Source organism: Aegilops tauschii, chromosome 3 (assembly GCF_002575655.3).
Source record: "Aegilops tauschii subsp. strangulata cultivar AL8/78 chromosome 3, Aet v6.0, whole genome shotgun sequence".
NCBI lineage: Eukaryota > Viridiplantae > Streptophyta > Magnoliopsida > Poales > Poaceae > Aegilops > Aegilops tauschii.
In genome coordinates, this window is record NC_053037.3 from 391,708,599 (window position 1) to 391,780,687 (window position 72,089).

General features: G+C 44.1%; 3 protein-coding genes and 1 non-coding gene across 4 annotated transcripts; 2 read left to right on the forward strand and 2 right to left on the reverse strand.

Moving 5' to 3' along the window:
* The first annotated feature begins 31,244 nt into the window (after positions 1-31,244).
* LOC109784401 (casein kinase 1-like protein HD16) lies at positions 31,245-36,543 on the forward strand. The gene is made up of 16 exons (XM_020342993.4): positions 31,245-31,873; positions 32,197-32,310; positions 32,429-32,502; positions 32,618-32,687; positions 32,778-32,833; positions 32,914-32,985; positions 33,057-33,151; positions 33,276-33,342; positions 34,474-34,603; positions 34,685-34,903; positions 34,979-35,121; positions 35,218-35,392; positions 35,517-35,607; positions 35,684-35,841; positions 35,948-36,136; positions 36,221-36,543. Exons 1-16 carry the CDS (start codon positions 31,589-31,591, stop codon positions 36,278-36,280), a joined length of 1,998 nt encoding a protein of 665 aa, XP_020198582.1. The 5' UTR covers positions 31,245-31,588; the 3' UTR covers positions 36,281-36,543.
* Positions 36,544-36,606: 63 nt separating this feature from the next.
* LOC109784402 (uncharacterized) lies at positions 36,607-38,188 on the reverse strand. The gene is made up of 3 exons (XM_020342994.4): positions 37,567-38,188; positions 37,122-37,485; positions 36,607-36,993 (listed from the first exon to the last, which is right to left on the reverse strand). Exons 1-3 carry the CDS (start codon positions 38,067-38,069, stop codon positions 36,736-36,738), a joined length of 1,125 nt encoding a protein of 374 aa, XP_020198583.1. The 5' UTR covers positions 38,070-38,188; the 3' UTR covers positions 36,607-36,735.
* Positions 38,189-39,453: 1,265 nt separating this feature from the next.
* On the forward strand, positions 39,454-39,526 carry TRNAF-GAA (transfer RNA phenylalanine (anticodon GAA)). The gene has a single exon. It is a non-coding gene; the product is annotated as a tRNA-Phe (tRNA).
* A 338-nt stretch (positions 39,527-39,864) lies between these two features.
* LOC109784400 (kinesin-like protein KIN-14C) lies at positions 39,865-47,369 on the reverse strand. Its single transcript, XM_020342992.4, has 22 exons — positions 47,063-47,369; positions 46,513-46,667; positions 46,329-46,436; positions 45,423-45,630; positions 44,963-45,060; positions 44,796-44,879; positions 44,604-44,681; positions 44,432-44,524; positions 44,325-44,354; positions 43,620-43,961; positions 43,460-43,541; positions 43,252-43,347; positions 42,996-43,175; positions 42,795-42,901; positions 42,239-42,414; positions 41,982-42,146; positions 41,633-41,886; positions 41,394-41,557; positions 40,874-41,030; positions 40,669-40,783; positions 40,351-40,457; positions 39,865-40,195 (listed from the first exon to the last, which is right to left on the reverse strand). Exons 1-22 carry the CDS (start codon positions 47,100-47,102, stop codon positions 40,116-40,118), a joined length of 2,919 nt encoding a protein of 972 aa, XP_020198581.1. The 5' UTR covers positions 47,103-47,369; the 3' UTR covers positions 39,865-40,115.
* Positions 47,370-72,089: the final 24,720 nt, after the last annotated feature.

The following is a 72,089-nucleotide window of genomic DNA, read 5'->3' on the forward strand; positions in this document are numbered from 1 at the left end:
GCCTTGGTGAGATGCCCCCTCCCACCGACTCAAAGTGTGTGGGGGGGGCATGCTACTTCTTGAGCTTGCGTTGGTTTTTCCCTTGAAGAGGAAAGGGTGATGCAGCAATGTAGAGATAAGTATTTCCCTCAGTTTGAGAACCAGGGTATCAATCCAGTACGAGACAACGCACAAATCACCGAATACCTACACAAACAATCAAACAAACTTGCACCCAACGCGATAAAGGGGTTGTTAATCCCTTCACGGTTACTTGCAAAAGTGAGATCTGATAGAGATAGATAAACTATAAAGTAAATATTTTTGGTAATTTTGGTTTATAGATTGGAAAGTAAAAGATTGCAAAAAGAGTAGATCGGAAACTAATATTGTAGATCGGGAACTTATATGATGGAAAATAGACCCGGGGGGCATAGGTTTCACTTGAGGCTTCTCTCAAGAAAGGAAATAATATGGTGGGTGAACAAATTACTGCCGAGCAATTGATAGAAAAGCGCAAAGTTATGACGATATCTAAGGCAATGATCATGAATATAGGCATCACGTATGTGTCAAGTAGACCGAAACGATTCTGCACCTATGATGTCTACTACGCAACCTTCTTCTTGTAGACTCGTGTTGGGCCTCCAAGCGCAGAGTTTTGTAGGGCAGTAGCAAATTTCCCACAAGTGGATGACCTAAGGTTTATCAATCCGTGGGAGGCGTAGGATGAAGATGGTCTCTCTCAAACAACCCTGCAACCAAATAACAAAGAGTCTCTTGTGTCCCCAACACACCCAATACAATGGTAAATTGTATAGGTGCACTAGTTCGGCGAAGAGATGGTGATACAAACGTAATATGGATGGTAGATATAGGTTTTTGTAGTCTGAAAATATAAAACAGCAAGGTAACTAGTAACAAAAGTGAGCGAAAACGGTATTGCAATGCTTTGAAACAAGGCCTAGGGTTCATACTTTCGCTAGTGCAAGTTCTCTCAACAATGATAACATAATTGGATAATATAACAATCCCTCAACGTGCAACAAAGAGTCACTCCAAAGTCACTAATAGCGGAGAACAAACGAAGAGATTATTATAGGGTACGAAACCACCTAAAAGTTATTCTTTCTGACCGATCTATTGGGCTATTCCTATAAGTGCCACAAACAGCCCTAGAGTTCGTACTAAAATAACACCTTAAGATACACATCAACCAAAACCCTAATGTCACCTAGGCACTCCGTTGTCACCATGAGTACCCGCGAGTTTGATTATAATATATGCATCACACAATCTCAAAGTCATCTATTCAAACCAACACAAAGAACTTCAAAGAGTGCCCCAAAGTTTCCACCGGAGAGACAAGGACGAAAACGTGCATCAACCCCTATGCATAGATTACCCCAATGTCACCTCGGGAATCCGCGAGTTGAGTGCCAAAACATACATCAAGTGAATCAATAGAATACCCCATTGTCACCACGGGTATCCCACGCAAGACATACATCAAGTGTTCCCAAATCCATAATAGTATTCAATCCGATAATAATGAAACCTCGAAGGTAAAACTCAATTCATCACAAGAAGGTAGAGGGGGAGAAACACCATATGATTCAACTATAGTAGCAAAGCTCGCGGTACATCAAGATTGTGCCAAATCAAGAACACGAGAGAGAGAGAGAGAGAGAGAGATCAAACACATAGCTACTGGTACATACCCTCAACCCCGAGGGTGAACTACTCCCTCCTCCTCATGGAGAGCGCCAGGATGATGAAGATGGACACCGGTGATGATTCCCCCCTCCGGCAGGGTGCCAGAACGGGCTCCCGATTGGTTTTTCGTGGCTACAGAGGCTTGCGGCGGCGGAACTCCCAATCTAGGTTCTGTTCTGGAGGTTTTGGGATTTATAGGAAGTGTTGGCGTCGGGGACAAGTCAAGGGGGCCCACGAGGCGACGACAAGGACGGGGGGCGCACCCTAGGGGGGCGCCCTCCACCCTTGTGGTGGCCTCGGGACTCTTCTTTGATATCTTTTAGTTCCAGTATTTTATATATTTTCCAAAAATATTCTCCGTAAATTTCCAGGTCAATTGGACTCCATTTGATATTCCTTTTCTGCGGAACTCAAAAACAAGGAAAAAAACAGGAACTGGCACTGGGCTCTAGGTTAATAGGTTAGTCCCAAATATAATATAAAATAGCATATAAGTGCATATAAAACAACCAAGATGGATAATATAATAGCATGAATCAATAAAAAATTATAGATACGTTGGAGACGTATCAAGCATCCCCAAGCTTAATTCCTGCTCGTCCTCGAGTAGGTAAATGATAAAAACAGAATTTTTGATGTGGAATGCTAGCGAGTGCACAAGTTTGATCAATGATAATTTCAATCACTTTTTGTAGCATCATTATATATCATAACAGTAGCTCATCTCATAAAACTTCTCATGATCAAGTAACAAGCTATTCACATGTTAAAGAATAGATCATAAACTTTCTTGAAAACTAACAAACTAGGTTCTCAGTCATCAAACAGTTGCAATTCATCTATTTTCAGGAAGGGTCTATGTAGGAGCTTTGATTTAGCAAATCCCACATACTCAACTATCATATAGTTTTCCATGATTTCTTCCACTCAAAGCATATTTTAGAACAAATAGCATCCATTGAACACAGAGAAAGATAGGGGCTTAATGTTTCCCCTCCCAACTTATTTATCATATAGATAATTGTCAACAATAATAATTCATGATCAAGTATATTTGAATGGCCATATATGCTTAGATCTTTCCCCATCACATGATGCTTGCCAACTAAAGAGTAGGTTGGAATGAGAAGAAATACTACTGACTCTTGCATAAAAGTAAAAGATAGGCCAGAGCTCGAAGCTTTTAAAACAGAGATGAAATAATTTTGAGAGGTATGCTTTCATTGTCAACATAACAACCAAGAGTTCCCAATATGTTCCATACTAGATACATTATAGGCGATTCCCAAATAGAATGGTAAAGTTTTTACTCCCCCACCACCAACAACCACATTTCACGGCTGGTCCGAAACAACGGGTACCATCCAACTATCAACAATCCTAGGGGAGTTTTGTTTAATTATTTGTGATTTCGTTTTTGATCTTTTGATCATAGGACTGGGCATCCCAATTACCAGCCACTCTCTCGTGAATGATAAGTGAATAAACACTCATCGTGAGAATAACCCACCTAGCATGGAAGATACTGACTGCCCCTAGTCGCTACATGAGCGATTCGGGCATACAAAACAGATTATTATTTGAAGGTTTAGAGTTTGGCACATGCAAATTTACTTGGAACGACACATAAATACCGCATATAGGTAGATATGGTGAACACTCATGGAAGAAACTTGGTTCAAGGATTTTGGATGTACAAGCAGTATTCCCGCTTAGTACAGAAATTTTGGCTAGCAAAAGATTCTAAATAGCAAGCACCACATGTTGGAGGATCCATAATAATATAACTTCTATACAAATATACCCAAGCATAACTCATTATGTTGTCTTCCTTGTTCAACTTCAACTAATTTTCTCAAGTTTGAAAATATTTAATGGGGCTCACAATCATAGAAGATGACCAAGATAGTATATTTATATGAGAAATCTCTCTTCCTTCAATATTCTTTCATGAATTGTTCAAGTGACCAATACTATGTTTGCTACTTTTCAATAATTTTACCACCCATACTTCTTATATGTGAAGTCATTATCCCCATGGGATAAGCATATGAAACATATATAAATTCATATTTATGTTATTCAATTCATTCAACCATTTACTCATAGGATATAAGTGAAGCACACGAGTAAATGACAAACTACTCCAAAAAGATATAAGTGAAGATCAATGAGTAGTCAAATAATTATTTAGCTATGTGAAGACTCTCTCTGATTTAAAAATTTCAGATCTAATGTATTTTATTCAAACAGCAAGCAAAACAAAATAAAATGGCATTGCAACGATTGCACATATCATGTGAAGAAGCAAAAACGTAGGCTCAACCAAAACTGGCCGATAGTTGTTGAAGAAGAAAGGTGGGATGCCAACCGAGGCATCCCCAAGCTTAGATGCTTGAGACTTCTTGAAATATTAATTTGGGATGCCTTGGGCATCCCCAAGCTTGAGCTTTTGTGTCTCCTTAATTCCTCTCATATCACAGTTTCCCTAAATCTTAAAAACTTCATCCACACAAAACTCAACAAGAACTCATGAGATAAGTTAGTATAAATCAATGCAAAACCTTGTCATTCTCTACTGTAGCAAATCACTAAAATTATTATTTGATATTTCCTACTAAATGCCTCTGCATATTTAATACTCCTAACCTTAAATATAATCATTAAACATGCAAACATATGCAAACAATGCAAACATAACAACAATCTGTCTAAACAGAACAGTCTGTAAAGAATGCAAGAGGAATCATACTTCCCTAAATCCAAAAATTCTGAAAAATTACCACACTATAGAAAATTTGTTGTACCTTACTGTGTAAAAATTTCAAGATTTATCATGTTCTGACTATTCACCAATATTCAAAACATAACAACAAATTTTCTGTTTTCAAACAGCAACATAAAGACTTCTAAAATAAGCATGGTAAAGGCTATACTTGACCTTTTTATTGAACTAAAAGATATAAAACATGTCTATGAATAACACCAAGAAAATATAAATAAAAGGAAATGACGCTCCAAGCAAAACACATATCATGTGGTGAATAAAAATATAGCCTCAAGTAAATTTACCGATAGACGAAGACGAAAGAGGGGATGCCATCCGGGGCATCCCCAAGCTTAGTTGCTTGGGTATTCCTTGAATATTACCTTGGGGTGCCTTGGGAATCCCCAAGCTTAGGCTCTTGCCACTCCTTATTCAGTAGTCCATTGAAACTTCACCAAAACTTGAAAACTTCACAACACAAAACTCAACAGAAAATCTTCTGAGATCCGTTAGTATAAGAAAATAAATCACCACTTAGGTACTGTTGTGAACTCATTCTAAATTCATATTGGTGTTATTTATACTGTATTCCAACTTCTCCATGGTTCATACCCTCTGATACTACTGATAGATTTATCAAAATAAGCAAACAACACATAGAAAACAGAATTTGTTTAAAAACAGAACAGTCTGTAGCAATCAGGAAACTTCGTATACTTCTGTACCTCAAAAAATTCTAAAAAATTAGGACAATCTAGAGAATTTGTATATCAATAATGGGTCAAAAATTAAGATCAAAAGCACGTTCTAGTGAATTTTCAAAATTCCTGGGCTGAGAGCAAAAGTTTCTGTTTTTTCACAGAATCAAGTTAACTATCACCATAGACCATCCCAAAGGTCTTACTTGGCACTTTATTGAAACAAAAGCTATAAAACATGATTACTACAGTAGCTTAATAATGTGAACACACAAAAATAGTAGGTAATAGTGTTGGGTTGTCTCCCAACAAGCGCTTTTCTTTAATGCCTTTCTAGCTAGGCATGATGATTTCAATGATGCTCACATGAAAGATAAGAATTGAAACATAACGGGAGCATCATGAAGCATATGACTAGCACATTTAAGTCTAACCCACTTCCTATGCATAGGGATTTTGTGAGCAAACAATTTATGGGAGCAAGAATCAACTAGCATAGGAAGGCAAAACAAGCATGACTTCAAAACTTCCAACACATAGAGAGGAAACTTGATATTATTGAGATATGTAAGAGCATATGTTCCTCTCTCATAGTAATTTTCAGTGGCATCATGAATGAACTCAACAATATAACCATCACATAAAGCATTACTTTCATGATCCACAAGCATAGAATTTTTATTACTCTCCTCATAAGCAAATTTCTTCTCATGAATAGTAGTGGGAGCAAACTCAACAAAATAACTATCATGTGAGGCATAATCCAATTGAAAATTAAAATCATGATGACAAGTTTCATGGTTATCATTATTCTTTATAGCATACATGTCATCACAATAATCATCATAGATAGCAACTTTGTTCTCATAATCAATTGGAACCTCTTCCGAAATAGTGGATTCATCACTAAATAAAGTCATGACCTCTCCAAATCCACTTTCATAATTATCACAATAAGATTCAACACCCTCCAACATAGTGGGATCATTACTTCCTAAAGTTGACACTCTTCCAAACCCACTTTCAGCAATATAATCATCATAATAGGAGGCATGCTTTCATCATAATAAATTTTCTCATCAAAACTTGGGGGACTAAAAATATCATCTTCATCAAACATAGCATCCCCAAGCTTGTAGCTTTGCATATCATTAGCATCATGGATATTCAAAGAATTCAAACTAACAACATTGCAATCATGCTCATCATTCAAAAATTTAGTGCCAAACATTTTATAGACTTCTTCTTCTAACGCTTGAGCACAATTTTCCTTTCCATCATTCTCACGAAAGACATTAAAAAGATGAAGCATATGAGGCAACCTTAATTATATATTTTTTGTAGTTTTCTTTTATAGACTAAACTAGTGATAAAACAAGAAACTAAAAGATTCAATTGCAAGATCTAAAGATATACCTTCAAGCACTCACCTCCCCGGAAACGGCGCCAGAAAAGAGCTTTGTTGACAGGATGTGAGTGTCGCTTACCTAGCCTCCCCGGCAACGGCATCAGAAAAGAGCTTGATGTCTACTACGCAACCTTCTTCTTGTAGACTCGTGTTGGGCCTCCAAGCGCAGAGTTTTGTAGGACAGTAGCAAATTTCCCTCAAGTGGATGACCTAAGGTTTATAAATCCGTGGGAGGCGTAGGATGAAGATGGTCTCTCCCAAACAACCCTGCAACCAAATAACAAAGAGTCTCTTGTGTCCCCAACACACCCAATACAATGGTAAATTGTATAGGTGCACTAGTTCGACGAAGAGATGGTGATACAAGCGTAATATGGATGGTAGATATAGGTTTTTGTAATCTGAAAATATAAAACAGCAAGGTAACTAGTAACAAAAGTGAGCTAAAACGGTATTGCAATGCTTCGAAACAAGGCCTCGAGTTCATACTTTCACTAGTGCAAGTTCTCTCAACAATGATACATAATTGGATCATATAACAATCCCTCAACATGCAACAAAGAGCCACTCCAAAATCACTAATAGCGGAGAACAAACGAAGAGATTATTGTAGGGTACGAAACCACCTCAAAGTTATTCTTTCTAATCGATCTATTGGGCTATTCCTATAAGTGCCACAAACAACCCTAGAGTTCGTACTAAAATAACACCTTAAGATACACATCAACCAAAACCCTAATGTCACCTAGGCACTCCGTTGTCACCACGAGTACCCGCGAGTTTGATTATAAGATATGCATCACACAATCTCAGATTCATCTATTCAAACCAACACAAAGAACTTCAAAGAATGCCCCAAAGTTTCCACTGGAGAGACAAGGACTAAAACGTGCATCAACCCCTATGCATAGATTGTCACCTCGGGAATCCGCGAGTTGAGTGACAAAACATACATCAAGTGAATCAATAGAATACCCCATTGTCACCACGGGTATCCCACACAAGACATACATCAAGTGTTCCCAAATCCATAATAGTGTTCAATCCGATAATAATGAAACCTCAAAGGTAAAACTCAATTCATCACAAGAAGGTAGAGGGGGAGAAACACCATATGATTCAACTATAGTAGCAAAGCTCGTGGTACATCAAGATCGTGCCAAATCAAGAGCACAAGAGAGAGAGAGAGAGAGAGAGATCAAACACATAGCTACTGGTACATACCCTCAGCCCCGAGGGTGAACTACTCCCTCCTCCTCATGGAGAGCGCCGGGATGATGAAGATGGCCACCGGTGACGATTCCCCCCTCCGGCAGGGTGCCAAAACAGGCTCCCGATTGGTTTTTCGTGGCTATAGAGGCTTGCGGCGGCAGAACTCCCGATCTAGGTTCTATTCTGGAGGTTTTGGGATTTATAGGAAGTGTTGGCGTCGGGGACAAGTCAAGGGGGCCCATGAGGGGACGACAAGGACGGGGGGCGCGCCCTCCACCCTTCTGGTGGCCTCAGGACTCTTCTATGATATCTTTGAGTTCCAGTATTGTTTATATTTTCCAAAAATATTCTCCGTAAATTTTCATGTCAAATGGACTCCGTTTGATATTCCTTTTCTGCGAAACTCAAAAACAAGGAAAAAATAGAAACTGGCACTATGCTCTAGGTTAATAGGTTAGTCCCAAAAATAATATAAAATAGCATATAAATGCATATAAAACATCCAAGATGGATAATATAATAGCATGGAACAATCAAAAAATATAGATATGTTGGAGACGTATCAATCTACTACTATTACTCCACACATCGACCGCTATCCAGCATGCATCTAGAGTATTAAGTTCATAAAGAACGGAGTAACGCATTAAGCAAGATGGCATGATGTAGAGGAATTAACTCAAGCAATATGATGAAAACCCCATCTTTTTATCCTCGATGGCAACAATACAATACGTACCTTGCTGCCCCTACTGTCACTGGGAAAGGACACCGCAAGATTGAACCCAAAGCTAAGCACTTCTCCCATTGCAAGAAAAACCAATATAGTTGGCCAAACCAAACCAATAGTTCAAAGAGAATTACAAAGATATCAAATCATGCATAAAAGAATTCAGAGAAGATTCAAATAATATTCATAGATAAACTGATCATAAATCCACAATTCATTGGATCTCAGCAAACACACCGCTAAAAAGTATTACATCGAATAGAACCCAAGAACATCGAGAAGAACATGGTATTGAGAATCAAAGAGAGAGAAGAAGCCATCTAGCTACTAGCTATGGACCCGTAGGTCTGTGGTAAACTACTCATGCTTCATCGGAAGAGCAATAGAATTGATGTAGAAGCCCTCCGTGATCGAATCCCCCTCCGGCAGGGTGCCGAAAAAGGTCCCTAGATGGGATCTCACGTGTACAGAAGGTTGCGGCGGTGGAGAAGTGTTTTCGTGGATGCCTCTGGTGGTTTGGGGATATATGGGAATATATAGGCGAAAGAATTGGGCTAGGAGGTGCATGAGGGGCCCACAAGGGTGGGGGCGCGCCCTTCGTCCTTGTGGCCGCCTTGTGGCTCCTCCGACTTCATCTCCAAGTCTCCTGGTTGTCTTCTGGTCCAAGAAAAATCATCGCGAAGGTTTTATTCTGTTTGGACTCCGTTTGAAATTCCTTTTCTACGAAACTCAAAAACAGGAAAAAAAACAGGAACTGGCACTGGGCTTTAGGTTAATAGGTTAGTCCCAAAAATAATATAAAATAGCATATTAATGCATATAAAACATCCAAAACAGATAATATAATAGCATGGAACAATCAAAATTGTAGATACGTTGGAGACGTATCAAGCATCCCCAAGCTTAATTCCCGCTCGTCCTCGAGTAGGTAAATGATAAAAATAGAATTTTTGATGTGGAATGCTACCTAACATATTTATCCATGTAATTTTCTTTATTGTGGCATGAATGTTCAGATCCGTAAGATTCAAACATAAAAACAATAATATTTCAAGCATACTAACAAGGGAATTATGTCTTCTCAAAATAACATGGCCAAAGAAAGCATATCCCTACAAAATCATATAGTCTGGCTATACTCCATCTTCATCACACAAAATATTCAAATCATGCACAATCCCGATGACAAGCCAAGCAATTGTTTCATATTTTTGATGTTCTCAAACTTTTTCAACTTTCACGCAATACATGAGCGTGAGCCATGGACATAGCACTATAGGTGGAACAGAAGGTGGTTGTGGAGAAGACAAAACGAGGGAGATAGTCTCACATCAACTAGGCATATCAACGGGCTATGGAGATGCCCATCAATAGACATCAATGTGAGTGAGTAGGGATTTCCATGCAACAGATGCACTAGAGCTATAAGTGTATGAAAGCTCAAATAGAAACTAAGTGGGTGTGCATCCAACTTGCTTGCTCACGAAGACCTAGGGCAATTTGAGGAAGCCCATCATTGGAATATACAAGCCAAGTTCTATAATGAAAAATTCCCACTAGTATATGAAAGTGATAACATATAGGAGACTCTCTATCATGAAGATCATGGTGCTACTTTGAAGCACAAGTGTGGTAAAAGGATAGTAACATTTCCCCTTCTCTCTTTTCTCTCATTTTTTTATTTGGGCCTTCTCTCATTTTTTTGGCCTCTTTTTTTTTAATTTTTCATCCGAATTCTCATCCCGACTTGTGGGGGAATCATAATCTCCATCATCCTTTCCTCACATGGGACAATGCTCTAATAATGAAGATCATCACACTTTTATTTACTTACAACTCGATACTTAGAACAAAATATGACTCTATGTGAATGCCTCCGGCGGTGTATTGGGATGTGCAATGAATCAAGAGTGACATGTGTGAAAGAATTATGAACGGTGGCTTTGCCACAAATACGATGTCAACTACATGATCAGGCAAAGCAATATGACAATGATGAAGCGTGTCATAATAAAGGGAATGGTGGAGAGTTGCATGGCAATATATCTCGGAATGGCTATGGAAATGCCATAATAGGTAGGTATGGTGGCTGTTTTGAGGAAGGTACATGGTGGGTGTATGGTACCGGCGAAAGTTGCGCGGCACTAGAGAGGCTAGCAATGGTGGAAGGGTGAGAGTGCGTATAATCCATGGACTCAACATTAGACATAAAGAACTCACATACTTATTGCAAAAATCTATTAGTTATCGAAACGAAGTACTACACGCATGATCCTAGGGGGATAGATTGGTAGGAAAAGACCATCGCTCTCGTCCCTGACCGCCACTCATAAGGAAGATAATCAATAAATAAATCATGCTCTGACTTCATCACATAACGGTTCACCATACGTGCATGTTACGAGACTCACAAACCTTAACACAAGTATTTCTCAAATTCACAACTACTAACTAGCATGACTCTAATATCACCATCTTCATATCTCAAAACAATCATCAGGAATCAAACTTCTCATAGTATTCAATGCACTTTATATGAAAGTTTTTATTATATCCCTCTTGGATGCCTATCATATTAGGACTAAATTTATAACCAAAGCAAATTACCATGCTGTTTAAAGACTCTCAAAATAATATAAGTGAAGCATGAGAGTTCATCAATTTCTATAAAATAAAACCACCGCCGTGCTCTAAAAAGATATAAGTGAAGCACTAGAGCAATATTTGTTGGGTAACGTAGTAATTTCAAAAAAAAACTCCCTACACACACGCAAGATCATGGTGATGCATAGCAACAAGAGGGGAGAGTGTCGTCTACATACCCTCCTAGACCGTAAGCGGAAGCGTTATGGCAACGCGGTTGATGTAGTCGTACGTCTTCACGATCGACCGATCTTTAGTACCGAACGTACGGCACCTTCGCGTTCAGCACACGTTCAGCTCGGTGACGTCCTGCGAACTCACGATCCAGTAGAGCTTCGGGGAAGAGCTTCGCCAGCATGACGGCATGGTGACGGTGTTGATGAAGCTACCGACGCAGGGCTTCGCCTAAGCACCGCTACGATATGACCGAGATGGATTATGGTGGAGGGGGGCACCGCACACGGCTAAGAGAGATCAATGATCAACTTGTGTGTCTCTGGGGTGCCCCCCTCCCCACGTATATAAAGGAGGGAGGGGAGGCAGACCGACCTCTCTAGGCGCTCCAAAGGGGGGAGGAATCCTCCTCCTAGTAGGAGTAGGATTCCTCCTTTCCTAGTCCTACTAGGAGGGGAAAGGAAGGAGAGAGGAAGGAGAAGGAAAGAGGGGGCGCAGCCCCTCCCCTAGTCCAATTCGGACTAGGCCCATGGGGGGTGCGCGGCCAGACCTCGTGGCTTCTCCTCCTTTTCCCCTAAAGCCAACTAAGGCCCATATGTACTCCCGTATTCCCGTAACTCCCCCGGTACTCCAAAAAAATACCCGGATCACTCGGAACCTTTCCGATGTCCGAATATAGCCTTCCAATATATCGATCTTTACGGCTCGATCATTTCGAGACTCCTCGTCGTGTCCCTGATCTCATCTGGGACTCCGAACAACCTTCGGTACATCAAAACACATAAACTCATAATACCGATCGTCACCGAACGTTAAGCATGCGGACCCTACGGGTTCGAGAACTATGTAGACATGACCGAGACTCGTTTCCGGTCAATAACCAATAGCGGAACCTGGATGCTCATATTGGCTCCTACATATTCTACGAAGATCTTTATCGGTCAAACCGCATAACAACATACGTTGTTCCCTTTGTCTTCGGTATGTTACTTGCCCGAGATTCGATCGTCGGTATCTCAATACCTAGTTCAATCTCGTTACCAGCAAGTCTCTTTACTCGTTCCGTAATGCATCATCCCGCAACTAACTCATTAGTCACATTGCTTGCAAGGCTTATAGTGATGTGGATTACCGAGAGGGCCCAGAGATACCTCTCCGACAATCGGAGTGACAAATCCTATTCTCGATCTATGCCAACTCAATGAACACCATCGGAGACACTTGTAGAGCACCTTTGTAATCACCCAGTTATGTTGTGTCGTTTGGTAGCACACAAAGTGTTCCTCCAGTATTCGGGAGTTGCACAATCTCATAGTCATAGGAACATGTATAAGTCATGGAGAAAGCAATAGCAGTAAACTAAACGATCAAGTGCTAAGCTAACAAAATGGGTCAAGTCAATCACATCATTCTCCTAATGATGTGATCCCGTTAATCAAATGACAACTCATGTCTATGGCTAGGAAACTCAACCATCTTTGATCAACGAGCTAGTCAAGTAGAGGCATACTAGTGACAATATGTTTGTCTATGTATTCACACATGTATTATGTTTCCGGTTAATACAATTCTAGCATGAATAATAAACATTTATCATGAAATAAGGAAATAAATAATAACTTTATTATTGCCTCTAGGGCATATTTCCTTTAGTCTCCCACTTGCACTAGAGTCAATAATATAGTTCACATCGCCATGTGATTTAACACCAATAGTTCACATCACCATGTGATTAATAACCATAGTTCACATCGTCATGTGGCCAACACTCAAAGGGTCTACTAGAGTCGTAATCTAGTTCACATCGCCATGTGATTAACACCCAAAGAGTACTAAGGTGTGATCATGTTTTGCTTGTGAGAGAAGTTTAGTCAACGGGTCTGCCATATTCAGATCCGTATGTATTTTGCAAATTTCTATGTCAATAATGCTCTGCACGGAGCTACTCTAGCTAATTGCTCCCACTTTAATAGGTATCCAGATTGAGACTTAGAGTCATCTGGATCAGTGTCAAAACTTGCATCAACGTAACCCTTTACGACGAACCTTTTGTCACCTCCATAATCGAGAAACATATCCTTATTCCACTAAGGATAATTTTGACCGCTGTTCAGTGATCTACTCCTAGATCACTATTGTACTCCCTTGCCGAACTCAGTGTAGGGTATACAATATATCTGGTACACAGCATGGCATACTTTATAGAACCTATGGCTGAGGCATAGGGAATGACTTTCATTCTCTTTCTATCTTCTGCCGTGGTCGGGCTTTGAGTCTTACTCAATTTCACACCTTGTAACACAGGCAAGAACTCTTTCTTTGACTGTTCCATTTTGAACTACTTCAAAATCTTGTCAAGGTATGTACTCATTGAAAAAACTTATCAAGCGTCTTGATCTATCTCTATAGATCTTGATGCTCAATAAGTAAGCAGCTTCACCGTGGTCTTTCTTTGAAAAACTCCTTTCAAATACTCATTTATGCTTTTTAGAAAATTCTACATTATTTCCGATCAACAATATGTCATTCACATATACTTATCAAAAATGTTGTAGTGCTCCCACTCACTTTCTTGTAAATACAGGCTTCACCACAAGTCTGTATAAAATTATATGCTTTGATCAACTCATCAAAGCGTATATTCCAACTCCGAGATGCTTGCACCAGTCCATAGATGGATCGCTGGAGCTTGCACATTTTGTTAGCACCTTTAGGATCGACAAAACATTCTGGTTGCATCATATACAACTCTTCTTTAAGAAATCCATTAAGGAATGTAGTTTTGACATCCATTTGCCAGATTTCATAAAATGTGGCAATTTGCTAACATGATTCGGACAGACTTAAGCATCGCTACGAGTGAGAAAATCTCATCGTAGTCAACACCTTGAACTTTGTCAAAAACCTTTTTCAACAAGTCTAGCTTTGTAGATAGTAACACTACTATCAGCGTCCGTCTTCCTCTTGAAGATCCATTTATTTTCTATGGCTTGCCGATCATCGGGCAAGTCAACCAAAGTCCACACTTTGTTCTCATACATGGATCCCATCTCAGATTTCATGGCCTCAAGCCATTTCGCGGAATCTGGGCTCATCATCGCTTCCTCATAGTTCGTAGGTTCGTCATGGTCAAGTAACATGACCTCCAGAACAGGACTACCGTACCACTCTGGTGCGGATCTCACTCTGGTTGACCTATGAGGTTCGGTAGTAACTTGATCTGAAGTTACATGATCATCATCATTAGCTTCCTCACTAATTGGTGTAGGAGTCACAGGAACAGATTTCTGTGATGAACTACTTTCCAATAAGGGAGCAGGTACAGTTACCTCATCAAGTCCTACTTTCCTCCCACTCACTTCTTTCGAGACAAACTCCTTCTCTAGAAAGGATCCATTCTTAGCAACGAATGTCTTGCCTTCGGATCTGTGATAGAAGGTGTACCCAACTGTCTCCTTTGGGTATCCTATGAAGACACATTTCTCCGATTTGGGTTTGAGCTTTATCAGGATGAAACTTTTTCACATAAGCATCGCAACCCCAAACTTTAAGAAACGACAGCTTAGGTTTCTTGCCAAACCATAGTTCATACGGTGTCGTCTCAACGGATTTAGATGGTGCCCTATTTAACGTGAATGTAGCTGTCTCTAATGCATAACCCCAAAAACGATAGTGGTAAATTGATAAGAGACATCATAGATTGCACTATATCCAATAAAGTACGGTTATGACGTTCGGACACACCATTACACTGTGGTGTTCCGGGTGGCGTGAGTTGTGAAACTATTCCGCATTGTTTCAAATGAAGACCAAACTCGTAACTCAAATATTCTCTTCCACGATCAGATCGTCGAAACTTTATTTTCTTGTTACGATGATTTTCCACTTCACTCTGAAACTATATGAACTTTTCAAAAGTTTCAGACTTATGTTTCATCAAGTAGATATACCTATATCTGCTTAAATCATCTGTGAAGGTCAGAAAATAATGATACCCACCGCGAGCCTCAACACTCATCGGATCGCATACATCAGTATGTATTATTTCCAATAAGAAAGTTGCTCGCTCCATTGTTCCAGAGAACGGAGTCTTAGTCATCTTGCCCATAAGGCATGGTTCGCAAGCATCAACTGATTCATAATCAAGTGATTCCAATGTCCCATCAGCATGGAGTTTCTTCATGCGCTTTACACCAATATGACCTAAATGGCAGTGCCACAAATAAGTTGCACTATCATTATTAACTTTGCATCTTTTGGCTTCAATATTATGAATATGTGTATCACTACGATCGAGATTCAATAAACCATTCACCTTGGGTGTATGACCATTGAAGGTTTTATTCATGTAAACAGAACAACAATTATTCTCTAACTTTAAATGAATAACCGTATTGCAATAAACATGATCAAATCATATTCATGCTCAACGCAAACACCAAATAACACTTATTTAGGTTCAACACTAATCCCGAAAGTATAGGGAGTGTGCGATGATGATCACATCAATCTTGGAACTACTTCCAACACACATCGTCACCTCGCCCTTAACTAGTTTCTGTTCATTCTGCAACTCCCGTTTCGAGTTACTACTCTTAGCAACTGAACCCGTATCAAATGCCGAGGGGTTGCTATAAACACTAGTAAAGTACACATCAATAACATGTATATCCAATATACCTTTGTTCACTTTGCCATCCTTCTTATCCGCCAAGTATCTAGGGCAGTTCCACTTCCAGTGACCATTTCCTTTGCAGTAGAAGCACTCAGTTTCAGGCTTGGGTCTAGCTTTGGGTTTCTTCACGGGAGCAGCAACTTGCTTGTCGTTCTTTTTGAAGTTCCCCTTCTTCCCTTTGCCCTTTTCTTGAAACTAGTGGTCTTGTCAACCATCAACACTTGATGCTTTTCTTGATTTCTACCTTCATCGATTTCAGCATCACGAAGAGCTTGGGAATCGTTTGCGCTATCCCTTGCATATTATAGTTCATCACGAAGTTCTAGTAACTTGGTGATAGTGACTAGAGAACTCTGTCAATCACTATCTTATCTGGAAGATTAACTCCCACTTGATTCAAGTTATTGTAGTACTCAGACATTCTGAGCACATGCTCACTAGCTGAGCTATTCTCCTCCATCTTGTAGGTAAAGTACTTGTCAAAGGTCTCATACCTTTCGACATGGGCATGAGTCTGAAATACTAATTTCAATTCTTGGAACATCTCATAGGCTCCGTGGCGTTTCAAAAAACGTCTTTGAAGCCCCGATTCTAAGCCGTAAAGCATGGTGCACTGAACTATCAAGTAGTCATCATATCGAGCTTGCCAAACATTCATAACGTGTGCATTTGCTCCTGCAATCGGTCTGTCACCTAGCAGTGCATCAAGGACATAATTCTTCTGTGCAGCAATGAGGATAATCCTCAGATCACGGATCCAATCCGCATCATTGCTACTAACATCTTTCAACTTAGTTTTCTCTAGGAACATATCAAAACTAAATCAGGGGAGTTAAACGCGGGCTATTGATCTACAACATAGATATGCTAATACTACCAGGACTAAGTTCATGATAAATTAAAGTTCAATTAATCATATTAATTAAGAACTCCCACTTAGACAGACATCCCTCTAATCATCTAAGTGATCACGTGATCCATATCAACTAAACCATAACCGATCATCACATGAAATGGAGTAGTTTTTCAATGGTGAACATCACTATGTTGATCATATCTACTATATGATTCATGTTCGACCTTTCGGTCTTAGTGTTCCGAGGCCATATCTGCATATGTTAGGCTTGTCAAGTTTAACCCGAGTATTCTGCATGTGCAAAACTGGCTTGCACCCGTTGTATAAGAACGTTGAGCTTATCACACCCGATCATCACGTGGTGTCTCGGCACGACAAACTTTGGCAATGGTGCACTCAGGGAGAACACTTGTACCTTGAAATTTTTGTGAGAGATCATCTTATAATGCTATCGTCAATCAAAGCAGAATAAGATGCATAAAGGATAAACATCACATGCAATCAATATAAGTGATATGATATGGCCATCATCATCTTGTGCCTTTGATCTCCATCTCCAAAGCACCGTCATGATCACCATCGTCACCGGCGCGACACCTTGATCCCCATCGTAGTATCGTTGTCGTCTCGCCAACTATTGCTTCTACGACTATCGCTACCGTATAGTGATAAAGTAAAGCAATTACATGGCGATTGCATTTCATACAATAAAGCGACAACCATATGGCTCCTGCCAGTTGTCGATAACTCGGTTACAAAACATGATCATCTCATACAATAAAATATAGCATCATGCCTTGACCGTATCACATCACAACATGCCCTGCAAAAACAAGTTAGACGTCCTCTACTTTGTTGTTGCAAGTTTTACGTGGCTACTACGGGCTGAGCAAGAACCGTTCTTACCTACGCATCAAAACCACAACGATAGTTCGTAAAGTTAGTGCTGTTTTAACCTTCAACAAGGACCGGGCGTAATCACACTCGGTTCAACTAAAGTTGGAGAAACTGACACCCACCAGCCACTTGTGTGCTAAGCACGTCGGTAGAACCAGTCTCGCGTAAGCGTACGCGTAATGTCGGTCCGGGCCCCTTCATCCAACAATACCGCTGAACCAAAGTATGACATGCTGGTAAGCAGTATGACTTGTATCGCGCACAACTCACTTGTGTTCTACTCGTGCATATAACATCTACCCATAAACCTGGCTCGGATGCCACTGTTGGGTAACGTAGTAATTTCAAAAAAAAATCCCTACGCACACGCAAGATCATGGTGATGCATAGAAACAAGAGGGGAGAGTGTCATCTACATACCCTTGTAGACCGTAAGTGGAAGCGTTATGACAACGCGGTTGATGTAGTCGTACGTCTTCACGATCGACCAATCTTCAGTACCGAACGTATGGCACCTCCGCGTTCAGCACACGTTCAGCTCAGTGACGTCCTGCGAACTCACGATCCAGTAGAGCTTCGGGAAAAAGCATCGTCAGCACGACGGCGTGGTGACGGTGTTGATGAAGCTACCGACGCAGGGCTTCGCCTAAGCACCGCTACGATATGACCGAGATGGATTATGGTGGAGGGGGGCACCGCACACGGCTACGAGAGATCAATGATCAACTTGTGTGTCTCTGGGGTGCCCCTCTCCCCACGTATATAAAGGAGGGAGGGAAGGCCGGCCGACCTCTCTAGGCGCGCCAAAGGAGGGAGGAATCCTCCTCCTAGTAGGAGTAGGATTCCTCCTTTCCTAGTCCTACTAGGAGGGGAAAGGAAGGAGAGGGGGAGGAGAAGGAAAGAGGGGGCGCAGCCCCTCCCCTAGTCCAATTCGGACTAGGCCCATGGGGGGTGCGCGGCCAGCCCTCGTGGCTTCTCCTCCTTTTCCCCTAAAGCCCACTAAGGCTCATATGTACTCCCGTATTCCCCTAACTCCCCGGTACTCCAAAAAATACCCGGATCACTCGGAACCTTTCCGATGTCCGAATATAGCCTTCCAATATATCGATCTTTACGGCTCGATCATTTCGAGACTCCTCGTCATGTCCGTGATCTCATCTGGGACTCCGAACAACCTTCGGTACATCAAAACACATAAACTCATAATACCGATCGTCACCGAACGTTAAGCGTGCGGACCCTACGGGTTCGAGAACTATGTAGACATGACCGAGACTCGTTTCTGGTCAATAACCAATAGCGGAACCTGGATGCTCATATTGGCTCCTACATATTCACGAAGATCTTTATCGGTCAAACCGCATAACAACATACGTTGTTCCCTTTGTCATCGGTATGTTACTTGCCCGAGATTTGATCGTCGGTATCTCAATACCTAGTTCAATCTCGTTACCGGCAAATCTCTTTACTTGTTTCATAATGCATCATCCCGCAACTAACTCATTAGTCACATTGCTTGCAAGTCTTATAGAGATGTGCATTACCGAGAGGGCCCAGAGATACCTCTCTGACAATCGGAGTGACAAATCCTATTCTCGATCTATGCCAACTCAACGAACACCATCAGAGACACTTGTAGAGCACCTTTATAATCACCCAGTTACGTTGTGACGTTTGGTAGCACATAAAGTGTTCCTCCGGTATTCGGGAGTTGCACAATCTCATAGTCACAGGAACATGTATAAGTCATGGAGAAAGCAATAGCAGTAAGCTAAACGATCAAGTGCTAAGCTAACAAAATGGGTCAAGTCAATCACATCATTCTCCTAATGATGTGATCCCGTTAATCAAATGACAACTCATGTCTATGACTAGGAAACTCAACCATCTTTGATCAACGAGCTAGTCAAGTAGAGGCATACTAGTGACAATATGTTTGTCTATGTATTCACACATGTATTATGTTTCCGGTTAATACAATTCTAGCATGAATAATAAACATTTATCATGAAATAAGGAAATAAATAATAAATTTATTATTGCCTCTAGGGCATATTTCCTTCAATATTTCCTAGCTCAAAAGATATAAGTGAAGCACATAGAGTATTCTAATAAATCACGATTCATGTGTGTCTCTCTCAAAAAGGTGTGTACAGCAAGTATGATTGTGGGAAACTAAGAAGCCAAGACTCAAATCATACAAGACGCTCCAAGCAAAACACATATCATGTGCTGAATAAAAATATAGCCTCAAGTAAAGTTACCGATAGACGAAGATGAAAGAGGGGATGCCTTCCGGGGCATCCCTAAGCTTAGGCTCTTGGTTGTCCTTGAATATTACCTTGGGGTGCCTTGGGCATCCCCAAGCTTAGGCTCTTGCCACTCCTTATTCCATAGTCCATCAAATCCTTACCCAAAACTTGAAAACTTCACAACACAAAACTCAACAGAAAATCTCATAAGCTCCGTTAGTATAAGAAAATAAATCACCACTTTTGGTACTATTCTAAACTCATTCTTTATTTATATTGGTGTAATATCTACTGTATTCCAACTTTCCATGGTTCATACCCCCCGATACTACCCATAGATTCATCAAATAAGCAAACAACACAAAGAAAACAGAATCTGTCAAAAACAGAACAATCTGTAGCAATCTGTAACTCTCGAACACTTATGTAACTCCAAAAATTCTGAAAAATTAGGACAACCTGGAAAATTTGTGTACCAATCCAGTGCAAAAATAATTAGATCAAAATCATGCTTCTGTGAATTATGAAAATTATTGTCCTGGGCGCAAAAGTTTTTGTTTCTCAGCAAGATCAAAACAACCATCACCGTAAGCTATCCCAAAGGTCTTACTTGGCACAAACACTAATTAAAACACAAAACCACATCTAACCAAAGGCTAGATGAATTATTCAAAGAAAAATAGGAACAAAAAGCAAAGAACTAAAATAAAATTGGGTTGCCTCCCAACAAGCGCTATTGTTTAACGCCCTTAGCTAGCTAGGCATAAAAACAAGAATAGATCTAGGTATTGTCATCTTTGGTATGCAATCCGTAAGTAGCTCTCATAATAGATTCATAGGGCAATTTAATTTTCTTTCTTGGAAAGTGTTGCATGCCCTTCCTTAATGGAACTGAAATCTAATGTTTCCTCCTTTCATATCAATAATTACACCAATCGTTCTAAGGAAAGGTCTACCAAGAATAATAGGACATGTAGGATTGCAATCTATATCAAGAACAATGAAATCTACGGGCATATAATTCCTATTTGCAACAATAAGAACATCATTAATCCTTACCATAGGTTTCTTAATAGTGGAATCCGCAAAATGCAAATTTAAAGAACAATCATCAAATTCACGGAAACCTAACACATCACATAAAGTTTTGGGAATCGTGGAAACGCTAGCACCCAAATCACACAAAGCATGGCACTCATGATCTTTAATCTTAATCTTAATAGTAGGTTCCCACTCATCATAAAGTTTTCTAGGGATAGAAACTTCTAATTCAAGCTTTTCTTCAAAAGATTGCATCATAGCATCAACAGTATGTTTAGTAAAAGCTTTGTTTTGATTATAAGCATGAGGAGAATTCAACATGGATTGCAACAAGGAAATACAATCTATCAAAGAACAATTATCATAATTAAAATCCTTGAAATCCAAAAGAGTGGGTTCATTGCTACTTAATGTCTTGACCTCTCCAATCCCACTTTTATCAATTTTTGCATCAAGATCTAAAAACTCTGAATCACTGGGACACCTTTTAACTAAAGTTGACTCATCTCCAGTCCCATCTTTATCAAGATTTATATTGGAAAACAAAGATTCAATAGGAGTCACATCAATCACTTTAAGATCTACATCATTATTTTCACGGAAACTAGAAGAACATGATTTTACAAACCAATCTCGTTTAGCACGCATCTTAGCGGTTCTTTCTTTGCACTCATCAATGGGAATTCTCATGGCTTTGAGAGACTCATTAATATCATGCTTGGGTGGAATAGATCTAAGTTTCAATGAATCAACATCAAGAGAAATTCTATCCACGTTCCTAGCCAAATCATCAATCTTGGGAAAAATTTCTTCAATCAAAGCATTGAAATTCTTTTGCGAACTCATAAATTCTTTAACACTAATCTCAAAATCAGAGGGCATCTTATTAAAATTTCCATAAGAATTGTTGTTGGAATTACCATAATTATTAGAGGAATCACTAGGAAACTGCCTAGGATTAAAATTACCTCTATACTGGTTATTACCAAAATTGTTCCTACCAACAAAATTCACATCCATAGATTCACTATTATTCTCAATCAAAGTAGAAAAAGGCATATCATTAGGATCAATAGAAGCACCCTTGCTAGCAAATAATTTCATAAGTTCATCCATCTTTCAACTCAAAACATTAATCTCTTCAATTGCATGCACTTTTTTATTAGTGGAAGATCTTTCGGTATGCCATTGAGAATAATTAACCATGATATTATCTAGGAGTTTAGTAGCTTCTCCTAAAGTAATTTCCATGAAAGTACCTCCCACGGTCGAATATAAAAGATTCCTAGAATCAAAATTCAATCCGGCATAATTTTTTTGTATAATCATCCACAAATTCAAACCATGTGTAGGGCAATTTCGTATCATCAATTTCATCCTCTCCCAAGATTGTGCAAAATGCTCATGATCAAGTTGCTTAAAATTCATTATATCGTTCCTAAGGGAGATGATCTTAGCGGGAGGAAAATACTTAGAAATAAAAGCATCTTTACACTTATTCCATGAATCAATACTATTTTTAGGCAAAGATGAAAACCAAGTTTTAGCACGATCTCAAAGTAAGAACGGAAATAGCTTTAATTTAACAATATTGTTATCCACATCTTTTTTCTTTTGCATATCACACAAATCAACGAAGTTGTTTAGATGGGATGCGGCATCTTCACTAGGAAGGCCAGAAAATTGATCTTTCATAACAAGATTAAGCAAAGCGGCATTAATTTCACACGATTCTGCATTAGTAGCGGGAGCAATCGGAGTACTAATAAAATCATTATTATTGGTGGTGCAAAAGTCACACAATTTAGTATTCACTTGAGCCATCGTGACAAAGTAAGCAATCCAACACACGAGCACACAAAAAGCAAATGAAGAAGACCAACGGAAGAGAGGTGAAGAAAAGGCAAATCTTTTCGAAAATCGTTTTAGAAGTGGGGGAGGGGAAAGCGAGAGGCGAATGGCGAATAATGTATGCAAGAGATGAGAGTTTATGATGGGTCCTTGGTATGTCTTGACTTGGCGTAGATCTCCCTGGCAACAGCGCCAGAAATTCTTCCTGCTACTTCTTGAGCTTGCGTTGGTTTTTCCCTTGAAGATAAGTAAATATTTCCCTCAGTTTGAGAACCAAGGTATCAATCCAGTAGGAGACAATGCACAAATCGTCGAACACCTGCACAAACAATCAAACAAACTTGCACCCAACGCGATAAAGGGGTTGTCAATCCCTTCACGGTTACTTGCAAAAGTGAGATCTAATAGAGATAGATAAACGATAAAGTAAATATTTTTGGTATTTTTGGTTTATAGATTGGAAAGTAAAAGATTGCAAAAAGAGTAGATCAGCAACTAATATTGTAGATCAGAAACCTATATGATGGAAAATAGACCCGGGGGGCATAGGTTTCACTAGAGGCTTCTCTCAAGAAAGGAAATAATACGGTGGGTGAACAAATTACTGCTGAGTAATTGATAGAAAAGCGCAAAGTTATGATGATATCTAAGGCAATGATCATGAATATAGGCATCACGTCGGTGTCAAGTAGACCAAAACGATTCTGCATCTACTACTATTACTCCACACATCGACCGCTATCCAGCATGCATCTAGAGTATTAAGTTCATAAAGAACGGAGTAACGCGTTAAGCAAGATGACATGATGTAGAGGAATTAACTCAAGAAATATGATGAAAAACCCATCTATTTATCCTCGATGGCAACAATACAATACGTGCCTTGCTGCCCCTACTGTCACTGGGAAAGGACACCGCAATATTGCACCCAAAGCTAAGCACTTCTCCCATTGCAAGAAAAACCAATCTAGTTGGCCAAACCAAACCGATAGTTTGAAGAGAATTACAGAGATATCAAATCATGCATAAAAGAATTCAGAGAAGATTCAAATAATATTCACAGATAAGTTGATCATAAATCCACAATTCATCGGATCTCGGCAAACACACCGCAAAAAAGTATTACATCGAATATATCTCCAAGAACATCGAGGAGAACATGGTATTGAGAATCAAAGAGAGAGAAGAAGCCATCTAGATACTAGCTATGGACCCGTAGGTCTATGGTAAACTACTCACGCTTCATCGGAAGGGCAATAGAGTTGATGTAGAAGCCCTCTGTGATCGAATCCCCCTCCGGCAGGGTGCCGGAAAAGGTCCCTAGATGGGATCTCGTGGGTACAGAAGGTTGCGGCGGTGGAAAAGTGCTTTCGTGGATGCCTCTGGTGGTTTGGAAATATATGGGAATATATAGCCGAAAGAATTAGGTCAGGAGGTGCACGAGGGGCCCACAAGGGTGGGGGGCGCGCCCTCCGTCCTTGTGGCCGCCTCATGGCTCCTCCGACTTCATCTCCAAGTCTCCTGGTTGTCTTCTGGTCCAAGAGAAATCATCGCGAAGGTTTTATTCTGTTTGGACTCCGTTTGGTATTCCTTTTCTGCGAAACTCAAAAACAGGGAAAAACAGGAACTGACACTAGGCTCTAGGTTAATAGGTTAGTCCCAAAAATAATATAAAATAGCATATTAATGCATATAAAACATCCAAAACAGATAATATAATAGCGTGGAACAATCAAAAATTATAGATACGTTGGAGACGTATCAGGGCACAGTAGTACTTCGCACTAGATGAACCTCCGTGGGGTCGGGGATGTCCGATTAATTTGCGATGCACATGTGCCACATCAAAATTGTGATTTGGTTATTCAAATATCACGCACCACATCGTTTTCACACACAGATACACACACATATCGGACCACCCGCACGTGTGGTTCGTATGTGATCTCACCCATCTAACGCCAGAAGAACACATCTGTGGGCTCACACACGGTCCACATTTGATCGAAAGCAAAGGGGGGTGACCATGATGTACTCCTTTTGGTTTTGTGTTACGGTAGGGTGAGATGTCAGACCTAGCTATTTGGGGGGCATGCTTTCGTAGCTAGGATTCCCCTGCCGCCAACATGATTACACGAAGCGTGTGTGTGTGTGTGTGTGTGTGTCTGGGGGGGGGCTAGCAATAATAATGTGCGCTTTGTGCGACAGGTGCCACATCAAAGTTGTGCATTGGGTATTTGAACATCAAACCACCCTTTTCATACATATATTTGGTCCACATGCAAGTGTGTTCATGTTCTGACCCTTTCCCGCGTTTTTTCGCCAAATTTATAAACATCGGACGAGTCGGACGCAACAACCGTCTGTGATCGGGTACGAAACATACACGGTTCCCTAGGACTACCCATGTGCCGCGACCCTGCCCATGTCACCCACATGATCATAGTAGATTGGGCTCCACAAGGCATCCCTCCGACCCTCCCCCTCTCGAAAATATCTACTCCCTCGGAATCTCGAAAATATCTACCCGCCTAGATGGTTTTCTGTTTGACAGCACACGATTAGTATGTGTGGACCGTGTGCGATGTCTGTTACTCCCGCTCTGCTTCACTCAGTAGATCCAAATTCTCAGTAGCCCCGGCATTTTACTCCTGACTGCATCCCTCGCAATCTCAAAAATATCTGCTCGGCTGGAGTGTTTTTCTGTTTGATAGCACACGATTATTATGTTTTAACCGTGTGTGATGTTCGTTACTCCCGCCCCGCTCTGCTTCAATCCCTTGATCCAAATTTTCAGTAGCTATGCCATTTTACTCCCGCCTAGTAAAATTTTCAGTACCCACGCATTTCCTCAAACATCACCTTGGACCCCATCCACACACACCCCAAATCCTACGCTCACCCCAAATCCCCCGCTCACACACATACACACCACCCTTCCTCGCTCGAAACCTAGCTAGGTCGCCGCCGCCGTGCCGCCTCCATCGTCAACCTCTGTCGGTCTGCCCGTGTAGTTTACCCACCGATATACATACCCTCGCCGCCCTGATGTTCTTAGATGACGCTTGTGAAACGCCCCCTTCCCACAGATCCCTATCCCCACGCCCTCCCCCACTCCAGAGCGTTGCGGCCTAAGACCGGCTATGCTTCCCGGGGAGCTCGAGGAGTGAATAGCCCAAAAGATCTTTACCGCGGCCTCTTCGCCCGTCGTCGACGAGGTGGCCGCCGAGGAATCTGATGACGATGGCTGGACCTGGATGGAGCCTTTCAATCAACGGGCTAGAGTATTTTGGCATGTCACGGACGCCGGCTACGACATCGAGGTCATCGACAGCGACGGATTGACGCGGGCTATGTCACAGGTTAAGTTGCCCACCCTGACCCTTCGGGTTCGACAGCTGTCGATCTCATTGATGGCCCTGCCGCTGATCTCCCGCGGCTCGTTATGAACAATTTGCCATCCTTCATCGCCATGGAGCCCCTTTTGTCATTTCTGAAGGACATGTTCTACGACGCTGGCTTGGGATCCTCAGCTGGCAAGTCAGACCTCATCGACGGCGACCACGAGGAGGAGCCAATCCGTGACAAGTGAGGAAACCCATTATTTGTTTTCTCAAACCCCTTTTGTAGTGAGAACCTGTCTAGTATTTATTGCTATATTTGGTTGTTTGCATTATGCCTTGTTTATTTATACGGTTTTTGGTTGTTCGGTTATTTGTAGTTAGCATATGTCCAGTTTCAATTGCCATCTTTGGTTGTTCGTAGTATGCCTTGTTTATTTCAGCTATTCACAATGTGATGTTCTATATGTGCTAGTATGAACTATGCAGTTCAATTTCATCAGTAACAATTTTAACAATAGCTCTATGAATGACTATACTTGGTTATTGTTAAGCATGTTGTACTCCCTCCGAATCTTTAGTTCACATATAAGATTTGTCTAAAGTCAAGCCTCGTAAAGTTTGACCAACTTTATAGAAAAAAATACCAAAATTCACAATATGAAATCAATATCAGTAGATGTGTCATGACTTAAATTTTCATATTGTATAACTTTAGCATGGTAGATGTTGATATTTTTTCATATAAATAAGGTCAAACTTTATGAAATTTGACTTGAGACAATTCTTATATGCGGAGTAAAAGGACCAGAGGGAGTATTTAACACGCCTTTTCATTTGATTTAACAATGGCACTGTTTGGATACTCTAACTTAGTTAGAGGTTAGAATTAGTTTCTAGCTCATGACAGTTAAAAGGGAGAGAGAGATTGGTGGAATAGTTGAGTGTATTGCTTGAGCCTCGTGGCCATATATATAGGAGTACATGTTCATCTAGGAGTACAAGTCAAGGTAGAATAAATCCTATGATATCCTACATTTCCTAAATAACAATGATACTCAACAATGACTAACCCTAAACTAACTCTAGCCAAAGAGGTGTTTGGATGACAAGGTTAGATTGACAATAAATGCACTAGGAGAACTAGTCTCAATTAGCACCTCTTAGGTGGGATAGTTGTTTTTGGGTGGGTTAGACGCAACTAGCTCAAACTAGCCCTCGTGTTTTGATACTTTAGGGCTATTTGAGCCCAAACTAGCTCAAAGTAACTCTAACCCGTTGATCCAAACAGGGCCAATAACTAGTGTACTTAGACATGCACAATACAAGTTTGAATAATTATGTTTGCTTGTTTTTAAATATTAGGCCTGTTGCAGTTAATAACACACCTTTCCACTTCTTGTTTTTAAATATTAGGTTTTTAACAATTTGGTCTTGCACATGTAGGTCCTGCTGTCAAAGGTTTTGACCCACTTTTCGACCCTTTTTGCATATGGGGAAATGAGTTGTCCATGAATATCAGCCAAGTCAAGAAACTCGGAAAAGATTGTTAGGATAAAGAAATTAGCGGCAAAAAACAACAAGATCTTTGTCTGCACAATGAAGAAGACATCAGTTCACTACAACATGGTACTAACTGTTATACCTTGTCTTTTTAATTCATTTGTGCCATTTCAAATATAGAGAAGATATTTATGCATATCCTTGTTTTCAGGCCTTTCTAAAGCAGTTCACTCATGATTACCTCTCAAACCACCTATATGGTCAGGAGGCGAGGAAGGTATTCATACAACACCCACGGTTCAATATTGAAGTGTTTCTGAAGAGGACGAAGGATGGACGGTCAATCATCCAAAGTCACTGGCCTAAAGTTGTAAAGACCTTCAACACCAATGAAGGCTCAATATTCGCCTTCCACTTCAGCAGTTTTCCAGATGAGATTCATTTGTCTATGTACCGTCTATGATGCTAATTTTGAAAGGTTATAGATGTTGCATGTGAAACTTGGTGCTGGTGTAGTTGTGTAATGGGGTAGTTGAGTGCTGAAGCTATATGATGTTGTACTTTGATGTATTTCAATTATAAAATCATGATTCCTTAATACAAAAATGAAATATATTGCGTGCTTAATATGAAATGTCAATTAGATTAATAAATGCATTATTAATAATAGGCCAATTAGCCTGCTAATTGGGTTTTTCTCTTGCAAACGGTTATTGAGAAAACACCGTGCAATGACCTTAGACAATGCACATAGTTTATAGGAATAAAACGTGTTGGATCAATGAACAATCGCACACGACTTCCTTTTGAAAACTGTTTGCGTTATGCCACCATGCGTAAACGTTTAGCACATAAAAAGTGTGTGCGATGGGCAATCTATGCCACACAATTTCTTCTACTCACCATGTGTGATGCATTTAATAACGTAAACGGTAAAATTATTAATATCGTCTGTAATGGCAACGCTATCACAAACGATCTAATGGGGAAAATTGTGTGTGATGTACGTATGAACGGAAACGTTTTCCCTGAATTGACCGTGTAGGATGTACATAAAAATGAAAACGTACTTCTTGGATTGATTGTGTGGGATACGAACGGAAACGTATTCCTTGGATTGACTGTATGGAATGTACATACCTATGGAAAAGTTTGTCTGGGACTGACTGTGTGGGATGTACTTACGACCGAAAACATTGGGCCTGTATAATTGTATTTTTTTTAACACAACTGTATGTATAACCGTATTTGATCGCTCGCCCGTCGCACACGACCTCATTTTGCCCAGCGTGTGTGACCGGAGGGCCTATCCCCGACGGTTTCTGGATCATGTGGGAAGGACCACCTATCGCACACGCTCACTTGGCGACGGTTCAAAACGCCGTCGCGATAAAGGGTTATAAACCGTTTGTATAGCACCTCGATGTACCAGTGTTAATAGCACAACCAATGATCAATACCTACACACACAGATACAAAACTGCCCGAATCCCAATGGAACTAGTGAGGTTTGTTAGTCTCACTAGCCTACCAGCTAAAAGGATTAAAAGCACAAGTGTATGGAAGATTTGATTTTAATGAATAGTAAAAGCAAGGAATTGAAAAGAGTGTTTGATCGAGGTTGAAAGAGTATAAGAAGAAGATGGAACATAATCCTTCCATATATAAAAAAATTACTTTGTTAACCTAATAGACCCATCACATTGACTCATATCGTAATAGTGTTCCAATAAACACAGTCATTTGATCAACAAGTAGAATCTTGTCTATCCAGGAAGTTAGTTCCATGCCCATGCCGACTCATGAAGTTACCAAACAAGACCTTGGTTGGCCACAATTGGCTTAATTCCTTGATGCTAATAGTGCATCCTTATGCATGCAAGAAACACGTGTGAAACTTTGCCTACCAGATACCCAACAACATAGGAAACTTAGTGTTGCTCAACATATGATATAGCAGATATTTAACATTGAACATAATAGCATAAAAAAACTTTAGTGAAATTATAGGCATTCAAGCCGACCCATGAGGAGGGTACCTAAACCATCTTAAGAAATACAAGGCTAAGTGATTAATTGCTTCCCCGTTTATAAAAAAATGTGCTATTGTCCAACAGATCAATCATAGAACTTTGGCAACCAAAATATCCTGCAACCAAATCCTGTCCCCCTATATGTGCAAACTTTAGGTGAGAGACCTAGCAATAAATATTCACAAAAAAACTTTTAGAATTCCATAACTTATGCAACACACAATAAATATGATACAAAATATGATTGAATGTTGAATGCTAATATGATAACACAAATACCAAAAGAATTTCACTAGCAAGGTGAAATATTTCTTTACGTTGTAGAAGCCCTAACAATATTCGTCGTGGCCTTTACAGCGCTCCACGTCATCACCCCGACTCACCTGCATAACCCCTTACAACACTCTCCGGCGTTGTCTCACCTGCACTCTTTTCCGTTGTCTCGCAGTATATCTCCAGGATGACGTCATAATCAGAGATCCGTGCTCGAATAGCCAGCCACTCCCCATTGATTTGGAACCCGCCATGCGTAACCAACATTAATAACTATAGGCAAACATTGCATCATGCGTCCCAAATGCAAACCACACACTTATAATGAAAACTCAGATCACCTATATACCTATCAACGTGACCAGTAGGTTAGTGAAACTCCATCTTCTCAACACAATAGACAGTATGTTGAGTGCCCCCATTTTCAATAGCAGGGTTGCACCTCCGGGCACCCGTACCAGTTTAAGTGGAGACCCTTCCCACCTAGGCGCTAGGTTGAGCAGCCCCCACATGCTCACCACGTGGCCATGCCTCACCGACTATGGTCAGTGGAGGAGGCAATGGATTTCCACCATTGTTGCGCTACTACCAGCATGTAGTTGCACTGCCCGCCTGATCTGGAGCCCCAAGGCCTCCCGGTAGGCCGGTATCATGCTTTGACGCCCACGCTTCCTCCAACTGGTCATCCTTCCCGTTCCCCATGGGCATAAGCACCATCGCGCCTACCTCCCTTGAGAGCGATTCAATGCGACGTTGTGCATCCCTAGCCCCCATAGTCATCCTGAGATAACTTCTCCCTAGAGATTGAAGGCGGCGGCATGCATATGTGCAGCGCGGTTAGGGTTAGCACATGGCAAGCGTGGAGAGGTGGGAGTTAGGGGCGGCGCGCTTCGACAATGATCCATGCTGAGGGAGGGGAGAAGGGTGTGAATTATAAGACATGCGCATGTGGGATTAGCCCGGCCGAATTTTTCGCTTATACTTCGTGCGGTGTCGAAAGACGACGTAAGAACAAACATAAACGGATGGTGGGAGGGTTGGACGTAGTCGGACAAAAGTTGGCAGCTGCACAGAAAAGGAAAATTTGGATGGTAAAGAAGTATAGGTCGATTTTGTAGGTCTTTGTTTAGACGATCATTCCTGTAGCTTGTGAGGTCCTGGAAGCAAAAATCTAGAGCTCATTACGCCGTCACGTGTTGCAAGTTTGTAATGTTTGGGCGGAGGTACACGCGGTGCTGTGCTAATCCTTTCCTTCCTTCCTTCCTCTCTCTCGCAGCGAACACACTCCGCGTCTAGCCGATTTGTATACATCAGCACCACCGCCTCCGCCCTCGGCCCTCGCTCCCATTCCTTCCCTCAAATCTGCGCCGGCACTACCGCTCCCGTCCCGCTCCCCGCACTCGCCACCGCACGCCGCGACCGGAACCTTGCCGCACCGCCCCCTCCCCTTCGAGATCGGCGCCGTTACTGCTGTTTGGCGGCGGAATCTGAGGGATCGACAGCGGCGGGGGCGCGGGCCATGGGGCTCAATCGCTGACGATGCCTGTGCTGCGTAGTGCGGCTCGGAGGGCCCGTGAGGCGCAGGAGAATCAGGCGGCGGCGGAGGCACCGGTTGTGCCACCGGCGGCGAGGAGGCGCAGGGCGGCGAGAAGGCAGGAGGCGCGAGGCGTCCGCGAGGCCGCCGCTGCGGAGGAAGAGAAGGCGGCGGCGGAGGAGATCGCGCCCGCGGAGGTCTCGGGGGAACGCGCCGGTGAGGAACCGATGGATGACCAGGACAGCGCCGACAAACAGGCCGGCGAGGATGCCTCTCCAATCCCTGAGACGGTGAGCTGTTCATACTATGTTTCGCTTCTCCTATGTTTCGATCCACCCATACTTACTACCCTGAGGTTCACTTTGTTAATGAGTTCTTTTATAATGGAATTTTATAAGGCTATAAGCAGGTTATTGGTTGCGAGCGTTTAAACTATCCCGATGTTACTCGATAGATTGTGAATATATGTGTTTTAGCTCGCATGGTCCTGTTCTGTGCTGTTTATTCTACCCGCAAATGCGTTAGCTTGCTTGCCCTAGCTTGCATTTTGCCTCTAGTTGTTCCAGATAATCCTTTTTTCCTCGTTTAATCTGTGTCTGGTTGTTCTATACAGGTCCAGGTGGCCAATTCACCTAGGTATAAAGTTGAAAGGAAGCTTGGGAAAGGAGGATTTGGTCAAGTATACGTTGGCCGCCGCATTTCAGCTAACGCTGCAGGCGCAGTTGAGGTAATCGATGATCTGGCCACCAACCTACTAAAAAAGCTGGAATAGTTGGCTTCTGACCTGTGTAACAGTGGAGATAATATTGGCTGTGGCAAATAAAACTTCTGCTTTTGTGTGATAGGTGGCGTTGAAGTTTGAGCATAAGAACAGCAAAGGATGTAACCATGGGCCTCCTTATGAGTGGCAGGTTTATGAGTAAGTGGATTCATGACCTTGTGACTTTTGGGTAGTAAAATAAATGCTTTCCTGTAATTCTCAGATATTGCTGCTGAGTGCTGCTGACCAATTTTCATGCCTACAACATGTATAGTATCCTCGGTGGCATTCATGGGGTTCCTCGAGTCCACTACAAAGGCCGCCAAGGGGATTACTTCATTATGGTAATGGTACTTGGCACTTGCTTTGGACTAACATAAGCTTATTTCATTTTGCTCATTTCTAGATTTTTCTTAAATTGCTTAAAAATGCAGGTTATGGATATGCTAGGTCTCAGTCTGTGGGATGCATGTAGTAATAATTCCCACACGTGAGTTATCAGATTAACCCTAAATTTCCATAGTCGTTTAGGCTCTTACCTGACCATTAATATCACTATTTATTTCGCAGAATGTCAGTTGAGATGGTTGCTTGCATTGCTATCGAAGCTATCTCCATACTTGAGAAAGTGCACTCAAAAGGGTGAGTTGGCATCCCTAACTCTTAGTCATCGACCCTTCCCCTTCGTCTCATATATTTGTGAACAATTGCAGATATGTCCACGGGGATGTGAAACCCGAGAATTTCTTGCTAGGACCTCCTGGAACTCCTGAAGAGAAAAAACTGTTTCTTGTCGACCTTGGCTTAGGTAATTAATTTTACTTGCTCCTCAAGTTACCAACATCGCGACAATCCTGTGTATTCAGCTCTTCTTTAGGTTAGAGATACATTTAGGAGTCTGAATTAATTGGGTGTTTTTTCATTAATGACAGCTACCAAGTGGAAGGATAGATCGACAGGCCATCATGTTGAGTATGACCAGCGGCCTGATATTTTCAGGTGACTTGATGACTCCTTTATGATAACTGACATGCATCATTTACATTGTGGCTAACACTTTCTGAATGTTGAATATTCTGTCGTATTTCCTCTATGCGCTCTGTGTCCTGTTTTTCGAGAAATCCATCAACCAGCTGTTACACCAGAAGCCGTCCTTTTTTTTCGGTTACTGGCCAGCCATTTTGTACTTTCCGTTTGTAATTTTTCCTCATTTCCGGTTCCGATATCTTGTGAAACCACTAGCTTTTATGTTCTTCTTAACATCGCGAAATATACCAGATTTGAGTTGGTACCATTCAACAGATCCTGACTGACACGCCCTCTGTTCGGGTATCTTTAGGCTGCTCAGATTTTTTAGATCTTTTGGATTTGTTAGGCCGGTAGATTACCTCTCCCATGAGAGAACTAACTTAATGCTGCATGCAAGCTGTTGCTTGTACACCATGCAGGCATGCAGCCAATGGTCAATGAGTGAGCCAATTATTTGCGGAGCCGTGGTTATTTAGAGCAAGTATAATAGGTTCTAGTCAGCAGACTACATGCTCCATGTCAGCAAAATCCTGTGTGGATTGTGGAGTGAGAAGGGAAGAGAGAGAACGAAGCGGGCGCTAGTTCTACAGTCGGCTGCAGCACAGGAAACGAGAAAAAGGCACCACATGCAACTGGTGTGAGAGCTTTTGGCTAGCGTTTCTTCCTCCCTCCCAATCATGTGATGCAGTGCTATAGGCAATCTAATAGCTAATGTACATCCATCCTATTATATGAGTCTACTTTTGTGAAGGCTTCAAGTGACATGGCACAATCATAGAGCCAGCAGCAGGCTTTTCTATTAGCCATGCTCTTACTTGCCATGTAGGTGTTGCGCGTGCTCTCGTACAGCTAATTGGGTGTGTGTGTGTGTGTGACACATACCTGAAAGGAGGGAGTATGTTGATAGCTGCCCGCTCTGACTAGGAAATACAGCCTGTTTTTTGTCAAATCATTGAGATGTCAAATTTAACTTCATGTAATAGTAATCAGTAGACCTGCCATGCCTCTGTGCATCTTAGGCTTGCTTGCACACATAGTTAGATCATTCATACGTTATACTGGTCTAGTTGTCTTATTGTTTTATCATGGCTGTTGTTTCAGGGGAACAGTTCGTTATGCTAGTGTTCATGCGCATCTTGGGAGGATAGGCAGCAGGAGGGATGATTTAGAATCTCTGGCTTATACACTAGTCTTTCTTCTACGGGGACGTCTACCTTGGCAAGGCTACCAGGTAATTTGTGGGACTCACCTTTCCAGTTATGTTGATTCTAGTGATGTATACATGTAAACTGGTAATTGTTTTTGCCTGCAGGGTGAAAACAAGGGTTTTCTTGTTTGCAAAAAGAAAATGTGCACCTCTCCAGAATCTCTCTGTAGCTTCTGCCCTCAGCCCTTTAAGGAGTTTGTAGAATATGTGGTCAACTTGAAGTTTGATGAAGAACCCAACTATGCCAAGTGTATCTCCCTTTTTGATAGTATAGTGGGCCCAAATCCAGACATCAGGCCAATCAACACAGACGGTGCTCAGAAGGTAGTCTTATTTTTTAGTTTGCTATTTGAAAACATTGCTTCAGTTCTTCTAATCTCTCTTGCAACTTCTATATAGCTTATACACCAAGTTGGCCAAAAGAGAGGGCGCATATCGTTGGAAGGAGAGACAGATGAGCAACCAAAGAAGAAGGTCAGGATGGGAATGCCTGCAACACAGTGGATAAGTGTTTATAATGCAAGGCGGCCTATGAAACAAAGGTATGTTGACTCCGGTTAACAGCATGGTGCACCTTTTTCTTTTTGTTGAGCAACTGTACATATACACTGTCAACATAACTGTTCTGGATGTTGCAGGTATCACTACAATGTTGCAGATTCAAGGCTTGTACAACACATTGACAAAGGGAATGAAGATGGGCTGTTTATTAGTTGCATATCATCTTGTGCAAATCTGTGGGCACTAATCATGGATGCTGGCACTGGGTTCTCTTCTCAAGTTTATGAACTTTCACCACATTTCCTTCACAAAGTTAGTAACATGCAGTCTGTTTCTTTCATGGCAAAATAAGCACTTAACCTTTTGAAGCAAGATTACATATATAATCTGTTTTGACATTACCTATTTATATGTCATGATTTCTGGTTATTTGAAGGAATGGATAATGGACCAATGGGATAGGAACTACTATATAACTGCACTTGCTGGAGCAAACAATGGGAGTTCCCTGGTAGTGATGTCTAAAGGTAACAAGCTGGCAGTTTAGGCCCTTTCTGTCTTACAATAGAAATATCATTTTGACTATCTGGCTTGTCTATGCAGGAACACTGTATACTCAGCAGTCCTACAAAGTAAGTGATACCTTTCCCTTCAAGTGGATAAACAAGAAATGGCGTGATGGTTTCTATGTGACTTCCATGGCAACTGCTGGAAATAAATGGGCGATTGTTATGTCCCGCAATGCAGGGTTTTCGGAACAGGTATCATCATTTGCACTGGTGGTGTTTGTTTACTTCGACACTGTCAAGCTAAGTTCAGTTATTTTGTTTATTTGCATTCCTTGTTTGTCATGCATTTATTTTCCAGGTTGTTGAGCTGGACTTCTTGTACCCTAGTGAGGGAGTCCATAAGAGGTGGGATAGTGGTTACCGGATAACAGCAGTTGCTGCAACTTGGGATCAGACTGCATTGATCTTAAGTGTACCAAGAAGGAAGCCTACTGATGAAACTCAAGAGACACTGAGAACATCTGCTTTCCCCAGTCAGCATGTGAAGGTCCACACTTGCACTACTTAATGATAACGTCTGTAATTCTTGTGAAATTGTTGTGACAAATTGTGCCGCTTTGTGTCATTGCAGGAGAAATGGTCCAAGAATCTCTACCTTGCTTCAGTCTGTTATGGGCGTACCGTATCGTAGAAATCTTTTGCCATGTGGGCTGAAGAGCGAGTTAGCCTCATCTTTTTGATCCAGCTCAGTGGTAGTTTTGTGTTCGTGGGCAAGTTGTGAATGCGGCCTAGCGTGTTCTTGTGAAGATGTTTCTGCCTGTGGCTGTTAATTATAGAAAATAGTGTGTACAGTAGTAAATGTTTTGTAGTCGTGTTAATCCTTTGTGTAGCGGACGACTCTTGACTGCAGTGTAAGGTGATACTTAGATGTCGAAACACCTGACTTAAATGTTCTGTGCTCCTGTCTGGTCCTGTGGTCGTGTGAGAGCCCCAAAGAGGTTCTTGCTTCCTACCCTATCCTTTTGGTCCCGTACTAAATAATATTCTCGCCGAAACTGACACACCAAATCTATTTCCACAAGCCGAGCTGAACTTGAAATAAAAACCGAGCTGCATCGTCAGGGCAACAAGCCCTGCTGCAGCTTCTCAAGACCAAATCGTACACGAGCATGACAGGAGAAAGTGGTAAAGGAGTACAAGGGAAGCTGCCACCATGATCTGCACATTCAACTGAATGATCTTTCCGGCATCCGCGTCCAGGGGCTCGTCGCTCTCCATGCTAGCCGAAGAGCAGGAGTGGAGGTACTCCGCCCAGACGACATCACAGCCGCGGTCTGCTCGGAGATCGCCGTCGCTGTAAGCCGGTTTCCCGGCCACGCTCTTGTAGAGTCCACTGCTCCATGCCTGCATACGTGGAGAGCGAAGAAAGTAAACCAGAAGGCAATGTATGATTGTGATGATGCATCGTGCATTTGCAAGGCCGGTAAGCTTCGGAATCAAAAAAGGTCACGCTCAAGAGATTGGTGCGTCACCTGAAGCTGGTCTCCGACGGTGACCACGACGGCGCCGCCGAGGGGGCGGAACCTGGACCGTCCCCGCTGCCGAGAGAAGACGTGGAACGTGGAGGCGCCGGGGCAGAGGTGGAGAGCGAGAGCCCGTGGGCGGCGTGAGCTCTTGATCAGCATCCTGAGGATGGCGTCCTGGCTGATAGTGATAGGGCCAACAGAGCCGCTTCCGCCATCGCACTGCCGGCGGTGGTGCGTGCGGATGCAGAGGAGCGAGCCGTTCGTGTCAGCTCCGGCCAGGGAATCGGTGGCGCCAACGCTGTCCCGCAGGGCGTCCATGAGTTTAGCTGCGGTTTGCTCCAGCTGGGTGAACAGATCGTCTGCTCCGTTCCTGGGCACAGCAAAACCAGGGGTTAGCATCATATGGAGTCCTTTGATTAGTTGCCTTCCAATGAAATGGGCAAGTTCGCACCTCAACTGGTCTCCTTCGCTCGGTGACCACCACAGCTCCTCACCATCTTCGTCATCTTCTCCACCGGCCTCCTCCGGCGTAGGCGAACTCGCCCTCCCCGCCGCAGCAGAGACCAAGCACTCATTGACCCCATGGCCAACCACCTGGAAGCAGCCAAACGCGACGGCCGCCGACCTCAGCGTCTCCACCACTAGCCCACCGGTATCCGGCGTGGCCAGCAGGCGCATGTCGATGACTGGGGGAGCCCACACCGCCTTATCATTCTTCTTCTTCCGTGGGATGTCCCTCTCCGGCAGCCGCAGCACCGGGACCCTGGCGGAGCGGCGCAGGAACCTGCCGACCTCGTCATCTTCGTTGCCGTCGGGGCACTCGCCGTACTCAGGGGATCCAGAGCCACCGTTGGATAGAACGCCGGTGACCGGAGACGGGGGCGGCGCCCGGAACCCCAGCACCCGGAGCTCTCTAGGCGTCTCGAGGTAGGCGACGAAGGACGCAGTAGCCATGGCACCGGTGGTCAATCAACGTATATTTGCTTCATGGATTAGTTCTGGCTGCTCTAATATTTGTAGGCGCCCGGCTTGAGCTCTTCCCTTGTTGTAGGAGACAGAGTGTGAAGCTTCCTTTTCTTTGTGGCAGAGATGAGAAACCAGATTGCCAGCTCGAAAGAGAAGATGGTGGAATGATGCTAGGTACTACGTACATCATTAGTGAACAGTCTGTGCTGTTTGTACTATCTAAATATCCTTCCGCGTTCTGTTAAAGATGTTCCTCGGACGACAAAGTGCTTTGCTCCCTTTCAACTGCTTTAAATGAAGGCATGCTCAGCGTCCTGTCGCTCCATAGCGTTTCAATCAGGACCACCCCTGAAAATCAGGGGAGGCAAGTTTGTGATTGGTTACTAGATGAAAAGAGCCTGTAAAATCCTGTATTCTTTTGTACGTCTAGCATTTTTGTTCGCTGTGTGCATCATCTGATAGAGCCCTGGGTAATCATCCTTTTGAAAGAAAAAAATGAAAAAGAAAATCGCTGTGTTTTTTTTGCGGGAAAAACTTCCCACCTATTCATCATCCGTCAATTTGTAGTACAAAAAACACTGTAAGCAAAAATTACATCCAAATCCATAGACCATATAGCGACGACTACAAGCACTGTAGCGAGCCGAAGGCGTGCCGCCATCATCGGAGCCGGGCAAACCTTGTCGTAGTAGGCAGTCGAGAAGTCGTCGTGCTAAGGTCTCAGAGGACCAGCACACCAGAACAGCAACCGCCGACGATGAAGAGAAGCATAGATCAAAAGCATCCAACCAGACACGCAAACATAGACGAACAAAGACCGGATCTAAGTGGATCCACCGATGACAAACGCCGACCAAATCCTGCAAAATCCGGCGGAGACAAACCTCCACACGCCCTCCGACGACGCTAGAAGCACCACCGAAATGGGGGCTAGGCAGAGAGAAACTTATTCCATCTTAAGAAGTCGCCGCTGACTCGTCTTCTTGAACATGACACAAACCCTACGAAAATTAGAAAATACCTAAAAGCGGAGCCCTCCCGCCAGTAAGGACCGGAATCCACCGCGTCTCCATAGCCCTAAGGCCACAGGAGGCGAGGCAGGCCGGCGGCTGCGTGGCGCGAAGCGGCGAAAACCCTAACGATTGTTTCTGTCGTTAGCTTGGAGTGGTTGATCTTGTATCAGTGCCAGTAGTTGAGTACGCACGAGCAGCTAGCATATAACAATGGGTTGAAGTGTTTTGTTCCAACTAACTTTAGTCGTTACAGCATTGTTTGGTCCTTCTTTTATTAACAAAAAATCAACAATGTTGGCAACTCAGTCCGTGAGGTGCTGTATTGGTTAAATAATCTTGTTTGAACAGAAGCATCAACAGCGGGGATAGCTCAGTTGGGAGAGCGTCAGACTGAAGATCTGAAGGTCGCGTGTTCGATCCACGCTCACCGCAATCACTTTTTTTACCCCCCTTCTGCGCGTACGAAGATGTTTCTGGAAAGTCATTCCACAAAGCACAAAAGGAAAATATGTGGCGTTCTTTTTTCTGTTTTATTAAAGGCATACTCTTCAGTGATCAGCCCCTTTGTGCTACAACAGTTACCATAGCCAGTGCCAGAGACAGCACAGCACAGCTTGCACAACCGGTCTCCGGTGGCAAAAGCGGCAGTAGGCCGGCCGGCCGCCACCACCTCCTCCTCGCATGACGCGGTGACAGATCCGGAGGCACATCGCGCCGCAGCATTTTGCATCAGGATGCATGCAGATGCAGGTTTTACAACAGGAGGCCAATAAACCCAAATACTCATCATATCTCATCACAGCGGCCAGCAAGCGTAGCTCGGCTGCTCATCATCCTTAGTTCAAATCATTCGGAGTTGTGTCACAGGTACATACATGGCTGCCTGCCCAGTGAAATCGATACATAAGGTACTACAACAATCCTAACCCGCGCCTTGTGCTACAGGTTTACAGGGCAACAACATTCAGTGTCTCGTGACAGATGCAAAGACACCACTGCAGCTGTCCATCATCGGCATCATCTACTGGACCACCCGTTTCTTCGGAGGCTTGATCGAAGAAGCCCCGGTCGGGACCTGGCTGGCTATCGAGTTCCGGCGACCTGGTTTACGAATACAGTAGCTCCAGTCAGTACAGTATTGAGATTCTGGTTTCATAATGTCAATATTTCTGGTTTATGAATTTTCTGGTTGATGCCAGGCACCAGTGGCCTAGCAAGCATATCATAGAGATGCCAGGTTGCCTGCGAATGCGTACCTATGGTCGTCGTCTTTGGAGCAGGTTCCTTTGGTTTTGGTCTCGAAGCCGCTGGCTGCCCATTCTTCGTCAGGAAAAACCTGGTCAGTCTTGATGGACCCTTCTGCCTGCAATTGTACAAAATGTTTGTTACACATCAGGCTGAGAGGCGTTTTCTGTGATGTGAGGCCAAAAGAACTGATGGGAAACCCTTTTGAGTTCAGAGTACGGTGTTTTAAGTTATCTTTTGTGGGGAAGTAAAATAAATTCCGGCGCTGGTGTGGTGCATGATGGTTTCATACGAGAGATAATAGGAAAGAAAGCAGAATGGGCACTTACATTCGATCTGCTGCTGATTCTGAAGCGCTGCCGACAGAATACTCGGTTTCACCTACCGAGCAACCATCGTCGGATGCATTATCTTCGTATTCAGTTTCACCTGATCCAATGGATCCTGCATATACATATTGGTGAGTGGGAAGCAAAGGTTATTTCTTGCCTCTGTTGACCGCTGTATAGTTTTGGGACTTCAGCGGTCTTTTACCTGATATTAGTTGGTTCTGTTGGCTTGCCGTAGAGGACTGTTTTAGCAAGCTACTGCCACTTTTATCTGTTAATGAACTGGGAGATTTGACTTTGTTGACTTGAAGCTGTTCGATTTCCATATCCTTTCGCGATATTGTGTCTTTCAAAGACGCAACCTGGATACAATGAGGATGACACTTGAGAAACCGATATAGAAAGAATATTCATGACTGAAAGTGGAAACTATATGATAAGAGTATACCGCAAAGCATCAGCAGACAATATTAATAAACAACAGGCTAAGATATATAAATGTATTCACTCCAGTTAGCTAGACAATTTATGTTTTTTTTTAGTCTCCCATTCAATAGTTAACTTTAGATTCCCCGCACACAAGGGTTTAACTTGAGGAGATACAACAAGGAAAATAGCATATAAAGTGGCCATATGAACTCTACATAAAGCTTGCTCACCAATGTTTACAGTTCAAATCAAAACAAGTAATTTGAAGTTCATCAGAGATGGAGGGCAAAAAATACCTGTTCTAGCAGATCTTTTATATCCTTGCCCTCTTTGTTGCTCCTTGCAGCACCTAACTCAACCCCAGAAACTCTTTCAGCAAATTTCAAAGTGCTTATGGTTTCTGAACATGATTCCACATCAGGGTTTATCTGAACAAACATTAGCGTCTTTGCTTGCCCACCTACATGAAAAGGTAAATTTTGTAAAAACAAGAAAATTTGTCCACATACATAATTACTGGCAACCTTATGTTTACCTAAAGAGCTCTGAAGAACTTGAGTCAGTTTGCTGTTTCTGTAGGGCACATGGGCATTCTTCTGGGCCAAAGCAAAGATGACATCTCCAAGGGCAGAAAGAGATTTGTTAATATGTTGTGCTTCCTTTAATCTATCTCCGGTTGCTTCAGATCGCTCTACTCTCTCACTCCCAGCAAGATCAATCAGATGTAGACATCCTCGAGAAGTAGATCCATTCTTCACGTCCAGACCTCTCACATGCACGGTTAAAATGCTGCATGCAAACAAAGCTTTTAGAACTGCTCTATTTGCTTGTCCTCTCACAAGATTTTTTTGGGATAACTTCACTTAGTAGTCAAATCTACATACCTATGGGACCTACTACTCCTTTCATTCAGCGCTGTTGATCCAACTGCTCTATTTGCTTGTCCAATTTCCATTAAGTCTAATACATCCGATGTTGATTTGACAGGAATTAAACTCGCATCGGGTACGACAAGTCCATTAGGTTGAGAAGTACTCCAAATACCGAGTGTTTCTTTATGTCAAGAATAACATGTTATACGAATAGCAGAACAAAGAAAGATATGATAACAGAAACAAAATAGATGTTTAATAAAGGATATCTCTTTTGTGCAATATCATTTGATAGAAGATCCCGGACTTGTTCATTGTATATCTCAACCATTTGCACTTCCACCTCATATGAGAAAGTGTTTCTCCTTTTTAACGAGATATCAAACAAGTCATTTAAAGCTCGATAGTTAACACCCCAATCTTCTTTTGATTTGCCGGGGCCGCTCTAAAACAAAAAATGGCGACACATACAGTTAGTAATAATTCGCTTGTATGGGTGGGTACACAAAACATGTACATCTGCAAAAGTTTGCTAAAAAATATACTAACATATGAAGTATACAAAAAGGACAAGAGTGCAACTTTACTGTTTGAGAAATAAGCTGTGCATATGGTCTCTTTTGTACAATGCACATTTGGTCCTGTCTTCACTCACAAAATTACTGTTGCACATATGTGATTTATTTTGGGGTTCAATTGAAATGCAAAGGTGTGACTTAAATCATGTGCTCTAACCCATACAAAGCACATTATTTCCTAATTAGCAATATCCCCAAGAAAGTATATTAATCAAGTTTGTTTTCCTGAACAAGTCAAAGATTATACCATTGTGTATGTTTTGCCAGATCCAGTTTGGCCGTATGCAAAAATGCACACATTGAATCCATCAAGAACAGATCTAATCAAAGGCTGGATATCGGAGAAAACTTCAGCTGTAAGTTATTACATAACTCGTTAATGATCAATATTCAAATATACACCAAAATAGTTGTTTTTGATCGATTACTTAGTTTAATGGATATATACCTTGAGAAACATGTGTATTAAAGATCTTGTTAAACTTGAACATCCGATAGCCATCCTTTCCTTGCTTGGAGGGGTTTGAAATGAGAATTTCACCATTCTCACCAATATAATCAACTGCGGTTGATTTTCCGTCTTGACCAGGAAGAAATGGTCTGACACGACAGTATACTCTTATATTACCTGATAAGAAGCAATATATTAACAAATTAGTTACAGTCGCAAAGTGTGCTCCAACAGTAAACAGCGCAAGAATTACCTTTTAGTTCTTGCACTTCATTAAATAACTTCTGATTTTCAGCAAGAACGCCATGGTAATTTTCAGCGGCATCCACCAAACCTTTTAGGTCAAGTCCTACACAATTATGAACTTTAAGACAAAGCAAACCAAAATAGTGAAGTAACAAAACACGATTTGTGGATAAGGACAATGCAAATACACACGTCATGAGCAATAGTCTACATACCGATGTTAGATATTTCATCCCTCCATTTCATTTGAAGGGCAAACATTTCCTGCTTAATTGACTGAGACGATATCCTTATATCCTGAAAGAGTTGAATAGTCAGAAAACTATAAACTAAAATCTGAAAGAACTTAATAACACAAAGATACACTACACTAACCTTAATAGACAGTTTTTGGTTATCCATAAAACTTCGAAAAGTATTTGCCTTCTTGCTCCAGAGTTGCGATTGTAGTTCAGAAGCAGTTTCAACTTCTTCAACTCTCTTTTTCGATTGCGTAAGAAGAAACTCTGCCTCCTTAGCTCTTAGAGTCAAGTGTTCCTCCATTTGGCTTGTTTTTTCTTCCATCTGCTCCCTGTATTCTTCGAACATCCTACTCATGACTTGAATTTCCTGCTGAAGGTTAGTAACTGTATTCTCTGCATTTTCCTTTTCACGCATCAGCCGGACCATGTCTTGCTCGCCTATCTTTCTTCTCTCATCAATTTTTGACTTCTCTACCTATAAGAAAAACACATGTGTACTATTTTTATCACAATTAGTTGACACTGCATATGCATACAGTACATAACTAATATGTAACTTCAAATTTATATAGTCCAAAATAGAGTTTCCAGCATTTCTAAAAAATAAAAGTTTTCTAGATAGCAAAGCAAGAAAATGCATTGGACAGGGATAGGGGTGCGTTGAAGTTAGCTATCCATGTGCCAGAACCATGACTTGGTTTCGATATCTTATGGGTTTCAACTCTAGCCTACCCCAACTAGTTTGGGACTGATAGGCTTTGTTGTTGTTGTAAAAGCAAGTAAAATACATGAAAAAATACATGAGACTAATAGAAATATATGAGGATTTATTGAATACCTTAACTAGCTCAAGACGGTTTATTGCCATCTGAAAAGATAAGCACGTGTTGTCAGTATTACAGCGCCTTGTAGACATTTTCTAACCATCGATAATTTCAGGCTTACCTCGTTTTCTTCATTTGTTCCATTTACTAATGTCTCGAGTGCTTTAATTTTTGAACGGTACTTATCCTCGCGTGTTTTGATGATGCTATTTTGCTGAAAAATAAGTTACCATCTGATTAAGGAATTCAATTCACATGGAAAAGGGGCAATTCGAAACAAACTGTATCCTTACATTTCTAATGTGTTCTGCTTGAATAGAAATGCGGTGCTCAATCTCTTGAACAACGTTCCTTAGTAAATAAACAACTCGCTGGGACAAGTAGGAAAAAGTTAGTCATCAATAACGAAGGATAAAAGAAATAAACATTAGTGTTCCATAAAATTCATTTATTCAAAGTCACCAGAACTAGGCAAGTAGGCATACATGTGGTATTTCTCCTCTTTTTCTCTCAATACTTTCATCCAGAATGCCGTTAACAACTCTAAGAAGTGATTGAGTAGGGGCATTCTGAAAAAAGATGGTTATCATTAGGAAAAGGGTGAGACAAATAAGTATTAAGTTGGTATGGAATGTGACACTAAAGATGTTACATCTAAACTGTTTGACTGGATCATCTCTGAAATCTTAGCAGCAGGAAGATCTGTGTATTGTCCGCGCTTAAATTGGAAAACCTCGTTGGCCTTCTGTCCTGCAAAGGATGGAAAACATAATCATCGATTAACACCCTAAGTCAAAATTGGAGGGGATAAGCAACAGAACCTGGAAGTTATAAATGTTACTTGCACCATATAACAACACGCGTAATCAACGTTACCAATATACAAAAGCCATGCTGAAGTAACAATGCTGGGTCATATAAATTTTCGTCACTGTGGCAATTTGTAGAACTCTACAATTCACAGGATGTGCTACATCTAGCCAATGCTAATCATCAGTGCTATGCAGCCAAATACTGAGTATTCTTGTTTGAACTTTCAAATAGAAAGTAATAGTGTTTGATGGTCCTGACATATGGCACTTCATGCAAGAGAATCGAGAAGATGGGCACACCTGAAAGAAGTGGACTTCTTTGTGGGGATTTAGCGTCCCAAAGACCCCTTCTTCTATCCTCTCCAGGAGATCTCCTTCCTGGTGTGGAAACTGGAGCCACAGGCCTTGAAGGAGTCTTAGCAGCATAGTTAGACATATTTTCACCCAATCCTGCTGACACATTATCTCTTAGAGCCAAGAGGCACTCTACTATAGACGACATTGATCCCTGTAATCATAGAACCGACAGGAGTTAATAAGGAAATATGAGAACATAAAAGGATATGGACAGGAACACAGAACTACAAATTCATTTGGCAGCTCAAAAGTGGATCTGAAGGTATCTAGCTTTATTGTATCTGCCTCTTAAGAACATCTGAACAGATCCGTAACCATAAGTGTTAGGAGTAAGCATCTGAGGAATGAGGCACATTCAGTCAATACTTTCAACGAACTTGCTTCCATTGTTCGACAGAATTCTACAGCAGCATATGAACATCTAACTAAGACCACTCTGGTTCCACATCAATAAATCCCTTCCAGCCTTACTAATAACAAGGGCAAAGTTAATTGGATGTCCCATATCATATAGGTGCAATTAAATCATCTATATGAATCGTAACCACACTACTGCTACTCTGTGTCTACAAGACTAGAATCCTTAATGCCAAAAAGGTCCAAGTAAGTACTCCCTCCGTTCGGAATTACTTGTCGCAGAAATGGATGTATCTAGACGTATTTTAGTTCTAGATACATCCATTTTCGAGACAAGTAATTCCGAACGGAGGGAGTAAGTAGTAAACACGAACTGCCCTAACATATTAGCCTGCAGCTTGACATGAGAAATAGCAGCATTCAGTTGGAACACATAATAGCATCATAATGATTCCAGTATATAACAGCTTCACGTGACAGGAGCAAGCTTACCTCCTCAAGATCCTTGACGCTGAATCCTGGTAGCCCCATCTCCGCGATAACAGAGAGGAACTTCTTCACATTTGACCGATGGTCTGATGCATAACCACCCCAAACCCCCTACAGAGGAAGCTATATCAGCACAGCAAGGGGAACAGACAGAAAGCATCCACCATCTCTGAGATCGATTGGCCACCTCCAGAACACCAGGCATGAGCTTGTCCGCAGTGTAGCACAGCGCCGTTCCGTCGATAAGGTACTCCCGCAGCTCCTCGTCTGAAGAATCCAGCGGCAAATCGAACTCCGGCAGCAGCCCGCCGAGCCAATCTATCACCTCCGCACGCCGGTCGTCTGGAAATGTTTGTATATCACCAAAACAAACAAAGCGTGAGAAATGGGTACCATGTGTCAAAATCGAAACCTTGAGCTCCCAAATTCAATTTTATACAGTAAGAAAACGACGGTATCCGGACAAAAATTAAGCAAAGCTGGGTGCTAAAGAGAAACAGGTGCGTCGTTTTGCACTGCCAAAATAGGAAACAAGAAACCTCAACGCCCCAAACACTGGGCCTGACCAGGAGCTCAACAAGAACTGAATCTCCCCAGTTCGAAGTTTCAGCAAACATACACACGAATGGTGCGTGAAAGAGGACTCTTTAAAGAACCAAGCTTTGAGCTCGGCAGCTTGAACTGAGCCATTCTCCCACAGCGAACAGAAAAGGGAAGGCTCAGATCGACGGGCTCACCCGCATGGAAGTCCTCGAACTGGCCACCGAAGGTCCCCATGCCTCACCGCCGGGACTGGAGCGTGCACGGGGCCGGAATGCCGGTCGATCCGGGGCCAGATCGAGCCCTCCGGCGGGGCAAGCGCCGGATTCGGACGAATCTGGCGGCCTGGAAGCAATGCGGGAGGTGGATCCGGAGCTCTGGGGGCTTTTGGTTTGGGTTTTCTTGCCGCTCCCCTCTCCCTTCTCCCCCTCGTGCTGGAATGTGCTTTGGTTTCAGCAGCTCATCCTCTGTTTTGTTCTTTTTCCTCGGTGTTTGTTTTTTTCGTGTGGAGCTTTTTCTTCGGTGGTTAGTTGGGGTTTGATTTCGATTTTGCGTGTGCGTTAAGGCCGCTCGGTGGTCAGTCCCTCGTGTAGGTAACTAGGTACTGTCTCTCTGATACGAAGATGAGGGATTCACGTGTTAGAAACTTTATGTGGTCATTAGGATTTACCGGGTGTTTGGCTGTCAATTCCGACGGCCTGAGTGGTGGTTTGGCTCTATTTTGGACGGCGTCTGTTGATGTCTCTCTCAAGGAGAGCAATGCTCGATGTATTGATGTTCTTGTTACTTCGGAGGCAGGCTCAACTTGGCGTGCTACCTTTGTGTACGGCGAACCGAGGAGAGAGGATAGGCCACAATTCTGGGAGTTGCTGAAACGTTTGAAAGCTCAATGGCAGGGTCCTTGGATTGTATGTGGGGATTTCAATGAGGTTCTATCCAAGGACGAGCATTGTGGTCCCCGGGACAGATCTGAAGCTCAGATTTCAGCCTTTCGTGATTGTCTCATAGACTGTGAGTTGATGGATTTGGGTTTCTCTGGGCCTAAGTTTACGTGGAATAATCGCCAAGACCCGAAGTGCCATGTGAAAGTCCGGCTTGATAGAGCAGTGGCCAATTCAGATTTTATAAGGTTGTGTGATGTATGCGCCGTTGAACATGTGATCACCACCTCCTCTGATCATTATGCTATCTTGATCGAGCTTGCCGGGCAGCCCACCCAGAGGGCACAACGACCAGTGCAACAAGGTTTTAAGTTCGAGGCTATGTGGTTGCGGGCAGCCGACTATAGAGAGCAGTTGGAACGTGCCTGGACTGAGGGGCGGAGTGGTGATTCTTCTCTGCAGGCGACATGGGACAATCTTCACCGTGTCGCTGGGGCCCTTAAGTCCTGGAGTCGTGACTCTTTTGGTTCTATCCGGCGTCAGATCAATAGACTAGAGCGACGACTTAAGTCCATCCGGTCTATGCCAATCACGGACTCATCTTTGGCAGAGGAAAGATCTATTGAGACTCAACTTTGTGAGTTATTTGAAAGAGAAGAAATCATGGCTCGTCAGTGTTCGAGAGTTGACTGGTTGCGGGAGGGGGATCGCAACACCGAGTTTTTCCATGCTCGAGCTGCTGCCCGTAAGAGGATCAACAAAATCCAGCGTTTGGTCCGTGATGATGGGTCCTTTTGTGATACTCAACCGGAGATTAAAGGTTTGGTGCAACAATTCTACGAGAAACTTTTCACATCTGAACCTTGTGATGATGCTGATGCAGTCCTGGATGCTATCCCTCAAAAGATTTCTCCTGAGATGAATGAGGATTTGAGTAAGCCCTACACCAATGAGGAAATCAGGGCTGCTCTATTCCAGATGGGTCCTACTAAAGCTCCTGGACCTGATGGCTTTCCAGCCCTCTTCTATCAGAATCATTGGGACTTCTTGGGAGAGGAGATTTGTCGAGCTGTGAGATGCTTTTTGGATGGAAGTTCAATTCCGGAGGGTTTTTGTGACTCAGTGATCGTCCTTATTCCTAAAGTGACACGACCCAAGCACCTGAAGAATTTCCGCCCAATTAGTCTATGTAATGTTCTTTACAAGATAGCCTCGAAGGTCTTGGCCAATCGTTTGAAGTTATTGCTCCCTGCTGTCATCTCTGAGTTTCAAAGTGCATTCGTGCCTGGAAGATTGATCACTGACAACTCTCTTATTGCTTATGAATCTCTTCACACCATCAGACATCAACGAGCTAAACAACCCTTCTTTGCCTTGAAGATTGACATGACGAAAGCCTATGACCGTGTTGAGTGGAGTTTTCTTCATGGTTGTCTCTCCAGACTTGGTTTTAACCCTGCGTGGATCAATTCAGTGATGAGGTGTGTCACCAATGTCCGCTATGCTGTAAGGGTTAATGGTGAGCTTACTGCACCTGTTGTTCCATCAAGAGGAATTCGTCAGGGTGATCCTATCAGCCCCTATTTGTTTCTGCTCTGCACCGAAGGACTGTCAAGTCTGTTACTCCAAAAGGAGAGTTGTGGCGAGCTACATGGCATTAGGAACGGTCGCTCCGGTCCTCCTATCTCACATCTCCTGTTTGCCGATGACAGTATCTTCTTTGCAAGATCTGATGCTCGTAGCGTGGCTGCTTTGAAGACTACTCTGGACCTATATTGCTCTGGTTCTGGTCAGTTAATTAACAAGGATAAGTCCTCTTTACTCTTTGGTCATGGCTGTTCGGAGACTGTTAAGCAAAGAGTGAAGGCGAGTCTTGGGATATCTAATGAAGCCTTCAATGACACATACCTTGGTATGCCTACCGAGGTTGGTAAATCCCCTACTAGTATCTTCAAGTTCTTGCCAGATAGAGCTTGGCGATGTGTTCATGGATGGTCTGATCGACCGGTCTCGAGAGCAGGGAAAGAAACAGTACTGAAATCTATCATTCAGGCGATCCCTACTTTCATCATGAGCTGCTTTGAACTTCCTAAGGCTATCTGCAGAATGTTCAGACAAATTATTGCAGATGAGTGGTGGGGCAGAGAGGAAGGGAAAAAGAAGATACACTGGAGATCATGGGACTGGCTCTCAACGCCCAAGTCGTTTGGCGGGATGGGTTTTCGGGATATGCACATCTTCAATTTGGCAATGCTGGGCAAACAAGGGTGGCGACTACTTACTGTTCCGGACTCCTTGTGTGCTCGTGTCTTAAAAGGCCGGTATTTCCCTCACACGGATTTCTGGAATGCACCGGCCCCGCGTTCGGCTTCTGCCACTTGGTGCAGCATTCTTGCTAGCCGTGACCTGCTCAAGAAGGGAGTTCAATGGGGAATTGGGGACGACTGCCAGGTTCACATTATTTCTGACCACTGGATCCCATCATCTCCACCTTGTGTTCTTCAGCCGCTCTCTCCTATTCCTGTTAATGCTAAAGTTAAGTGCCTTATGGATGAGGAAAGCGGGTCCTGGAATGAAGCAACGGTGCGTGCCTTCTTTCGGAACGACGTCGCATGCGAGATTCTTCGGATCCCTATCTACAAGCATGGTGAGGATTTTGTTCGATGGCCATTCACAAGATTCGGAGAATACACGGTGCGATCAGCCTACAATTTGGCTCGGTCTGCACTCTTCCTGGAGTCTCATAGTAACAAAGGAATGGGTTTGAGTTCCAATTTTTCTTCCCAGGAAAAGGATTGGAGATTGTTATGGTCTATCAAAGCACCGGGCAAGATGAAAGTCGTCTTATGGCGCTTTGCGCAGGATTGTTTACCATCGGGGGAACAACTTAAACGCCGCCAGGTACCCAACTCTGAACACTGCTGCTTTTGTGCTCGGTCTGAATCTGTTGAGCATGCTCTGCTGTTTTGCCCACATGCCAGGGACGTGTGGGATATCGTCAAAGAGGAATATAATTTCAGCCTGCACCATGGCACTTTTCTGTCTCCAAGGCAATGGATTTTTGACTTCTTGGCAAGGTCGTCTGATCAGGTGCGTACTGTCCTGGTTGTGACCCTCTGGCATATTTGGGAGGCTCGAAATTTTACGAGAAACAATCCGGAGGCTCCCCATCCACGACGTACTGCTGCGAAGATCAAGGCTTATGTCGCCCTTATCCTGCAGCATCTTTTCCTTCCAGTATCTGAACACAGGCGTGAAACCAATGCGTCCAGCTCCAACTGGTCTCCGCCGCCGTCAGGTACCATTATGTTCTACTCAGACGCTGCAACTTTCTCAAGCCTGGATAAATCCGGCATTGGGGTCATCGGCAGGGTTGACGGAGGTCAATTCATGGTGGCCTGTAGCGAGCCTATTGCGGGTAGCTTGGAACCTGAAATGGCTGAGGCCATGGCTCTTCGACGCGCTGTTCTTTTGGCGCATGATGAACAAGTATCAGATGTTATCTTCGCCGCTGACTGTCTCTCACTTGTCCAAAGGATCAACTCGCCTATGAGGGACCGTTCTTCAATTGGAGTGGTGGTGGCTGATATCAAGTCTTTGTCTGAAGGTTTCTCTTCAGTGTCCTTCAAACACGTTCGTCGGCATTTAAATGTTCCTGCTCATGTGCTAGCTAAATCTTGTATGAACTCTTCTAGTCTTTGTGTGTTCCATTCTGTTCCGGATTGCATCCGGCAAACTCTGTGTAATGTTGTTCATTGATCTATAAAGCCGACGTTCTCTCAAAAAAAACTAGGTACTGTCTCTCGCGTCCGTTTAGTGTGATATTTTTTTTGGATCAACCGTTTAGTGTGATTTAACTAGGTTTACTTTTTTGGGGGGAATTAACTAGGTTTACTTATGGGGTTAACGGAAACATGGTCCTTTAATGAGCCTCCATTTTGAAAAGAACAATTAGGACGCACCTATAATTGCTTTTGGAGCTTGGGGGGGGGGGGGTAAACCCTATAAACTCTTGCAAAATTCTCAACAACACGAAAACTCTCGCAGAAAGAATCATACACGAACGGGCAATCACACCACGAGACCGAGATTTGTTCATGCTATTTGGCATGAATTCATACGTTCAACATTTGAATGGTCTCTGTCCGGAGCCTCCAAGATTTCCATGGATAGTTAGTTGGTTGCATTATGTGCAGCCCGAACCCTCTAAGTGAGTGATTCAGTATATACAGGATCTGCATAAAATTGTTGCTCACGTTCAATGCCCTCGAGTGATAGCTATCTGGTAGCTCTGAGTCAGTTAGGTTTGTAATCAAAACCTCATTCGGGCCCTCCGAGTGACACTCGTCTGGACATTCTGAGAACATCCAATAGGAAATCCTAGGATCCCAGTATAGTGTTGACCCTTTGAATGGTGAGCGGTCAGATCCTCCGAGATGGGATTGGTGAACTACCCAAACCCTAAGTTTCATTTGGACCCTCCGGTATATTTCCTCCGAAGCCTCCAAGACTATATGGACAGGTCACTTTGTGCGTTCGGAACCACTGAGTACAATCTCTTCGAATCCTCTAAGGTCTATATCTTTTGTTACTAGATTGTCCTTATGTAACCCTCACATTCTAAAGCCCTGATTGAGGGAGTCCTGGACTAAGGGGTCCTCGGGCGTCCGACCTGTTGGACATGGGCCGGACTGATGGGTTGTGAAGATACAAGACCGAAGACTCTACCCGTGTCCGGATGGGACTCTCCTTGGCATGGAAGGCAAGCTAGGCGACCAAATATGAAGATTTCCTTCTTTGTAACCGACTTGATGTAACCATAGATCCCTCCGGTGTCTATATAAACCGGAGGGCCTAGTCCGGATCAGAGAGATACAATCATAGTCATACAGGCTAGACTTCTAGGGTTTTAGCCATTATGATCTCGTGGTAGATCAACTCTTGTAAACACTCATATTCATCAAGATCAATCAAGCAGGAAGTAGGGTATTACCTCCATAGAGAGGGCCTGAACCTGGGTAAACATTGTGTCCCCCGCCTCCTGTTACCATTAGCCTTAGACGCACAGTTCGGGACCCCCTACCCGAGATCCGCCGGTTTTGACACCGACATTGGTGCTTTCATTGAGAGTTTCTCTGTGCCGTCATCAAGAGGTTTGATGGCTCCTTCGATCATCTACAATGATGCTGTCCAAGGGGGAGTCATCTTCCCCGGACAGATCTTCGTATTCGGCGGCTTTGCACTGCGGGCCAACTCGCTTGGCCATCTGAAGCAGATCGAAAGCTACGCCCCTGGCCATCAGGTCAGATTTGGGAGCTTGAATTACGTCGCGGACATCCGCGGAGACTTGATCCTCGACGGATTCGAGACCGCGGCAGCCGCTCCCCGCCACCACGATGAACATGACGTAAATCTGTCATCGGACCACACCCAGGAGATAGCACCTGTAACTGCTCTGGCCTTAGATCCGGAGCAGATCGTGTCGTCCGACGACGGGAAGCTCAACCCTGCCATGGATGTCGCAGTCCCCGCGGCGTCGGAGCCGCACACAGACCCAACCTCGAGTGGAGCCTGTGTCATCGGAGCCCCGGACTCGTCTCCGACCACAGATTCCGAATTACGCGCGTCCACATGCGTCGAGCTCCATCGGTCATCGATCTCGAATTCAGATCCGCGGACATCTTCCGGCACTCGCCCTTGGGCGATGTGCTAAACTCATTAAAAAGTCTATCCTTAGCGGGGGGACTCACAGCCGAATTATATCCGGTTCGAACTGGAGGCTGATGACGGAGAGTTTCGTTTCCCACCCACCGCCCACTTCAAAGCCACTGTCGAGGACTTAACCGACACGCTTGATTATGGCTCTGAAGACATCGACGACATGGATGATGATGCAAGAGAAGAAGAGGCCCAAAATCCGTCGTTTACCAGACATTGGACGGCCACTTCCTCGTACGACGTATACATGGTGGATACACCAAAAGAGAATAGTGGCGATGACAAGGAAGATCCAGTTGAGCTCCTGGGACACAACTGTTGGGGAATGTAGTAATTTCAAAAAAATTCCTACGCACACACAGGATCATGGTGATGCATAGCAATGAGAGGGGAGAGTGTTGTCCACATACCCTAATAGACCGAAAGCGGAAGCGTTAGCACAACGCGGTTGATGTAGTCGTATGTCTTCATGATCCGACCGATCAAGTACCGAACGCACGACACCTCCGAGTTCAGCACACGTTCAACTCGATGACGTCCCTCGAACTCCGATCCAGCCGAGCTTTGAGGGAGAGTTCCGTCAGCACGACGGCGTGGTGACGACGATGATGTTCTACCGACGCAGGGCTTCGCCTAAGCACCGCTACGATATGACCGAGGTGGATTATGGTGGAGGGGGGCACCGCACACGGCTAAGAGATCCAAGGGATCAATTGTTGTCTCTCCAAGGGTGCCCCCTCCCCGTATATAAAGGAGTGAAGGAGGGGGAGGGCCGGCCCTCTCTATGGCGCGCCCTAGGAGGAGTCCTACTCTCACCGGGAGTAGGATTCCCCCCTTTCCAAGTAGTAGGAGTAGGAGTCAAGGAAAGGGGAGAGAGAAGAGAAGGAACGAGGGGGCGCAGCCCCTCCCCTTAATCCAATTCGGACTAGGCCTTGGGGGGGCGCGCAGCCTCTCCTCTCTCTTTCCCCTAAAGCACAATAAGGCCCATATACTCCCCGGCGAATTCCCGTAACTCTCCGGTACTCCGAAAAATATCCGAACCACTCGGAACCTTTCCGATGTCCGAATATAGTCGTCCAATATATCGATCTTTACGTCTCGACCATTTCGAGACTCCTCGTCATGTCCCCGATCTCATCCGGGACTCCGAACTACCTTCGGTACATCAAAACACATAAACTGATAATATAACCGTCATCGAACTTTAAGCATGCAGACCCTACGGGTTCGAGAACAATGTAGACATGACCGAGACACGTCTCCGGTCAATAACCAATAGCGGAACCTGGATGCTCATATTGGCTCCCACATATTCTACGAAGATCTTTATCGGTCAAACCGCATAACAATATACGTTGTTCCCTTTGTCATCGGTATGTTACTTGCCCGAGATTCGATCGTCGGTATCTCAATACCTAGTTCAATTTCGTTACCGGCAAGTCTCTTTACTCGTTCCGTAATACATCATCCCGCAACTAACTCATTAGTTGCAATGCTTTCAAGGCTTATAGTGATGTGCATTACCAAGTGGGCCCAGAGATACCTCTCCGACAATCGGAGTGACAAATCCTAATCTTGAAATACGCCAACCCAACAAGTACCTTTGGAGACACCTGTAGATAACCTTTATAATCACCCAGTTACGTTGTGACGTTTGGTAGCACACAAAGTGTTCCTCCGGTAAACGGGAGTTGCATAATCTCATAGTCATAGGAACATGTATAAGTCATGAAGAAAGCAATAGCAACATACTAAACGATCGAGTGCTAAGCTAACGGAATGGGTCAAGTCAATCACATCATTCTCCTAATGATGTGATCCCGTTAATCAAATGACAACTCATGTCTATGGCTAGGAAACATAACCATCTTTGATCAACGAGCTAGTCAAGTAGAGGCATACTAGTGACACTCTGTTTGTCTATGTATTCACACATGTATCATGTTTCCGGTTAATACAACTCTAGCATGAATAATAAACATTTATCATGAAATAAGGAAATAAATAATAACTTTATTATTGCCTCTAGGGCATATTTCCTTCAGTCTCCCACTTGCACTATAGTCAATAAGCTAGTTCACATCACCATGTGATTTAACACCAATAGTTCACATCACCATGTGATTAACACCCATAGTTCACATCGTCATGTGACCAGTACCCAAAGGGTTTACTAGAGTCAATAATCTAGTTCACATCGCTACGTGATTAACACCCAAAGAGTACTAAGGTGTGATCATGTTTTGCTTGTGAGAGAAGTTTAGTCAACGGGTCTGTCACATTCAGATCTGTATGTATTTTGCAAATTTCTATGTCAACAATGCTCTGTACGGAGCTACTCTAGCTAATTGCTCCCACTTTCAATATGTATCCAGATTGAGACTTAGAGTCATCTGGATCAGTGTCAAAACTTGCATCGACGTAACCCTTTACGACGAACCTTTTTGTCACCTCCATAATCGAGAAACATATCCTTATTCCACCAAGGATAATTTTGACCGATGTCCAGTGATCTACTCCTAGATCACTATTGTACTCCCTTGCCAAAATCAGTGTAGGGTATACAATAGATCTGGTACACAGCATGGCATACTTTATAGAACCTATGGCCGAGGCATAGGGAATGACTTTCATTCTCTTTCAATCTTCTGCCGTGGTCGGGCTTTGAGTCTTACTCAATTTCACACCTTGTAACGCAGGCAAGAACTCTTTCTTTGACTGTTCCATTTTGAACTACTTCAAAATTTTGTCAAGGTATGTACTCATTGAAAAAACTTATCAAGCGTCTTGAGCTATCTCTATAGATCTTGATGCTCAATATGTAAGCAGCTTCATCGAGGTCTTTCTTTGAAAAATTCCTTTCAAACACTCCTTTATGCTTTGCAGAATAATTCTACATTATTTCCGATCAACAATATGTCATTCACATATACTTATCAGAAATGTTGTAGTGCTCCCACTCACTTTCTTGTAAATACAGGCTTCACCGCAAGTCTGTATAAAACTATATGCTTTGATCAACTTATCAAAGTGTATATTCCAACTCCGAGATGCTTGCACCAGTCCATAGATGGATTGCTGGAGCTTGCATATTTTGTTAGCACCTTTAGGATTGACAAAACCTTCTGGTTGCATCATATACAACTCTTCTTTAATAAATCCATTAAGGAAAGCAGTTTTGTTTATCCATTTGCCAGATTTCATAAATTGCGGTAATTGCTAACATGATTCGGACAGACTTAAGCATAGATACGAGTGAGAAACTCTCATCGTAGTCAACACCTTTAACTTGTCGAAAACCTTTTGCGACAATTCTAGCTTTGTAGATAGTAACACTACTATCAGCGTCCGTCTTCCTCTTGAAGATCCATTTATTTTCTATGGCTTGCTGATCATCGGGCAAGTCAACCAAAGTCCACACTTTGTTCACATACATGGATCCCATCTCAGATTTCATGGTCTCAAGCCATTTCGCGGAATCTGGGCTCATTATCGCTTCCTCATAGTTCGTAGGTTTGTCATGGTCAAGTAACATGACCTCCAGAACAGGATTACCGTACCACTCTGGTGCGAATCTCACTCTGGTTGACCTACGAGGTTTGGTTTTACATGATCATCATCATTAGCTTCCTCACCAATTGGTGTAGGAGTCATAGGAACAAATTTCTGTGATGAACTACTTTCCAATAAGGGAGCAGGTACAGTTACCTCATCAAGTTCTACTTTCCTCCCACTCACTTCTTTCGAGAGAAACTCCTTCTCTAGAAAGGATCCAAATTTAGCAACAAAAGTCTTGCCTTCAGATCTGTGATAGAAGGTGTACCCAACAGTTTCCTTTGGGTATCCTATGAAGACACATTTCTCCGATTTGGGTTCGAGCTTATCAGGTTGAAGCTTTTTCACATAAGCATTGCAGCCCCAAACTTTAAGAAACGACAACTTTTGGTTTCTTGCCAAACCAAAGTTCATAAGGTGTCGTCTCAACGGATTTAGATGGTGCCCTGTTTAACGTGAATGCAGCTGTCTCTAATGCATAACCCCAAAACGATAGTGGTAAATCGGTAAGAGACATCATAGATTGCACCATATCTAATAAAGTACGGTTACGATGTTCGGACACACCATTACGCTGTGGTGTTCCAGGTGGCGTGAGTTGCGAAACTATTCCGCATTGTTTCAAATGAGGACCAAACTCGTAACACAAATATTCTCCTCTACGATTAGATCGTAGAAACTTTATTTTCTTGTTACGATGATTTTCCACTTCACTCTGAAATTATATGAACTTTTCAAATGTTTCAGACTTATGTTTCATCAAGTAGATATACCCATATCTGCTTAAATCATCTGTGAAGGTGAGAAAATAACGATACTCGCCGCGAGCCTCAACATTCATCGGTCCACATACATCTGTATGTATGATTTCCAACAAATCTGTTGCTCGCTCCATAGTTCCGGAGAACGGTGTTTTAGTCATCTTGCCCATGAGGCACGGTTCGCAAGCATCAAGTGATTCATAATCAAGTGATTCCAAAATCCCATCAGCATGGAGTTTCTTCATGCGCTTTACACCAATATGACCTAAACGGCAGTGCCACAAATGAGTTGCACTATGATTATTAGCTTTGCATCTTTTGGCTTCAATATTATGAATATGTGTATCACTACGATCGAGATCCAACAAACCATTTTCATTGGGTGTATGACCATAGAAGGTTTTATTCATGTAAATAGAACAACAATTATTCTCTAACTTAAATGAATAACTGTATTGCAATAAACATGATCAAATCATATTCATGCTCAACGCAAACACCAAATAACACTTATTTAGGTTCAACACTAATCCCGAAAGTGTAGGGAGCATGCGATGATGATCATATCAATCTTGGAACCACTTCCAACACACATCGTCACTTCACCCTTAACTAGTCTCTGTTCATTCTGCAACTCCCGTATCGAGTTACTACTCTTAGCAACTGAACCAGTATTAAATACCGAGGGGTTGCTACGAACACTAGTAAAATACACATCAATAATCTGTATATCAAATATACCTTTGTTCACTTTGCCATCCTTCTTATCCGCCAAATACTTGGGGCAGTTCCGCTTCCAGTGACCAGTCCCTTTGCAGTAGAAGCACTTAGTCTCAGGCTTAGGTACAAACTTGGGCTTCGTCACTTGAGTAGCAACTTGCTTGCCGTTCTTCTTGAAGTTCCCCTTCTTCCCTTTGCCCTTTTCTTGAAACTAGTGGTCTTGTCAACCATCAACACTTGATGCTTTTCTTGATTTCTATCTTCGTCGATTTCAGCATCACGAAGAGCTTGGGAATCGTCTCCGTTTATCCCTTGCATATTATTGTTCATCACGAAGTTCTAGTAACTTGGTGATAGTGACTAGAGAACTCTGTCAATCACTATCTTATCTGGCAGATTAACTCCCACTTGATTCAAGTGATTGTAGTACTCAGACATTCTGAGCACATGCTCACTAGCTGAGCAATTCTCCTCCATCTTGTAGGCAAAGTACCGTCAGAGGTCTCATACCTCTCAACACGGGCATGAGTATGAAATACAAATTTCAACTCTTGGAACATCTTATATGTTCTGTGGCATTTCAAAAAACGTCTTTGAAGCCCCGATTCTAAGCCGTAAAGCATGGTGCACTAAACTATCAAATAGTCATCATACCGAGCTTTTGTCAAAACGTTCATAACGTCTGCATCTTCTCCTGCAATAGGTCTGTCACCAAGCGGTGCATCAAGGACATAATTCTTCCGTGCAGCAATGAGGATAAACCTCAGATCATGGATCCAATCCGCATCATTGCTACTAACATCTTTCAACTTAGTTTTCTCTAGGAACATATCAAAAATAAAACAGGGAGCTAAACGCGAGCTATTTATCTACAACATAGATATGCTAATACTACCAGGACTAAGTTCATGATAAATTAAAGTTCAGTTAATCAAATTACTTAAGAACTCCCACTTAGATAGACATCCCTCTAATCTTCTAAGTGATTACGTGATCCATATCAACTAAACCATGTCCGGTCATCACGTGAGATGGAGTAGTTTCAATGGTGAACATCACTATGTTGATCATATCTACTATATCATTCACGCTCGACCTTTCGGTCTCAGTGTTCCGAGGCCATATCTGTTATATGCTAGGCTCGTCAAGTTTAACCTGAGTATTCCGCGTGTGCAACTGTTTTGCACCCGTTGTATTTGAACGTAGAGCCTATCACACCCGATCATCACGTGGTGTCTCAGCACGAAGAACTTTCGCAACGGTGCATACTCAGGGAGAACACTTATACCTTGATAATTTAGTGAGAGATCATCTTATAATGCTACCGTCAATCAAAGCAAGATAAGATGCATAAAAGATAAACATCACATGCAATCAATATAAGTGATATGATATGGCCATCATCATCTTGTGCTTGTGATCTCCATCTCCGAAGCACCGTCATGATCACCATCGTCACCGGCGCGACACCTTGATCTCCATCGTAGCATCGTTGTCGTCTCGCCAACTATTGCTTCTACGACTATCGCTACCGCTTAGTGATAAAGTAAAGCAATTACAGGGCGATTGCATTGCATACAATAAAGCGACAACCATATGGCTCCTGCCAGTTGCCGATAACTCGGTTACAAAACATGATCATCTCATACAATAAAATATAGCATCATGCCTTGACCATATCACATCACAACATGCCCTGCAAAAACAAGTTAGACGTCCTCTACTTTGTTGTTGCAAGTTTTACGTGGCTGCTACGGGCTGAGCAAGAACCGTTCTTACCTACGCATCAAAACCACAACGATAGTTTGTCAAGTTAGTGCTGTTTTAACCTTCTCAAGGACCGGGCGTAGCCACACTCGGTTCAACTAAAGTTGGAGAAACTGACACCCGCCAGCCACCTGTGTGCAAAGCATGTCGGTAGAACCAGTCACGCGTAAGCGTACGCGTAATGTCGGTCCGGGCCGCTTCATCCAACAAAACCGCCGAACCAAAGTATGACATGCTGGTAAGCAGTATGACTTATATCGCCCACAACTCACTTGTGTTCTACTCGTGCATATAACATCTACGCATAAAACCATGCTCGGATGCCACTGTTGGGGAACGTAGTAATTTCAAAAAAATTCCTACGCACACACAGGATCATGGTGATGCATAGCAACGAGAGGGGAGAGTGTTGTCCACATACCCTAGTAGACCGAAAGCGGAAGCGTTAGCACAACGCGGTTGATGTAGTCGTACGTCTTCACGATCCGACCGATCAAATACCGAACGCACGGCACCTCCGAGTTCAGCACACGTTCAACTCGATGATGTCCCTCGAACTCCGATCCAGATGAGCTTTGAGGAAGAGTTCCGTCAGCACGACGGCGTGGTGACGATGATGATGTTCTACCGACGCAGGGCTTCGCCTAAGCACCGCTACGATATGACCGAGGTGGATTATGGTGGAGGGGGGCACCGCACACGGCTAAGAGATCCAAGGGATCAAGTGTTGTCTCTCCAAGGGGTGCCCCCCTCCCCGTATATAAAGGAGTGAAGGAGGGGGAGGGCCGGCCCTCTCTATGGCGCGCCCTAGGAGGAGTCCTACTCCCACCGGGAGTAGAATCCCCCCCCCCCTTCCAAGTAGTAGGAGTAGGAGTCAAGGAAAGGGGAGAGAGAAGAGAAGGAACGAGGGGGCGCAACCCCTCCCCTTAGTCCAATTCGGACTAGGCCTTGGGGGGCGCGCAACCTCTCCTCTCTCTTTCCCCTAAAGCCCAATAAGGCCCATATACTCCCCGGCGAATTCCCGTAACCCTCCGGTACTCCGAAAAATATCCGAACCACTCGGAACCTTTCCGATGTCCGAATATAGTCGTCCAATATATCGATCTTTACGTCTCGACCATTTCGAGACTCCTCGTCATGTCCCCGATCTCATCCGGGACTCCGAACTACCTTCGGTACATCAAAACACATAAACTGATAATATAACCGTCATCGAACTTTAAGCGTGCGGACCCTACGGGTTCGAGAACAATGTAGACATGACCAAGACACGTCTCCGGTCAATAACCAATAGCAGAACCTGGATGCTCATATTGGCTCCCACATATTCTACGAAGATCTTTATCGGTCAAACCGCATAACAACATACGTTGTTCCCTTTGTCATCGGTATGTTACTTGCCCGAGATTCGATCGTCGGTATCTCAATACCTAGTTCAATCTCGTTACCGGCAAGTCTCTTTACTCGTTCCGTAATACATCATCCCATAACTAACTCATTAGTTGCAATGCTTGCAAGGCTTATAGTGATGTGCATTACCGAGTGGGCCCAGAGATACCTCTTCGACAATCGGAGTGGCAAATCCTAATCTTGAAATACGCCAACCCAACAAGTACCTTTGGAGACACCTGTAGATAACCTTTATAATCACCCAGTTACGTTGTGACGTTTGGTAGCACACAAAGTGTTCCTCCGGTAAACGGGAGTTGCATAATCTCATAGTCATAGGAACATGTATAAGTCATGAAGAAAGCAATAGCAACATACTAAACGATCGAGTGCTAAGCTAACGGAATGGGTCAAGTCAATCACATCATTCTCCTAATGATGTGATCCCGTTAATCAAATGACAACTCATGTCTATGGCTAGGAAACATAACCATCTTTGATCAACGAGCTAGTCAAGTAGAGGCATACTAGTGACACTCTGTTTGTCTATGTATTCACACATGTATCATGTTTCCGGTTAATACAATTCTAGCATGAATAATAAACATTTATCATGAAATAAGGAAATAAATAATAACTTTATTATTGCCTCTAGGGCATATTTCCTTCAACAACCAAAGCGCTGACGTCAGCGGCGCCGCTCTAAATCACGCCGCAGCAAAGATAGCAACACCGCCACAGGAGAAGATAACACTCCGGACGGTGCCGAAGACATAGAAGACCCCGACGAACAAACTGTCGAATAGGACAATCAGGAAGAGTGGCAAGTCAGGCCTGATGAACAGGCCATAGATGAAGACTCGGAGGACGGTAGTTATCATCCGCTCTCCGAGGAGGAGGTGAGCCTCGGCAACGAGGATTTTATCGTGCCTGAGGAACCCCTCGAACAGGAGCGCTTTAAGCGCCAGCTAATAGCCACTGCAAGGAACCTGAAAAAGAAGCAGCAGCAACTTCAAGCTGATCAAGATATGCTAAACGATAGATGGACTGATGTCCTGGCAGCCGAGCAATACGGCCTCAAGTGCCCAGCCAAAAAGTTACCCGCAGCGTAAATTGCTACCTCAGTTCGATGACGAGGCGTTGGAGCCCACACCATCATCGCGCAATGTGGGCGACCGACCACCACGTGGTCGGGACAAGGCGGCAACTCAAGCCGAACACCAGCCCGCTCCACTTCACCGTAAAGGTAGAGATAAAATAGCTCGGGGACATACCTACGACCTGCGGCAAAAACTGGACAATAATGCAGGACATGCTAGATCGATCTACGGATCGCGAGGACATGCCCCGACACGTGACGACGGCTACCCTTTCGGACATGACAAGCCTACCCACGCCCGGGCCGAATACCGCAGACGGACTCCATCTGAGCTACGTCGCGATGTGGCCCGATATAGAGGCGCCGCACACCCTCTTTGCTTCACTGACGAAGTAATGGACCATGAATTCCCGAAAGGGTTTAAACCCGTGAACATCAAATCATACGATGGGACAACAGACCCCGCGGCATGGATCGAGGATTTTCTCCTCCATATTCATATGGCCCGTGGTGATGATCTACACGCCATCAAATATCTCCCATCAAAACTCAAAGGACCAGCTCGGTACTGGTTGAACAGTCTGCTCGAAAACTCCATTGGCAGCTGGGAAGACTTGGAAGAGGCCTTCCTTGACAACTTCAAAGGCACATACGTCCGACCGCCGGATGCAGATGACTTAAGTCATATAGTCCAACAGCTCGGAGAGTCAGCCAAGAAATTCTGGACTAGGTTCTTAACTAAAAAGAACCAGATCGTCGACTATCCGGATGCCGAAGCCCTAGCAGCCTTTAAGCATAGCATCCGCGATGAATGGCTCGCCCGACATCTCGGGCAGGAAAAGCCGAAGTCTATGGCGGCCCTTACGACACTTATGACCCGCTTTTGCGTGGGCGAAGATAGCTGGCTAGCCCATTGCAATAATAATGCAAGCAAACCTGGCACCTTGAAGCCAAGGATAGCAACGGTAAGCCCCGACGCAACAGACACAAGCGTCGAAACAATGGCAACCATACCGATGACACGGCGGTCAACGCCGGATTCTGTGGCTCCAAGTCCGGTCAGCGAAAGAAGCCATACAATAAGAACAATTTGGGCTCATCCAGCCTGGACCGCATACTTGATCGTCCGTGCCAGATACATGGCACCCCAAAAAAACCAGCCAACCACACCAACAGAGATTGTTGGGTTTTCAAACAGGCCGGCAAGTTAAATGCCGAGAACAAGGAGAAGGGGTCGCAAAGCGAGGACGATGACGAGGAGACTTGGCCACCGAACACAGGGGGACAGAAGAAGTTTCCCCCTCAGGTCAAAACGGTGAACATGATATACGCTACCCACATCCCCAAGAGGTAACGCAAGCGCGCACTCAGGGACGTCTACACGATGGAGCTAGTCGCCCCAAAATTCAATCCATGGTCCTCCTGCTCGGTCACATTTGATCGTCGAGACCATCCGACCAGTATCCGTCACGGCGGGTCAGCCGCACTGGTCCTCGATCCAATCATCGATGGATTCCACCTCATGCGGGTCCTGATGGACGGTGGCAGCAGCCTCAACCTGCTTTATCAGGATACAGTGCGCAAAATGGGCATTAATCCATCACGGATCAAGCCCACAAAGACTACCTTTAAAGGAGTCATACCAGGTGTAGAGGCCCGCTACACGGGCTCTATCACACTAGAGGTTGTCTTCGGATCTCTGGACAATTTCCGAAGCGAAGAGTTAATCTTCGGTATCGGCCCCTTCTGCAGCGGCTATCACGCACTGCTTGGACGAACCGCATTTGCTCGATTCAACGCGGTGCCACATTATGCTTATCTCAAGCTCAAGATGCCCGGACCACGCGGCGTCATAACAATCAATGGAAACATGGAACGCTCCCTCCGTACCGAGGAGCACACGGCTGCCTTAGCAGCAGAAGTATAGAGGGGCCTTTTCAAGCAGAACCTTACTTCAGCGGCCGACCTCCCGGACACTGTCAAGAGAGTCCGGACAATTCTGCAGCAGGACAGCTCGGCTCGTCAAGAGCTCGACTAGCAATTCAGCCTCCGTCCCAGCCCCAATCAAGTGGCGGCATCCGTGCCACGCGTACATAACTACGCACTTAAAGTACCATGGGCATAGACGAAGGCATAACTACCTTGTGATCCACAGTACGGCTCGACCGCTCCCGGACACATATACTTTCACTATATCCTTTTCTCCTTTTCAGGTTTCTTTTCCACATGCCCTCCCTGACGGCCCGATCACTGGTCCTGTCAAAGGATAAATACACCAAGATGGCAAAAAGCACAGACGTACGGGGGAATTTCTAGGTGGTTTCTTTCACGATCACTCTACCTGTTTTCAGGACCCACATGCTGCTCTCCCTTGGTTTTGGCATGTTAAATAGCCAGTTGCTTATCGCACCATTTGTATCAATGCGCCTTGGCGTATTAATCAAATTGTAATGGAAATAGTTTGCGGCCCAAATTTTAGGGCCCCAGCTAATTACCTTTACTCCCTTTCTGTTTTCCTGTTTTTGTTGATAATCGTATCAGATAGCACCCGTACACTTTGATACGTTTCACATTTGCCAGGGGCTTCATAGCGCCCCGCACTACGGCAACAAAGTCCGAACACTTTTACAGTATAGTTCGGCACCCCGAATTTAGCACTATATGCATTGGCTCCGAATCATGTCTTTGGTCAATAGTTGGGTTGCCCGGCTCCTGTGCTTGCTACCTTAGGTTCCGCTATATTGGCTAAGGTAGTAAAGGGAGAACTACTGCGATTGTGCCCTGGTTTACCCGGATGAGCACCTCAGTAGAGAAAGCCGAAAACCGACTGTCATGATGCGGCGAGAGCTGGTCAGCTCTTCGGAGGTCTCAAGTCCTTAGAGATTTTTTCCGCATTACGCGAAGGATCGGTATTTGCCCGATCAGGTGTTTACAGCTTCCCAGTTCGGATGCCAGGGGCTGCGCCTAATTTTTTTATTGTCAAACTCCTATGGCTAAGTGAGGGTGCTAAAGCCGCATAGTCTGATTGCCTGGTTCGTTGCGCTAAACACCTCCTTCAAGGACCAAACAATTGGATCAAGAGTGTTTAGATTCCATCCCGAACACCCCCGTACTACCTACGTGGGGGCTGAAGCCGACAACTGGCCAACTCTCAAATATAATAAAAACGGCCGCACAGGAGGTAAATTTTCAAACAAAGCATTATATTACATAAATTGTCTTTGTTTCATAACACAAGGCGAGACAATATGAATGTATTCATTCAAAGATCACGTCTTTCGCACACTGCTCCGCAACAATGCGGGATCCCTCCAGAACATTATCAAAATATAGCTCGGGCTTGCGGTGCTCCTTGCCAGCGGGCGGTCCCTTGGTCACAAGCTTGACGACATCCATCTTCGCCCACTGCATCTTCACACGGGCGAAAGCCATCCGCGCAGCTTCAATGCAGACCAACCGCTTGATGACGTCTAGTCGGGGGCAGACATTGACCAGCCGCTTCACGAGCCCGAAGTAGCTGCCGGGTATAGCTTCGGCAGGCCACATCCAGACTATCAAGTCCTTCATGGCCAGTTCGGCCACCCTATGCAGTTCAACCAGCTGTTTCAGCTGATCGCTGAAGGGCACCGGATGTTCTGGTGCAAGATATTGCGACCAGAACAGCTTCTCCGTGGAGCTCCCTTCTTCGGCTCAGAAGAACTCCGCAGCGTCGGAAGCGCTGCGCAGCAGATCCGCAAACGCCCCTGGAGAACTCCAAATCCGGGTTAGTAATAAGAACCTTTTCTTCACATACTCGCTTTGCATAATGAAGGCCTTACCCGCTGCAATCTTCTTGGCCTCTTGAATCTCCCGGAGAGCGCCCTGGTGTCGGTGTCAAAACCGGCGGATCTCGGGTAGGGGGTCCCGAACTGTGCGTCTAGGATCGATGGTAACAGGAGACGGGGGACACAATGTTTACCCAGGTTCGGGCCCTCTCTATGGAGGTAATACCCTACTTCCTGCTTGATTGATCTTGATGAGTATGAGTATTACAAGAGTTGATCTACCGCGAGATCGTAATGGCTAAAACCCTAGAAGTCTAGCCTGTATGACTATGGTTATGATTCTTGGCCTCTACGGACCTAGCCCCCCGGTTTATATAGACACCGGAGGGATCTAGGGTTATATAAGGTCGGTTACCGAGAAAGGAATCTTCATGTTTGATCGCCACACTACTAGGAAAAGGCCTACGAGTGGCGCACCAGTTTTGCCTACTAATGGCGCACTACTGGTGCGCCACTAGTACCACGCCACTAGTATTAAATACTAATGGCGCACCACTGGTGCGCCATTAGTATCTGGTATACTAATGGTGCATCACGCCGTGCGCCATTAGTATAGACCAACATGCACCATTAGTGTGCCTCCCAGGGGGCGATATTTACACATGTGCTTTGCCATACTAATGGCGCACTGTGGGGTGATGCGCCATTGCTATTTTTGAATTTTGAATTTGGATCTGGATCGCGATTTTTTTGCCCATTTTTTGCTCATTTTTTTGCTCGTTTTTTGCACGATATTTTTTCAAATTTTGTTCTCGTTTTTGGATCTTGTACGTTCTTTTGCCGTGTTCTTTTGCCGGAGAGGAGTTCGCCGGAGAGGAGGGCCGAGGTCACTGGAGAGGAGGAGGAGGAGGTCACAGGAGAGGCGCTCGCCTACATCGCCGGAGAGGAGGAGGAGGTCGCCGGAGAGGAGTTCACCGGAGCATCAGAGAGGAGGAAGGAGAAACCATGAGGGGAGGGGAGGAGAGGAGAGGAGGAGCTCGCCGGAAAGGAGGGAGGAGGAGATCACCGGAGAGGATGGAGGAGGAGATCACCGGAGAGGAGGGAGGAGGAGATCACCAGAGAGGAGGGAGGAGAAACCGTGAGGGGAGGGGAGGGGAGGAGGGAGGAGGAGGTCGCCGGAGAGGAGGAGGAGGATGAGGTCGCCGGAGAGGAGGAGGAGGAGGTCGCCGGAGAGGAGGAGGGGAGTATGGTGGAGGAGAGAAGGGGAGATGGAGTGGAGGAGAGGAGGAGATGGAGTGGAGGAGAGGTGGAGTGGAGGAGAACAATGAAGAGGTAAGGAGGAGAGGACCCCGCCCAGCCATATATACCGCATAGTAATGGCGCATCGTGGGCAGGTGCGCCATTACTAATTTTTTTTATTTTTTTTTTATTTATTTTGAATTTTGAAGGAGGGAAGATAGTAATGGCGCACCGTGGGCAGGTGCGCCATTACTAATTTTTTTTGATATTGTTTGAATTTTGAAGGCGGGAAGATAGTAATGGCGCACCATGGGCAGGTGCGCCATTACTGAGTTTGTTTTTTTGAATTTTTTTGCCTCTCCGGATCTTAAAAGCCCCGTAACTTTTTTTCTGTTAGGTTTTTGAGGATTCTGAAAATGGTTAACAAGTTCCCCCCGTTAAATTTGGATGTATCTTTTCGAGTAGATGATTTTTCATATAAAAAACTTTTTAATCCGAGTTCGTATGCAAAAGTTATGCCCATTTTACAAATTCCAGAGAGATTTTGCAAATAAAGTCGAAATTCATATTTGTAAATTTTCCCAACAAGTAGACCACATATCACATGGGAAACTTATCTTCTTTTATTTTTTTGACATTTTCTTTTATTTTTTCTAAAACTGAAAAGGCGGTCCACGGGGGGGGGGGGGGGGGGTGCATTCGGTGGAATTTTTGGGGCAAGTTACTAATGGCGCACCGTGGGAGTGGTGCGCCATTACTAGTTGAACTAGTAATGGCGCACCACACACACGGTGCGCCATTAGTAGTTTTGAAAAAAAATTAAAAAAAATTGAAAAAAAATTACTAGTGGCGCACCGTGGATGTGGTGCGCCATTACTAGTTTAACTAGTAATGGCGCACTATCCCCTAGTGCGCCATTACTAGTTTTGAAAAAAAAATAAAAAAAATTTGTTACTGGTGGCGCACCGTGGATGTGGTGCGCCATTAGTATTTGGACACTAATGGCGCACCAACACATGGTGCGCCACTGCTATATAGTAGTGGCGCACCACATGTCCGGTGCGCCATTAGTGTCCATATCATCTATAGCCCTTTTCCCACGCTTGCCTTCCACGCCAAGGAGAGTCCCATCCGGACACGGGTAGAGTCTTCGGTCTTCGTATCTTCACAGCCCATCAGTCCGGCCCATGGCTAACAGGCCGGACGCCCGAGGACCCCTTAGTCCAGGACTCCCTCAGTAGCCCCCAAACCAGACTTCAATGATGAGGTGTCCGGCGCGCAGATTGTCTTCGGCATTGCAAGGCGGGTTCCTCCGTCGATGACTTCAAAGTGATGTATCCAGCCTTCCATTTAATGTCATACCCCTCGGCTTCTGTGCGTCAACAACTTCAGCTTCCACGTGTCGAGCAAATGCGAGAGGTCAGAGTATTTTTGCACATAACACCCCAGCCATGAAAAAGAGCGTCTATTTAAAGAGATTGGATCTCAGATCCATTCGGCACCACGCGGAAAAATCCTCAGAGATCGCTAGGAAAGACCACTCCAACATGGCTAGCGCTCCCAGCTCCTCCTCCCGTCCCTGCAGCCCAAGAAAAGGCGAGTGGGAGAGGTGCTCCGTATCCCATGGTCAGCTGGAGAAGCTGCAAACACAGGGATTTCTTCCTCTCACGGATTTGGTCCCTGTTCGAGCAGGATTGACCGTCTTCAATGGCAGGGCTCAGGCTAAAGACTTCCCCAATCCATCCGGGGGGAATGAGTGTGCTTCGTCCCTTATCTGCTAAGAGGTGTCGGATTTCCAATTCATCCATTCCTCCATGGGCTTCTGGAGTATTATGGCCTCCAACTGCACAACTTTACCCCGGCCTCCATCCTGCATATCGTGGGTTACGTCGCCCTTTGCGAGCTATTCCTGGGTTGCGAGGCCCACTTTGAATTGTGGAGAAAGTTATTTTGTCTCGTCCCGCGCAACCACGAGGGATCAATATTTGAAGTGGGCGGAGCCGAAATGTGGCGCATCGCCGAGACCGGATACCTATCCGGCACACCAAAGAAGGCAGCCGAAGAGTGGCCGTCCGAATGGTTCTATATTGAGGACGTCACACTTCCAGACCCAGTTCGGAGGGGCCTTCCTGAGTTCACAAGCGTTCCGTTAAAGAAACGCCACAGTTGGCGCCCTCGGAGTCTTGAGGAGGATGATAGTGCGGAAGTGCATCAACTCATGAGCAAGATAAAGACGCTCGCCCAGTCCGGATTATCAATAGTTGAGGTAATGGCGACTTCCATAGTGCGGGGAGTTCAGCCACTCCAATATCGAGGGCTTCCCATGTGGCACTACAATGGGGAAGACAACGCCTCCCACTGCGGCAGGAAGGGTCCGGACACCCCCGCCGCTCTGGCCAAAATATTGGCCGAACTGTTCAAAGGGGAGGAAGATGAATTTCTGCGTATCAAGCGCGGAGATGGATTTTCCATGTACAGTCCTCCTAGCTGGGTAAATCCCAACCCCTTTGCTCTACGCATTCCACTTCCTAAGCTACTTTCAATGAATATTAATCCGCCCATTTATAACAGCACTGGCGAAAGATTTCCGAAGGGCTTCACAGCCCCGCCCCACAGCCCGAGGGCCATGATCGGGACCTTGACCCCGAATTCGAGGAGGATCCGGATATATTTGTGGTGCTCGAGGACGGGGTGTTTTACCAGGCGAGTTACGACGGCACAGAAGTGGCCATCATCGCCGATTATCCCGGTCTTTTGCCAGCTTCACACGTAAGTAATCAAGAGACATCTCGTCCGAAAGAGTTCTCTCATTCTGCCTCACCCACCGCATCGTCCTGTGCTCAAAAGGGGAGGCGTACGACACGCCATGCTGCCCCAGGGGCATCTCCAAAGAGAGCGGCCCCCATGCCGGGCAAGCCTTCAAAGAGGAAGGCAAACAAAGATACGGCCGAGCCTTCGTCAAAGAGGTATAGATTTGCAAATATGTTCTTCAGCAGTCGCATCCAATTGTAATTTCTATGTTTGTCCTGTATCGGGAAAAGAGTGGGCCGGACTATGTTCGGGGGTCCGGCTGGTCATACTCCCCATAGCCGGGATCCAGATCCTGCCATAAAGACGGGGGCTGATACGGGGGTGACGCCGGATTGTCCTCCAGCCGAGGATTCGGATGATGTATCCGTCACCAACTCGGAAGTGGAGAGCACCGTGAATCATTGGCGCCGGAGGGCCGTTCTTCGTGACCCCGACTTTTCAACAGAGGAATTCAATGCCTTCAATGCGGCTGATGCATACATCCGGACCGCCGAAGACGGGCTTGCCAGGGCCACAAGCCAATATTTGAAAGATATGCAGGTAAGTTTACTTTGTCCAAATGTGATAGTTATGTACCAGTAGCTCCCGAGACTTGAAGCAGTTGGCACAACTGATTTAAGGATCGCTGTGTACCCAGGTGTTTACAGAGAAAAACAACCTGTTGTCTCAAGAGCTGGAAAAGTGTCGGACACAGCTAACTGCTGTTACCGCCGAACTGGAGAAATCCAAGAAGGCGTCACCTGGTAATATTCCCCTCCAGCGAGGAAATATAATTATATGCCAGTAATGCTAACAGTGTTGCATATATCCTGGCATGATTGTCAGATAAACTGACGGAGGCACTTGAAGTTGCGCAAGCGAATGAACAAGAAGCCAGAAGGCTACATGCTGCGGGCGAACGCGTGCTAAAACGGGTCAGGGAGGAGAAAAACCAACTCCAGGATTCCAAAACCCAGCTGGGCAAAGAGCTGAAAGATGTGCGGGCCCAGGTGGCTGACTCCGTGAAGGAGAATAAGAAGCTGCGAGGCGGCATATTTAGTATGTGTTCAAACTTACCTTCCGTTCAAGACGGCAAGGAGAGGAACTGACAGAGTTATGGTTGTAGGTATGCTGACTGGCCGTCCCGAAGAGGAGATGTCCGGATCTTCATGCAATCTGCTACAAGAGCTATCACAAATGCACGAGCAAGCTCGGCAGGTGATGCAAAGTGTTGCTAAGGCCTTATGGCCATCTGCCCCCCCTCGAGGAAGTATGGAGGAGCTTGTACAGCTATTCAAGGGAGCGCGGCGGCGTTTCCGGTTATGGAAGATATCGGCCTGCCGGGAGGGTGCAAGAGAAGCCTGGGCCATGGTAAAAACATGGTATACCAAGCTTGATCCAAATCGTATGGCCCGGGTCGGACCTCGAGGGTCAGACGGAAAAGAGATTCCCGTTAATTTGGTATATGACCAAGTAGAAGTAGCCGCCAAGTATTCCCAGCAGGATTGTAAGTTAGACAACCTTCTGGACGGGATAGAGGA

What these genes read in the sequence shown, in the direction of transcription:
- LOC109784401 (XM_020342993.4), top strand. Translation starts at nt 31,589, where the DNA reads ATGCCTGTGCTGCGTAGTGCGGCTCGGAGGGCCCGTGAGGCGCAGGAG. An exon ending in CCTCTCCAATCCCTGAGACG is followed by an intron (nt 31,874 to 32,196) that starts GTGAGCTGTTCA and finishes TGTTCTATACAG; the next exon opens with GTCCAGGTGGCCAATTCACC. An exon ending in TCTTGTCGACCTTGGCTTAG is followed by an intron (nt 33,152 to 33,275) that starts GTAATTAATTTT and finishes CATTAATGACAG; the next exon opens with CTACCAAGTGGAAGGATAGA.
- LOC109784400 (XM_020342992.4), bottom strand. Translation starts at nt 47,102, where the DNA reads ATGGGGACCTTCGGTGGCCAGTTCGAGGACTTCCATGCGG. An exon ending in GAACAAATGAAGAAAACGAG is followed by an intron (nt 44,355 to 44,431) that starts GTAAGCCTGAAA and finishes TTATCTTTTCAG; the next exon opens with ATGGCAATAAACCGTCTTGA. An exon ending in GGATGAAATATCTAACATCG is followed by an intron (nt 43,348 to 43,459) that starts GTATGTAGACTA and finishes ATAATTGTGTAG; the next exon opens with GACTTGACCTAAAAGGTTTG.
- LOC109784402 (XM_020342994.4), bottom strand. Translation starts at nt 38,069, where the DNA reads ATGGCTACTGCGTCCTTCGTCGCCTACCTCGAGACGCCTAGAGAGCTC. An exon ending in AGCGAAGGAGACCAGTTGAG is followed by an intron (nt 37,486 to 37,566) that starts GTGCGAACTTGC and finishes TGCTGTGCCCAG; the next exon opens with GAACGGAGCAGACGATCTGT. An exon ending in CCGTCGGAGACCAGCTTCAG is followed by an intron (nt 36,994 to 37,121) that starts GTGACGCACCAA and finishes CCACGTATGCAG; the next exon opens with GCATGGAGCAGTGGACTCTA.